This window comes from Musca vetustissima, unplaced genomic scaffold (genome assembly GCF_032173495.1).
Source record: "Musca vetustissima isolate MV318-11 ecotype Yass unplaced genomic scaffold, APGP_CSIRO_Mvet_v1 utg14881, whole genome shotgun sequence".
Lineage (NCBI taxonomy): Eukaryota > Metazoa > Arthropoda > Insecta > Diptera > Muscidae > Musca > Musca vetustissima.
The window spans coordinates 12453-84541 of NW_026878115.1; the positions used below are offsets into that span (position 1 = coordinate 12453).

At 34.5% G+C, this 72089-nt stretch overlaps 1 protein-coding gene across 1 annotated transcript; it reads right to left on the reverse strand.

Moving 5' to 3' along the window:
* Positions 1 to 37008: 37008 nt before the first annotated feature.
* Positions 37009 to 39204, reverse strand: LOC133322919 (segmentation protein paired). Its single transcript, XM_061531870.1, has 2 exons — positions 39138 to 39204; positions 37009 to 38720 (listed from the first exon to the last, which is right to left on the reverse strand). Exons 1-2 carry the CDS (start codon positions 39202 to 39204, stop codon positions 37009 to 37011), a joined length of 1779 nt encoding a protein of 592 aa, XP_061387854.1.
* Between the last annotated feature and the right edge of the window lie 32885 nt (positions 39205 to 72089).

Here is a 72089-nt window from a genome sequence, read left to right on the forward strand (position 1 = left end):
CAGAAAGAGTGGACCTATATTTCCAATCTTCGAACTTGATTTAATTTTTAAGAAATATTAAGATGTGCAAAGTTTGGAAGAAATCGGTTACTCCCTTTTAGAGCTATCGTGCGCACCAGCTAGACAGACACACGGACATCTGCAAATCAACTTAAAATTGTCTGAAGCGGATTTGGTCAAAAGGAACATGTGGTCTAAAATCAATATTTGGATGAGGCACATTTTTGCCGTATCCAAGTGTATATACCCTCATTGTCATGAGGCTTATTCTAAAACTACTTAAAATACACTTAAAAATTTCCAACGTTTTGAAAACCTCGATTTTTTGGCAATTTGGCGACCCATATCTCTGCAAACTAATGTAAACGTTGAGGTCCCAGTGGCACATGCTAACATCATCCAATTGTGCTCAAACTTTGGTATTTTAAAAGTCTAAGAAAGTGTAACATTTCGGGGTGGTGCCGCCAAAAAAAATTCGACCCTGATTTCCCCCCTTGAGATACAACAAATATAATGTAACACTAAGCCAAAAATACAAAGAAAAGCTTGTTAATAATCTAGCGCAGCTAATGGTTATAATTACCAGTTTACAATCCATTGTTTTTTACTACCTGTACCCATTTTATGTGTTTTGAAATTCTTAGCCCCATTATCCATCGGAAGGACTTGTAATTTGGCATTCCTGGAACTTGGAGTGTGAAATACGTTTTTAATAAAAATTTTAAATATGGGTAGAGACATAACCTCCTTATAGCGGTTCATTTTGGGTATTTCGATAGTCTTAGATGAAGGTCCAGATCGTATTTTTGTATTTTTTCTCAATATACCCATATTACGGACCAAATTTGTATATGTTGGATGCTCAGCAGTAAATATTTAAAAGTTGATATTTTAGAAAGTCCAAAGGCAGAGAATTGGCATTTGTAAAAGATCGTTGGCTTCGAAATATTTTCTCTCATTTTGTAGCATTAATGTGGCCACATACTTCAGAGAAATTATTTAAAATTCTAATAAAATAAATATATTTATTTGGATTTCATTATTACAGGCCAAAATTCGATTGCATATAATATTAAAAATATATTTTCCCTAGTCAATACACCATAATTATAAAGTTGTATATTTACACCAAATATACCACCATTGTATTTTGTTTTAAGTCAAGTCTTACATAATTCTTGATATGAAATACGCATTACTAATTATCATATTTTCCGTTTGTTGTTTTTTATTTTTCAACACAATTAATTATTCTCAAGTTTCATTACACGACAATGTATCGCCGTATCTTACATTCGAATATCACCATTATGAACTTGAAACAGGTTAGTAGACGACTGGTTGGCAGCTATTACATGTATGAACATTATTGTGGAGCGCCATCGTATAACCAATTTGAAACAGTCACGCTTTTCTATGAATGGTCAGGCACAAAACAGAAAAAAATGGAATGAAATTATTGTCGTCCTACCACAAGGTTACTTGGCCACCATTTTATTGTGAACAATGGGGTTAATTTTGTAGTAGAAATGAAAGAAAAGGGTATAGCCGGCAAATAATAATCCAGCCCTCCAAAAAATATCCATTTGTGGAATATTTCAAATAATACAATTTATTGTGGCTGATAGTGCATCTAAGAAACTTTACCATTAAGCCGACAAACTTCAAATTCCATTTTAATAATGAAAGTATGGACCTCACGCTGAGTTGGAAACAGTTAACAGTTCTCTTTTCTCGACCTGCAGCAATTGCATTCGAAATACATATTTCGGGGAATGCATGTGGAGAATATTGACACTAAAGTATAAGAAATGGAAAAGAGTAATGATAAAAAAATAAATTTAATTATGAAACACAATTAATCAATTTAGAATAATTAAAATACTCAATAATACTTTTACGGCTAGATGTCAACAAACAAAGTTGGACTACATGAAACGAAAACATGGATTAGAATCGGGGAAAATTAATTTAATCAAATGTATGAAGAAAAATACAAACAAATAATGATTTTAATACTTTGGTATTTATTTTATCATATCCTGGCGTTTTTTTTTTAATTTAAGCTTTTTTATTTCCACAGAGACTTCATGAAAAGTAATCGGTTTAATTGGGCGAAACATTGGACAGGGGCTATCCAGAAAGTTTTCAATTTTGGTTTTATCATTCGTGTTGCATAATGAGAATGAAGTAAACGTTTCTTCTAGAAACTCTTTATATGCTTCGGCAATTTCTTTATCGGATCTGCACTATGTTCAATTTTTTATAGGACAGTTTCTTATTTGACGTCGTTTCAAATACTTCGTGCATTGGTATAAGTTATGCTCGTTGTTTTCAAATGGGCTTAGTTCCGAAAGATATTTTCCTGTTGCTTCGTTTTTCATTTCATTTAGTCTGTTTCTTAGATATTGGGAGGCTTTGTTAACATTGGTTTTATCTTCAGGATGCCATACTTTTCTTAAACGCCTTTCAAGTTTTTTATTTCCAGGGAAACCAAGATTGATATGTGTCTCAATCCAATCTTGAAAATATTTAAGATTTGTTTTTTAGGATATTAAACATGCATTGATTTTATAATTTAGCAGAACAGGGGTGTGGTCAGAGCTTAAATCATCGCAAGATCTTATGTCAAGGAAATGTCATGGTATTCCTAAACAAATAAAAAATCCAATAAATCTGGAATTTTTGTAGTATCAGATGGCCAATGTGTTGGTCTCCCGGTGGAAAGAGCTAGATTATTGTTTTTATTTATGCACTCATATAATCGTCTGCCTTTAGGATTACATAGGCGAGATCCCCCAGACATGTTTGGCGTTGAAATCGCCACTTACTAAAAATCTTTTGCCAATGTTTTTAAAAAATTCTTCATAAGAATCACAGTTTATATTGTATCTCGGTGGGAAGAAACCGAATAAATGTTTGTAGAAGTGTTGTTTGCGCATTTAATTTTGACAACTGCAGCCTGAAGATAGTTTCGAGATATGTTGGGAAGAACTTCATATTTAATGTCACGTTTTATGAGAACTGCTGCTCCGCCATGAGCCCTGTCATCTGGGTGGTTGGAAATTATTGCGTTATATACCTTAATTCGAAGGAAAGATTTGGAGGTTAAATGAGTCTCGCATACCAGAAAAATGTATATATTGTATAGATTTAAAAAAAATTGTATTTCATTTAAGTGATTTAGAATACCATTGGCATTCCGTTCTGCAATTATAAGATCTAATTGCATATTTTGGACATTAACATAGACCTCATATTGATTAGAGTATTTGTCAACTCTATTTGTTTTTGTAGCATTGTCTCTATCTTTTGTAAAAGTATGTTTTCATTATCACGTACGGCTTGAGAGTAGGACATACTGTTTTGGAAATTCGTTGAATTATTTTGTTCATTAATGCTCTTATTATTGGTGTATAAAGGAATATCATTTGTGCTTACAGCTCTTGGTGTTCTTTCTTTTTAAGAGATTTTGGTAATATTTGCAGCCTTTATAATTAGCAGGATGATTTTACAGATAGTGACAACATTGTGGAGGAGTTGTTGCGAGTTTTTGACAATTTTTAGTAGCGTGATCGTAAATACACGTGCGACATCTGAAAGTCTTTCGACAATAGGATTTGGTATGTCCAAAATCCTGGCACCTATAACATTGAACAATATCAAACCAAACCACAATTAGTGGTGGTTTGGTTTGAACGTCAGTTATGTTGGCATTATCTACATCATCATCTTCATCATTAGCGAGGCAGTCGAAACGGTTGGACGTCCCTGGTACATTATCATTATCATGATGCGGTCGTTTCTGTTTGAAAATATTTGGCGATCCGATATTCCTTCGTTTGTTGGGTACTTTCTGCCTGTCAGAGTCATCATCATGGTTGTTGTTGTTAACAAGATCAACATCACAGTTGATGGCATCGGTAATCGTAAAGAGTTGTTGATGTTGTTGTTAGCAATAACAAGTGCAATATGCAGTGCAACAATAGAATTCTGGATGTATTCTCCAATTAGTTCTATTAGCTCGTTCTATATTCTAGAACTCAGGTATGTAGCATTTTTGGGTGTACTCTCCAAACATTTTCTAATTTTACGTCTACTACAGTATTCAGAAGTCTCCACTTCCCCTCAAGGCGATGTCTTCCCATTCACACAATAAAATTGCCTCAATGGCCACTTAACCTTTATACTTCAGTACATCCCTGGAACCTACAAAAAATGTGATTCTGCCACAGTGCTATACGAGGAGATTATGGCGGTTACAAATATTGTAAGGCCTATGCATCATCGTTTCCAGAGATGGTCCGCTAGAAAAAGAGACGTGACTTTGTTTGTAATTCGATTTAAATTAGTGGATCAACAAACCAATGAATTTGCATGGGACGTATGTATTATACGTCGAAAATGTATATCATTTACGTCAAGGCTTACGGATCATCTTTAAACAGGATAACATACTATATTTAATGCTTTTTAGGTTTTATTTTAAATTATATTAACAGTGCTAGCGACATCTAGTGGTTAGTAGCTTACTCTGCTTAATATTGGTCATTCCAAGTACAAGTGGTTTGTGTCAATAATATCGCGGTCGCGATTGTGAATGAACAGAAGAGTAAAATTATAACTTGACAAAAATTGAAAAGGGGTCAAAGAGGACGACTGAATAATAGTAAAAACAACCCAGACCCATACAGACTAAAGATTTATAACTCTGATAAAAAAATTACAAATATTCCAGTATATTGTAAATAATAATTCGCTGGCTTAACGTGAAAAGGCACTAAGCCCATTTTTTTCGAGAAATTGAGATTGTGATACAGCAATAATAGGGGACAGGTGGACTCCGTTGAACAATTTTTTATTTTATAATTTTTGTTTTTTTTTTTTAATTTTATAAGATAGATACATATGTAGCCTTTACACTGAATATACATATGACGTACTTTAAGTTCGATTTACACATGATAATGCTGTCGACGAAGTTATTATGTTCAAAACCGAACATTAGTTATTTTTCAAATAATTGTCGGAATAAAAAAAACAATTTACAATGGCACTGCGAAAATATGTCCACTCATCTACATTTATAGTCAAAGTTATAAAACCCATTGGTTGCGAGTCGGAAAAATGTTAAACCGAGATTTTATGAGCTCTGTTCAAAGGCGCCCATGTTCAAAGGTGTCCCCTCTCCCCTAAATCCATTTAATAAAACAATCTACAGTTATCTCATTTGTTGTTGTTTTGTAGTGATGAGCCGGGGGGTTAAAGTCCAATTTATAACATATTGCTGGCTGTTTTTTATCCCTAATGTAAAATTGTAAAATATCAATTTATTGCCTTTACAGCGAGCTAGACTCGCTCAATAATAAGATAGTCAGAACGAATAATTCGATATTTGCTGTGTCAAATGAATGTACCACAAGTCTGAGGGCCTTCGTGGATTAACGTTAACAGATCATTACCAAAACAATAGAGGTCTTCTTTGTCCAGAACCCAACCTACAAATTTTCGTGACAATTGCTCCCTAACTGTGGCCTGTATCGTGTTTACAAAGTATAAAAGATAGACAGCCGAACGAACACACATGTCTAGATCGACTTAGCTGCTCGAGATATGATGATAATACCCAGACAACATAGCTCTGTAGGGTATTAAAATGTTGACACTTTCGGGTCCCATATTCAGATTTTACTTTAGTTTTAATAAAAAATAAGTAGTCGGTACCAGAAGGAGTGTACCGACGGGTCCCATCTTTGGACATTATCAAGGTTTGGAAAAAGTAAAATCGCTTAATAGTGAATTTTGAAAAATTAAATTAAGGGAACCCCATTTTCGATTTAATTATTCAAGATTTTTAATGGGCTGGTAAATCAATACCAATGCTTGTTAAGGTTTGTAACTTTGCACATATATATTTGAAGATTTAAAAGAGAAGAAAAATAATTTACAAAAAAATTGTGTAATTGTTTTGTTGTTGTTTTTTGTAATTAAAGAGAAGTCCTTATTTTTCATGGAGGGCATGATAACTCCTCACTAGAACATCGGAATCTGAAAATTCCAACGGTGTTAGGAAGAGTACATGTCTGACTTTCGTACGAACTAGGATTATTGGCTTCGCTCTAAAATTAACAAAATGGCGGACCTTCGAAAAAATATTTTTGGAAAATCGCCAAGTTAAAAAATAAGGAAGATCTTCACCGATTGGCTTTATCCTAGTTCATACGATAGCAGTACACTCACAGAGAAACGTGTACAAATTTGGAATCGATTGGGTTATTAGTTTTTGAGTTATCGTGCCCGCCTTTCGCAAAAGAGAAAAACGAGTTTAAAGTTTCAGAAGCCCTTTAGCCGTCACTTGATGCTGACACAATAAATCGACTATATCTTCAAGAGTTCTTGAAATTTTCACTTGAAATTTTGTAGGGACATTCTTGAATTAGTGTAGATTCGAATTAAATCAAAAAAATGTTTGTCCCAGAGAATTGGTGGGGTCCCCTTAAATTAAATTAGTGGATTTTGACCCTTTGTGGTGGAGGTACTGGAAGGAATGCGTCGATTAGTCGCAGCTTTCAACATGATACAGGCTTGCTGAAAATATTAGGTTGTGCAAAATTCGGTTCATACCAGATGGTCCGATAATGAAAAAATATATTTACAATATCCACGTTTAGAGGACTGACGGTTCTTAAAAAAATATATTTAAGAATCAGGCTTACTCCCTTTTAGAGCTATCGTGTGCACCAGCTAGACAGAGAGACAGACGGACGGACGGACATCTGCAAATCAATTTAAAATTGTCTGAAGCTCATTTGGTCAAAAGGAACATGTGGTCTAAAATCAATATTTGGATGAGGCACATTTTTGCCGTATCAAAGTGTATATACTCTCATTGCCATAAGACTTATTCTAAAACTACATAAAACACACTTAAAAATTGCCAACGTTTTGAACACCTCGATTTTTTTCAATTTGGCGACATCAGCGACCCATATGTCTGCATCGAAAAAGAGGTTTAATGTAAACGTTGAGGTCCCAGTGGCACATGCTAACATCATCCAATTGTGCTCAAAGTTTGGTATTTTAAAAGTCTAAGAAAATGTAACATTTCGGGGTGGTGCCGCCAAAAACAATTCGACCCTGATTTTCCCCCTTGAGATACAACAAATATAATGTAACACTAAGCCAAAAATATAAAGAAAAGCTTGTTAATAATCTAGCGCAGCTAATGGTTATAATTACCAGTTTACAATCCATTGTTTTTTACTGCCTGTACCCATTTTATGTGTTTTGAAATTCTTAGCCCCATTATCCATCGGAAGGACTTGTAATTTGGCATTCCTGGAACTTGGAGTGTGAAATACGTTTTTAATAAAAATTTTAAATATGGGTAGAGACATAACCTCCTTATAGCGGTTCATTTTGGGTATTTCGATAGTCTTAGATGAAGGTCCAGATCGTATTTTTGTATTTTTTCTCAATATACCCATATTACGGACCAAATTTGTATATTTTGGATGCTCAGCAGTAAATATTTAAAAGTTGATATTTTAGAAAGTCCAAAGACAGAGAATTGGCATTTGTAAAAGATCGTAGGCTTCGAAATATTTTCTCTCATTTTGTAGCATTAATGTGGCCACATACTTCTGAGAAATTATTTAAAATTCTAATAAAATAAATAAATTTATTTGGATTTCATTATTACAGGCCAAAATTCGATTGCATATAATATTAAAAATATATTTTCCCTAGTCAATACACCATAATTATAAAGTTCTATATTTACACCAAATATACCACCATTGTATTTTGTTTTAAGTCAAGTCTTACATAATTCTTGATATGAAATACGCATTACTAATTATCATATTTTCCGTTTGTTGTTTTTTTATTTTTCAACACAATTAATTATTCTCAAGTTTCATTACACGACAATGTATCGCCGTATCTTACATTCGAATATCACCATTATGAACTTGAAACAGGTTAGTAGACGACTGGTTGGCAGCTATTACATGTATGAACATTATTGTGGAGCGCCATCGTATAACCAATTTGAAACAGTCACGCTTTTCTATGAATGGTCAGGCACAAAACAGAAAAAAATGGAATGAAATTATTGTCGTCCTACCACAAGGTTACTTGGCCACCATTTTATTGTGAACAATGGGGTTAATTTTGTAGTAGAAATGAAAGAAAAGGGTATAGCCGCAAATAATAATCCAGCCCTCCAAAAAAATATCCATTTGTGGAATATTTCAAATAATACAATTTATTGCGGCTGATAGTGCATCTAAGAAACTTTACCATTAAGCCGGCAAACTTCAAATTCCATTTTTATAATGAAAGTATGGACCTCACGCTGAGTTGGAAACAGTTAACAGTTCACTTTTTTCGAACTGCAGCAATTCCATTCGAAATACATATTTCAGGGAATGCATGTGGAGAATATTGACACTTAACTATAAAAACTGGAAAAGAGTAATGATAAAAAATATAAATTTAATTATGAAACACAATTAATCAATTTAGAATAATTAAAAATTGAGTGACCTATACTCAATAATACTTTTACGGCTAGATGTCAACAAACAAAGTTGGACTACATGAAACGAAAACATGGATTAGAATCGGGGAAAATTAATTTAATCAAATGTATGAAGAAAAATACAAACAAATAATATACAATTTTGAACGAGATTATCAATATTATTGAAACTTGTGGATGAATTAAATCGACTAAAATTCCAAACAACCAGAAGTCAGCATTATATTATCATTTCCGAGGTGATATTGTAGACGAATCATGGGTTTAAGGTTACCATCCCGATAAAAGCCTCCGCATGAATTAAGTAAAGATAATAGGTTGTGCAAAGTTTAGTTCAAATTGGACATTCAATTCGCCTAATATTGGATTTATAAATATTGAAATGGGGGAGGTACCAGAAGGAGTGGACCAATGGGTTCCATCTTCAAACTCCATCTAGGCTTGGTAAAGATAATAGGTTGGGCAAAGTTTGGTTCAAATCGAATAGTCCGTTCGCATGATATTATGAAATTAATTTTTCCCACAATTTTTACCAGAAGGAGTGGGCCTATATTCTTCATCATCGAACTTGAACTAAGTTTGGAAGAAATAAAGAGATGTGCAAAGTTTGGATGAAATCGATTCTTCGCTTCGAGAGTTATCGTGCGCACCAACCGGCCAGACAGAAGTGTATATACCCTCATTAGCCATAACGCTGAGGGTATAAAAATGGAAAAAGGGGAACATTTCAAATAAAATGGTTCTATTGTTTTTTTTGAATCGCAAACTCAGATTTAACAAAAAGTGTTTTTTGTAAAGTCTGCATCTTATTTTCAAACAGGAGGGAGCGGTAAGCGCACCCACAAAATTCCAAAATTACTTCTGTCGAACCTTTTGAAAATTAGAAAGATGCTATTCAATGTGTACTCAAGACTTTATATCGAGAATGTAATATGTTTCACAACGTATAACTCATGTTATGGACAAACAAGCTTCCGATATATTGAAAGAACAAACGTATAAAATTAAAGAATTCATTGAGTCAATTTTATTGTGTGGACATCGCCTTGAGGGGAAGAATTAAAGACACACAAATACTGTCGTTAGATGTAGATAATCCGAATGAAGGAAATTTGAGCGCCCTGTTGCGATATAGAGCGGATGGGGATGAAAAAATTTTTGGAGAGTACAGCCAAAAATGCAACATACATTAGTCCCAGAATACAGAAGGAGCTAAAAGAAATATAAAATAGTAGAAAAATAATTGGAAAATACATCCAGAAGTCTATTGTTGAAGGAGTGAAAAGAGCTGTATTATTTTCGGTTTAAACGGATATTTCCGGAAAGGGGCAGCTATCAATATGTTTTAGATTTTTCGACAAGGTATCTAAAAAAGTCAAAGAATATTTCTGGATCCAACATTTTTGAGAGGTCAAGGATATGGCGGAGCGTCTAACATGTCAGGCAATTATAATGGAGTCCAGGACATTATTAAATCAAAATTCCCTTCTGCAGTATACATTCATTGTTCCTCTCACATTTTTAATTTAAGTGTAAATGCATCTTCGAGAAATTCAAAACAATTTTGGAAATTTGCTCATTATTTAGAAAATCCAAAAAATGCCTGTTACTTTATGTAGAATACTTGACATAACTATACAAGGTAGTCTCATGCAGCCATATGTTTCTAATTTGTTGATAAATTTGCTTTAGACAACATTTAGCTTTCAAAATTTAAATGAAACTATATTCCTTCGAAATGTACGGAAATCTTGTGTCCAGTGGCAAACATTTTTGAATCATTTATATCTACCAGTATTTTTAAGTTCCCTGCCTATAAAACCTATAAATATAACTGCAACATTCTTAGTTAAATCTTAAGCACAATGTGGAGCTTTAGAACAAATATTCATTAAATTTGTTGAAAATTTGCCAATTGCCATGCGTAACATTTTATGGAATTTATTTTCAGTGATTGACGATCTAAGTTATTGCAATGAAAAGGAAAGCCCGGAGATGAACCTACGTACCCACCATTATGCGACGCGTTTCGCCGATGGTTAAGCGGCTCATCAGGCATATTGGGCTATGTGGCTTTACAAAGGTCGTACGTTGATAACTTGTATTTATTCCGCCCTGATGCGAAACTTGCATATGCGAATTAAATTCAAATTTGTCAAAGTTCGACATTTGTCTTCATTCTAGGAACAGTCCTTTTCAAAGCAGATTTTTTTTTTGTTGTAGCGATGGATCATTAATCCTGGCTTTCCTTTTCATTGCAAAAACTTAGATCATCAAGCTCGACTCGAAAGAGTATAAATAATCACTTAAAATACTTTCAAATGATCACTGCCCTTACAAAGCAAAATTCAAATAACAAAAAGGAATTTATTATATTTAAAATTGATATATGAATTTCATATGAAGAAGGGTTGACATTATCAATTTATCAAATGAGACTACCTTGCCATATGTAGAATGTTTCGAGAAGCAAATAAATCTTTCAAACGACTACAATCATGTTGTGAAACACGATTGATTGAGCGATATGATTGCGTATAAATTTTTAACGAATCTATTGAAGAAATAATAGAATCGTTCTATGGATGTTAGATCAAATCATTTTAATACATGCAGCTGTAGTTTTAATTGTATATCAACACTTATACACATATTAGGTATTTTAAAAATTAATATTAACATATGAAATTAAACTTCTGTTTTTAGGTTGTTGTCATGTTCATCACAGAATTGTAAAATTCGATTTTTATTTGGTGTAGCAGTTTGAGTACATCCTACACTTGTCCCACTTTCTTCAGACTATTAATCTGGACTTTGTCATATGATCACATAACAGTGACGATAAAATAGTGACGATATATACATGCAAACAACACAGGTTAAATTGTACCAGAACTACATATTTGAACAAACTAATTGTAAATTTAACAAGCAGATTTCTGGTATTAATTAAACTAGTTAAAACATTGTGAAGAATTATAAAATTTTCATATAAAGATTTTAAAGAATTCATACAATTTTATAAAAAAATTATAAGTATCCCATTGACACGAAGTTTTGCACAACCAGACCTCGTTATACCCTCAGCATTATGGCTAATGAGGGTATATACACCTTGATACGGTGAAAATGTGCTTCATAGACTTACTGGTTTCAGATTCCATGTTTCTTTGGACTAAATCCGTTTCAGAAAATTAGTGGTCGATTTACACGTCTGGCTTGCGTACGGTAACTCTCGAAGGGAATACTCGATTTCATCCAAACTTTGCACATCTTAATATTTCTTCGAAAATGGGGAATATCGGTTCACACCTTCTGGTACCTCCCCCCACAAAATTGTCAATATTGTACTAAAAATTAATTTTATAATAACATGCAAACGCACTATCCGATTTTAACGAAACTTTGTACAACCTATTATCTTTACCAAACCCTGTGTAGGGGTGGTACTCCTTCTGGTATCTCCCCCACAAAGGCTAATGGAATGTCCGATTTGAACCAAACTTTTCACAACCTATAACCTTTACGAAGCCTAGAACAAATTTTGAATATGGGACCCATTGCTCCACTAATTTCTGGTACCTCACCCCCAAACTGTCAAAATTTTCAATATTTATAAATCAAATATCAGGCGATTTGAACCCAATTTTGCACAACCTATTCTAGTAAACAAACCTCAGTATTTTTGAATCCTATATAAGGCGATTGGAATGTTCAATTTAAACCCAATTGTGCACAACCTATTATTTTAACCAAACCTAGATCAAGTTTGAAGATGGGACTCATCCAGTATCAGGCGAATGGAATGTCCGATTTGAACCAAATTTTGCACAGCCTTTTATTATTTCCAAGCCTAGATCAAGTTTGAAGATGGGACCCATTGGTCGACTCCTTCTGGTACCTACCCCTCAAATGATCGAAATTTTCAATACATATAAATCCATTATCAGGCGATTCGAATGTCCAATTTGAACCAAACTTTGTACAGCATGTTATCTTTACCAAGTCTAGATCAACTCCGAAGATGGAACCCATTGGTCCACTCCTTCTGGTATTTTCCACACAAATGGTCAACATCCTCTGCAAACCATAGGGGTGTATATCTTGTTTTTAATTCAATTCCGCTCAGATATAGATATTGATTCCACAAATAATTTATATTGAGTTATAATACAAAATATTATAGCCTCATCCAATACACATGCAATGGCCTCTTATATACATATGCAGCCTTCGTAGTTAATCTGCATCGGATAGATTCCATTGAACACATTGACTGGACCATTATGTAAACGATAATGGAGTTTATTTGGATCCAGAATCTATTTTCCAATTTTTTTTAATCAAATTTTTATAATGGGGAAGTTCGGCTATGAATTGTTTACTGATTTTTAAGGTTAACTTTTTAAATGGAGTCTTCAACCAACTTCCACAAAAGAACAATTATACATTTTACTGAAGTAAATTGGATAAACAAATTTAACATATAAAACAATAGGATCTGGTAGCAGATGTTTCAATTTGGAATACATTAAATTACTGTATATATCCTTTGGATACTTTTTTTTAATCTTCATTCAGTTCACTGACTAACCTTGACTTAATAGTTGTCACCTTTGCATTTTCTTCGACATTTGCATTATATGACAATTGTATATCCTTTATCCCCTTTATTCAATCGCAACAATTCATCAATTAATTGCAAGCGAATCCATTTGGAAGCCGTGTCGTAGCCAAACAGTGGGACAACTACTGTAAAATTTCGATGTTCAATGAATAGAACCTGCCAGGCATCTCAAATCGATTACAATCAAATATGTTGTGACAAACAAAAAAAAATGTCATGTCAGCAATAACAAGAAAACAGATAACAAGACATCTGATCATTTCGAAGCAGCAATTACATTGATGAAAAGAAGGAGCAAGGATATTTGACAACAACAATTCCAGACGAATTTACGCTATAATGTCGTGATATTTTTTTCAATGGGTGGTGTCTTAAGACATGCATATACCTTGATACAAACATACATATGTTTGTTTGTTGATATTTTCAAATTTACAATATCTCATTTTCATATCCTTTTTTTCCTTCGTGACCTTCAATCCTCGTGAACAATCATCTGTTAATGATCGCGATGACCTTGCTTGCCATCAATGTGACCCGTCTGAAGAAAAGACAATCAGTCAGCAAGTCGCATAGAAATTATTATTACGAGCGTTTGACATGTCAATTTGTGTACGCGCATACATACATACATGCTTTAGTCCTTACGATAATAGTTGAATGTGCCAAGTGTCCCAAAACGAAGTAAAGCAACAAGAACAACAATTTGTTTTTGTCTTTTCGGACGGATGGATAGATGGATGGTTGGTTGGTCTTACTTCTGCAATCATAGCTTCTGTTAGTGTTGTTCTTGTTTTTTGTCAAGAGTTGCGTACACAAACCAAAATGTTTTGAAAATAAAACAAAGTCTTACTCCTCCTCCCTAGCAGTTACGAACTTGTGTGTCCTGCTGTTTACACGTTCATTTGGCCATTAAGAGCACAGCTTGACAATATTCTCAATAGAGTCATCATCACTTAGCCTTGAATGTGATTTGAGATTTTGAAAGGCAATGACAACAAAAACATAAAGAGACGAAAGAATTGACCATTATGGGAGTGATGAGCATGCATTAAAGGAAAGAGAGTGAAAGAATGGGAGTTCGAAAATAAGGATGAACTCTCTTTTCAAAATATTTTTTTAAGAGAGCTATAGAGCTAAAAGAGAATGTGGCAGAATGAGTTTAACATGAGATGTCATCCAGTAAGGCTTGGCTAGAGAAACTATATGAATTAATCTCTATATTCTAATTGTTCATGACTGTTTGGATTTTTGTTGTATACAGTCTGTGGAGGACTGTAAGTAATTAAGTAAATAAATATGTCAAGTGTACATTTGGTTTAAGATTATTTCCTATTTAAAGAATCCCACGATTTATTGGAAGGGTCTTGCTATAATCCGCAAGGGGTATACTTATACACAAGAAGTGATTATTTTTATATATTTTTCGGTGAAATTCAGCCAATAAAGAAGAATAATCTCTATATATTTTTCTCATATGTCTAAAATAAATATGATGACATTATTTTTCCAAACCAAAAACAAATATTTTCCCCAAGATCTTGTTTTGTTGTCGCTGTGATTAGCAAACCGCTACACAGACTTGTGTGATTTTGATATAATTTGAATTATCGTGGTGTTTAGATCATGTAGAAATTTTTATATTAATTTGTAGGTTGATATATGTCATTAATACAAGTAAAATATTTTTTTTATTTTTTTCATTGTTTGCGAAAATTTGCAACTTATTTCCAGATTAAATAAACCTTTTACAAATTAAATTAACCCTTTTCCAAATTAGACGAAGCCTTTTTTTAATTAATTTGGAAAGGGGTCCATTTAATTTGTAAAAGGTTTCATTTAATCTGGAAGTGCTATATACATATGGGAAATTACAAAATTCTTTTAAAATTCCATTAAAAAAATTTGAAAAAATTTTTTGCGACCACATTTATGATTTTTGGTACATAGGTTAAGAAAAATATGCTGATTCGAAATCTGTTCGCGTTCACAAATTCGGATGCTGCGCACAAAAGTTATAGCGGTTTTAATTCTTGTATTTCAAATATAAATTAAATGAATTCCTATTTGTTGTAATTCGCGAATTTCTTTACAAATGGAAATTGAAATACGGTATAATAGTCGCGAAAAACAAATAGAAGCATGAAGATATCTGAAAATAAAATAAATTAATTTTTGAATTGCAACAAAATGTTTTTTTTTCAATTTTTGATTTTTTGGTATAGTTAAGATAATACGGTTTAGTCTAGATCTTCTACAACACGTGACGATTTCTTCTACAAATTATTTAAATGATTGTTAAATATCGGTAGATTCCTCTGTTAAGAGTTTTGACTTTAAAAATGACCAAATATACTGCAGTTACAGTATATGAAAATGATCAAAATTAAAAAGCATACAGTTCGTTGAAATCAGTTGATGCGCATGCGGTTTTCGTATAAACCGAATCAATCTCTTCCAATAATTATGCATTTTTCAAGGTTTCATTTAGCGGCCAAAGTGTGCCGCTCGATGCACTTTACTATGCAAAAACCCTAAAAATGACTAAAAATGGCGCAACGTGCATACGATTTTTATGCGCATCCGATTTCAGTAATCGTCTATGAAAATACACAAAAGGACACCTATTTTAAAAGGATCGGTTGAGAACCGCGGATGTGCCTCCACAATCGATTTTGGATAAAATTCGCATATTATTCGCGTATCGATGTATTTTTTACCTATTTTCACACAGATTCGCGAATATGATAACACAAGAATGAATGTATGTGAAATCATTTCGAAGAAAAACACGATTATATACGCGAATTTATCAAAATAAGTTTTTGCAGTTTTTCCCACATTCAAGGTACCTATATCCGCCGTTTTATTGGGCCGAATTGAACATGGATGGGCTCATTAGATCCGGCACGTAAAAAAACTAAAATCACGCGGGGTTCCACGGAATTTGAATGGACTTTCTTAATTTTAGACTCAAAAACTATGTTTTTTATAAAAATTTACGCACCAAATTTTCGTCTTTGGAACCCAATTGCAAAGATGCTACGGTGAGCACATTCATGAGATATACACTAAACGAAACAAAATCACTAGTTCTACAATCCTATAATTAGTTTATTCCATTATCTGGATGCGCATGCTAATTATAAGAAAAATTAAAAAAACACCAAAAATCCGGCTTTAAAATGTCAGCATCCGTTTTGGGTGAATGCAGTGATTATATCAAAAAATCATACATTAGAACCATATTGTACATGGGGTATTCTGCAACTCAGTCACTGATCACATGTGCGTGCGTTGTGTAGTTTAGCCACAAATCAGGAAGGAACACAAAAAAACTGGTTGGCTTCAACACATTTTCATCCATGTCTTTACATTACCACCATCACAGCTTCCACGCAACTTATTATTCATTACCAATATTTTAAGATTTTGACAAGAACACTTCATTTTATAGAAATGAATATAAATTATATACAATATGTTCATATTTCGCGAGTTATAACCTTGCAAACCTCAGCTTCAAGGAATTTAAAAGATTTTTGTAATTTCCCATATATAGCATGGATCTTTTCTATTTGTTTGTAGATAGTACTATTTGGGGAAAAATATGTGCTTGTATATGCAAGATAATTAAAAATAATTCAAATCTTCTCTCTACCAGAATTGATATTGGAGTTCTCTTTGGAAGACAATAACCTCGACACAATCCTACACCAACGGTCAAAATTTCCAACATACTACTAGAATATTCTTTATTGAACATGGGGTCCTTTTCAGGGTAGTCCCGAAATTTTGAATGTTTTAACTGCATTATCTGGGTTCTTGTAGGCTAAAATATATTTATGCACACAATTCTCTACATAGGTCCATATCAGGACATATCTCCCATATAAAGGATCCGTCCAATTTGTGTATTTTAAAGGTTTTAGTACCCTTTTCCATCAAAGTGGTCATAATATAAAAAAATATATAGGCGAAAATTTTCGATGTAGGTCCACCTTTTGACATAGCCCCCATATAAAGTGGAAAACGACCCATTTTTTTTAATTCCTAGCCCAGGAATCCAACATCAGTGTTTGTAATTTGGGTATTTATTTTCATAAATAAATGTCATAGGGCTCGACCATTTTTAAGACATTTTGAGAACTCACCACATGGTGAAGTGTATAAAAAGCTCGGTCCGGCCGAACTTTATAAGTTTAAAACTTTATAAATTTTAATGCGTAGGGAAGTTTCAATGCAAAAATACCAGAAATTTTAAAATGGAGATGTGTGTATAAAGAGAAGCTTTCTATTATTGTAAGATTTCATTGATTCAAATTTTGCACATTGTAATTTTTAATTCACACTTGACCCTTTCCTCCTGGTGCCACCAACATAAATATACAATAACGTGGGAAAGGAGTATCCACTTTTATCTAATTTTCACAATTTGCTTGTAACTCTAGAGTCCATGAAGAAAAGGAATATTTTTGTAAGATATATCCTGCCTCTACTGTGTCTTTATCATCTTTATTTTCTTGAGCAGTAATCTATATAGCACATGGCACATAGCATCACACCATTTAGGGTCACGATAAAGACAAGAAATCGATATTCCTATGTTTTCATCATGCTTTTTCTCTTTACCCGATCATTGCACCTTATATCTACGAACACGCCTGAAATATTTACCATAAATATATCTCATTATGCTAAGTACGTTAATAACGTTTATTTGCGAGAGACAGATCCGCGTCTGTCGATTTTTGGATCGGTTTACTAATCACTTGGTATAAATGGTCTATTAGCAAAGTTAAGTTAAACTAAAGATGAAGTCCATCTGGTACTCATTCTGTCCCGCCCACAATGGTTCAAAATTCTGAAAATTTGTAATTATGATATAAAGCTAAATGATAGTCTGAATTTATTCAAGCATGCAACATTTTAAATTTCAAATGGAACTCGCAATATAAATTTGATCGTCCCAATTAAAAAGAGATGAAAGTTAATTTCTGTCACCTTGGGCTTATGACGACATTAACCTGTTTCAGATATATTACACTACTTTTAAATTCATTCCTGCATTCATTAGTTACTTTCCTAAATAAAAAATATTTTTTTGTTATTAGTTGCGTTTGCAGATTAGTATCTCAACCTGCATCTGTCATAATTAATAAATTTAATTATACACACATACGACACAAAATATCCGTTATTTCATTTCATATTATCACCATTTAAATCTTCAATAACTAATCGGACAATCGAAATCGGTATTTTGAAAATTACTCCGACCTTCAACATTCGATGGCGATGTGTTTATTTGTTAATGACTTCCAATACAGACAGGCTTTCTAAAGTCGCTCTAAATCAATGTTTGGCTAATTAACAACAAAAAAGCGCAGACGTAGAACAAACGATTCAAATAGGAAATCAAAATAAAATTTCATAATTTCGTGTGACCACCTTCTGTGCTAGCCTCAAAAATCAAACACATACACACAGTAGCTTTAGGATTTCCCCATAATCAAAACTCAAGAACTGCTTATCCCCTTCACATTACACGTTTTTTCAAAGCTTTTTTTCCTTCTTTGTTGGTGCGTCAGCGCAAAAAGTCCCACTCAGCGACTGCCGCTAATTTTCGGTAGCGTTAAAAAATTACAGTACAAAATTTAAATTTAAATAGAAAATTATACTGGAAGCTGAACGAAATCAAATCCATAGACAACAACAAAAACAACAAAGTTTAAATTTATGAAACAAAAAGTTAATGAAACTGTCTTAAAAGACAACCAACAACAAACACAGAGAGAAAAAATGCAACAGTTTGATTAATTATATGAAGTCCCGATACAACAACTTTAGTGTTACGCCCCAAATCACTTCAAAGCCGCACAGCTCACCAACAACAAAAAAGACAACGACTTCTCACCATGATTGCGGTATCACAAGAGTTTTTTGTTACTTAAATGTTCGTACATAATTTATTATCACATCCACCGGAGAAGGAAGTTCGGGGCGAGGAGCACGTTTCTACAAATGCTGATTGACAGCTATATTTAGCATTTCGTTTAATAATAACCCCATAGCTCAGCGATTGAATGCTAATAATAATTTATGATGTCAAGTAGAAGAAGAAGAATTATGACAGTTGACAAAATAAGCGACTATTTTGATGTCGAAAACTAGATTTTCCCATGACATAAATTGTTATTCAACATTTTGTTTTCTTAACTAATTTCTTAGCTTGTTCTCTACAAAAATCGACACTTTTGAATTCTCGTTGTAAACTTGTTTATTCTACAAGACCTATATCAAAATCGGAACCGATATACACTGTGACAGAAAATCGAAAGCCCTTAGCGAGTATATAAAGAACCCTGAAGGACAAATTCGCCAGTTATTTCGTTATGACATTTGCTGGTAACTCTAGAGTCCACGAAGAAAAGGTATTAAATCTTTGTTTTTTAGCTATTATTTTTAATATGACACATCTTCAGTCAAATCGAATGAGGAATATTTTTGTAAAACATATCATGTTTCTTCTCAAGTCATTCTATGTCTTTTTCGCCCTTATTTTCTTGTACCATAAACTAAATGCCACAGGTTACATAACATCATAAGATTTTAGATAGGGTCCTCAAAGTCAATAACTCAATATTCGTATGTTTTCATCATCCTTTTTCACTTTTACCCGATCCTTACACTATCCTTATACCTTATAGATTCTTGTACCTCATATCTAATAAATTTGGAATACGTTTTCCATTATGAAGAGTTAGTTTTTTAAACGGGATTTTCTCATAATAATCCCGTTTTTTTGTACCGGTTTACTAATCACATAGAATGTATTGTCTGCTTAAGAATTAGTTGGATCAAAAAATATTAAATAAATCCCAAATGCTCAAAATATCGAATAATAGGTTGTAACCCCAATCTTGAGCCAATTTTTCGGGATTTCTTTTAAGCAACTCTGCTGTTGCCCTTTACGATTATCTTTGGATTTTCTTTCCCCTTCTCATCTGTGGTTGTCCTATCACTGTGAAAACATGTGGAAACCCCGCGTATCTATATTTTTTGGTAAGGAAATTTTCTACCCAATGAGAATTAGTTTGCTTGAGATATTATTATCTGCCACTTGTCGGAGCAACCACTTTCGTCTCCTTTTTTTCGATCGTTCCCACGCCACTCATTCCCGTCCCTGCCGACCGAGGTGCCACCTTCTCATAACGAGAGGAGCACGTACACCCCATAGTCCGGACTATGGAGGGATATGATGGTAGGAAAACTACCGGCTACAAACAATTTCAGCCGGTCATAGATGTATTTACTACGAACAAGGACAAAACAACTACATACGAAGGATTGCATTTTTTATGGCATCTACAGAGTCGTAAAATGGTATACAATTATAAAGCTTATTATAAACCTCACAGTCTATTATCTAGAATAACACCAAGATCGACAAAGGAGTCTACATTTTCTAATGTGTACGATCCTATTGAGTAATTACAAGACACATGTCGTGTTCTAAAGAAAGATAGTTTTTTGCATTTCTTGAGATTGAGAGACATGCCGTTGAAACTACACCAATTTGCAAGGAAGTGCAGATCATTTTGCAAATAAATGTATTGGTTTGGAGAATTAAGATTTAAGAAAAGTTTAACATCATCAGCAAACATTAGCACTCTTGACGTAATAGCTGAGTACAGAACAAATAAGTAAAGAACAAATAAAACAGGACCTAAGTGACTGCCTTGTGGAACACCAGAAGTAACAGTTATGTTCTTAGAGAAAATTTCATTAAATAATACTTTTTGTGTACGGTGTTGTAGGTAAGAAGATATCCATTTTAAGAATAATGATCGAAAACCCGTGATGTCCAATTTATACAATAATAAGTGATGTGCTACAGTGTCAAACGCTTTACTGAAGTCAGTGTAAATGACATCTGTTTGAAGTTTATTCACAAAACCATTATGGACGTAACATGTTAGCTCTAATAGATTAGTTAATGTTGACCTCCCAGTTAAGAAACCATGTTGACATGGAGATATTAGAGGGGCAACAATATGGGATAACCTACATGTTACAAGTAATTCAAATAACTTGGGGATACCACTTAATTTAGCAATTCAGTCGTTCACACATCACGCTGGATAGCACATTATATGCGATGGGAAGGAGACTTATTCCTCTATAGTTGGCACATATCGTCTAGTCTTCTTTTTATGCGCGGTACAATTATTGGGCATGCATTCCTCTAGTCAAATTGTCAGCTGGTGCATGATCCTGTCAGCATCTGACCACCGGTCTTGAATAGTTCGGCTTCAGCCGGTTAATTGCTACTCTCACCTCATTTTGGCTAGGTGTTATACACTCTATACCGTCATCTCTTATTCAAAATGCTCCTTCCAGATCCTCAGCACTAGAGTTGGGCAATCTAGTTCACTTAGCGGATCGATCTTTCTCGTTCCTTTTTTTAAAAAAGGAACTAGTTCCTTAATGTTGTTCCTGGACTTCATTCTGACTCCTGTACATCTCGATTTGCCCACGCTTTTCCTGTTTTTTTTTCTGAAAATACGTTTCCCCTGTCTTCTTTTCCAGTAGCATTACGAGACTCCTGATCGTACCACTGGTTTCTTAATGGAGGTTTTTGGTACCCAAGTGTTGCTTTTGCTGAAGTTTGTAGAGTGTGGGGAATTTTATGTCATTGTGCTTCTTTATTATTATCGGGACAAGGAGTGGGTAAGTTGAGCGGAGTAGGCTTCTGCTATCTGTTGTGTTTGCAGCTTTTCGGGTTTCCGTGTTACATTACGTACATTTGCTGCTTCATTAAGACGGGTATGAACCTTGGCTGTCACAAGGTAATGGTCCGAATCGATATTCGCTCCTCGTATCGTCCGAACGTATAAAACACTTTATCAGGAGAAATCCAGGTGGGCTTGTGTATATCAATATGTTTGAATCTGGTGCTGCTAACTACCATGGTTTTTACTGCCGCGAAGTCAATTAACCTTATATCGTTTTCGGATGTTTCTTCATGGAGGCTGAATTTTCCGAAAATGGAACCAAAAACATATTCCTTCTGATTTTTGCATAAAACTCTCCTAGCAGAATTTTAATGTCATGGTCAGGCAGCGCTCATATGCTGTTTCCTGTTAGGCAATAATATCGGCTTTGTGCTGCTTGAGTACATCCGCTATAGCGAAAACTACGCCAGTTCTGTGCAACGTGCGCAGATCGCGTGCCACTTCGCAGATCGCGGTCCTTTATACATTTCGGGGGTCGGCAACTAACCCGACGCCTCAACCCATTTTTTATAGTTCTAATGAGTGAATTCACGGCTCATTCAGCTCACTATTTCAACGGATGATTAAAGAAGCTACCGCAGGTGACATCGCGGGGAGGTCAGTGTCCACAATTGAGATGAAAGAGGGACCAAGATAAGCCTGGGCTTCGCCATGGCTTATCAGAGCCTTTGCTTGGTATCTATCATACCCTACGTCATACGAATGAGCTAAGTTGTGATCGAAATTTGCATGATATAATTTTAAAAACACCAAATTGTATGGACATACTATTGATTCAAATAAAAATGTCGTACATTTTGCTGATTTTTTAGTTTTTTTATTAACTTTCTTATAGCACCTTAAAAAAGTCAACTTTGATTTATCGACTCAAACCATTATATTATATTTCCGTTAAGTACACTATTTAAATATTTCATCGTACATTGGCGCCCAAAAGTGTGCTAATCAATTTACAGATCAATATCAATGTTTAAAATGAAATATAGATGGCGTTGATATAATTGGTATTTTATGGTATATATAATTTACTAGCAATACATTCACGCTATTCAGGACCTATAATTTAAGATTAATTTTGATATATATTTAGCATATTACGAAAACTCTGCTAAATGTTCAGTTATTTGTTGACGTTCAAATGTGCAGGATGAAATTGATATACAGATGACGTTCGTCATCTGAAAAAGTTGGGAATCGGTTTACTGAATTTCGGTGGATTGTACAACCGGAAATGCGGAGATAATTGATAATTTTATATTAGCCTTTAATGGGTTTCGTATTTGATCCCAATTGTGAAAAGGCGAATTTTTGGAGAGCCTTAGCTTCAAGTGCCTATATGTATAAATTTATTTACGAAATGATTCCTCAATTGAATTTGACCCAATAACTTTCGGATAAAAGAAACTATGATGAAACGCTCTCTAATATTGACTACAACAAACAGTCAATGAATTTAATAACTAATTTTTATTTATTTATTATTATTTTTTTATCCAAAATATATCCATATCCAATGTTAATCAGGCGTAACCCCCGCATCAGCGACATAAACCTCAAAATATTTATTTGCAACTCAAAGCATAAAACCAATCCGTGAAATATTAAGAAATCCACGAAAAATTCCAAAATTCATGATAGCCAAAATAAAATGGCATTACCTGATGAGCGCGACATTGTTCGCGGTTAATCTAAAGATTAGCCGAGGTTAAATCGATTCCACATCATACAGGTCAATACGTTTCTGCTACAAAAACACACACACAAATCCTTTCATACACAAATCCTAACTCACACACACATACATTTCAAGATTCTAAAGGATTAAAGAACATGTTGACTGGACTACAGAATTTCCGCATTAATCCTTTAGCAGTCAAGCAAACGGACGGACAGACAGACAATCAGGAAGAGACCCTCAAATACAATGTCCTAAATTTTACTCTTTCTCAGCTAAGACGTTTATGAGCCAATCATAAAACGATTTTAGCCTCGTCCGTTCGACAACGGACGGACAGACGAGCGAACGAACGAACGACAACTTAACCCATATTTGCTGTCATTGTTTGACTCTTTCTTAGCGAACGAGTGCGAACAAACAACAAACCCCTTTACGAAAGTGTTGCTGCCAGGCGAACCGGAGAGAGAGAGCGAGTTAAGTGCCACAGTATTGTTATTGTTGTCGTTGAGAAAGGCTTAAGAGGACTAAGAGGATATAGCAACTCGGGCAGGTAGCCGATTGTTTGTTTTTGGTTTACAAATGTTGATCAATAGAGAAAGGTTATGGAATTTTCGCTGTAAGCTCGAGATCTGCTGCATAATCCACATTTAATGTGCAACGGCCAAGACGAGCCAAGACAACAATCCTCGTATTTGTGCAGTGTTAAGTCCTTAAGTCAAGGATAATGATAGATTTTTAACACAAATTTTCTTTAAATATGTGATAATGTGTTGAAATGTTGCGTTCTTCTTCTTCGTCGTCTTCTACATTTTCTCGAACGCATTTCTCCACCTCCACCTCGTTCTTGGGTAATTGGCCTCAATAAATATTTGTTGCGGAGGGTTTCTACAAATATTTGGTATGGCTTTCGTTGGCGTGAGTTTTTACGAAATCACCTGCGGCGTTTGATATGTGAGAAATTTCGCAGGATAATTTGTTTAACTGTTCCATTGAATCGAATTGAATAACCAGGTTGGGCATTTGGGATAAGGAAATTGGGTAACTTGTGTACAAGGTTACGGGAATGTAAATTAGAACAAGTTGGAAAAAGGGCTATACGTTATGGTGTGGATATGTAATTCAGTTGTAAAAGGATTTAAAGAAAAATTGAACAAGAAATCTAAAACATTTCTTCAAAACATGTAATTCTCAGAGTTTGGAGGTAGGTCAGCTGATTTCAAATTTGAAAATTTACTGCGAAAAGGTAGAAAAACGCGAAATGGAAAATGGGGAATTCTTTATTTTGTCCGAATCAGAAGCGGATTTGGTGTGTCATATAAAGAAATGCAAACGATTCAAAATAATATATATGTTCGCAACAGTAGCTCTCGATAACTTGAATTGATTTTCAACACAGGTTTATTTCAGTGAAATACAATTATTCCTTTATTGTCAACTTATGACGCAACCTCATGTTTTAATTCCTTAAAATAATTCATAATTAATTCAGTACAAGTGGTAATTAAAATATATTATTGCCTACATTTTGATTTTAAATCATCAAATTGTTAATTTTTGATAATTATGCACAACTACTTCTGCTTTTTACGAAAGAGATTTTTAAAAAGGGCTTTCCGGATGTAAAAGAGGATAGAAGTGCATAGTGCATAACTCTCGTAGAAGGAGAGTAGAAAAGATAATAAAATAATATATCATAGCTGCATCTTTTCAGGGATGTATTTGCTATAAATTAAGGGTGGCGGCTACAATATATATATATACAGTCCGGTATCTTATACGAACTCGTAGGGACCCAGCAAATTAGTAGGCTTAGTATAAAACGTATATACATATTCAGTCCGAAATTGGTAGGTTTTGTCTCCTTTTGATAATCCTTTAGATGCTTCTCCTTTTCATTAATGAATCTCACCCGGAAATGTGTTCGCTATAAGAAAAGTTCGTTATAAGCGTACTCGACTGTATATATAAATTACATGTATGATCGTGATCGCTAACTCAAGAACTACTGCACCGATTTTGACCAAGCTTTATGTACATGATCTATATATGTTTCTGTATAATTTAAAGTCGGTCCGGTACCGACTCAAATCTAAGATCTTTTCGTGAAAAAAAAATTAAATTAATATAATTATTTGTTATAGCCTTTTTGCACGATAATCCTATGTTATGTTTCGCTGAATGCGTCAGTTGCTTAATCGGGGTGTGCCGACGTTAAATATTCCGACACCGAATCATACATAACTTGTTTTAGTTAAAACTGAGTGGGAGTCTAACGAAAAAATAACTTATTAAATTGAAGTTGCATTTATTTAAGTTTTATCTTCTACTAGTGGGCCCGGCAAACGTTGTCTTGCCTAGCAATATTGTTGATTTATAATTCCCGGAATTTTAGATTTGTTTTTAAACCATCCACCATAAGGTAGAGTGTACATATATTTGTAATATTTTTTCTATTTTGCATTCTAAAGTTCTGTAGATATAAATTTATTAATATTCGAATTCGTGGAAAAAATTATTTTTAATAAATTTAAATGCGCATATAAGTTTGACTTTCGGATTTAATTGCATTTTCCCAATATATTTATAAGACTCCTCATAACGGTAGCCCAATATTAAGATAGCTTTTTATACCCTCCACTATAACAGGGAGCTTTGAAATTTTCACATACATTACTACTCCTAGGATATTTGGTATTGAAAATGTTCCATATTGGTTCTTTTTAAGGGTAGCCCCATAAAACGGTATTTTGTAATATGAGGAATTTTGACGATTTTTTAAACAGAATTGGTATATTTTGGATTGTCATTGAGCAGACAATTTCCGTACCAAAAATATTAATGTTTCATGGTACCGCCCATATAATGGTAGCTCTCAATATTCGGTATTTTGAAGATCTTTGGCACGGCCTTAAACAGAATTGCTTCTAATTCAATATAAGGGATACTTACTATCTATACTTAAAAATATCAATATAGGCCCATGTGTCCGGGTCTCCCCCTAATAACGCCATCCCTTAATATTCGGTTTTTGGCTTAATTTTATATTTTGGATCATCATTGAGTACAAAATGTTCCTAACACAATTTGCCTAAGCTTTCCAAAAGCCTGCACATTATACGATCCTATAGGGATTTGGACATGTTTTTCAACCTAATCAGCTGTAGTTCGTTGTTTGGTTGTTTTATTTGGTAGCAAATAAAAGTTATCAATATTGGTCCACCTTTGTGGGGTAGCCCCTATATAACGGTACATACAATATTCGGTATTTTAGGGATTTTCGTCACGCTTTCAAGCAAATTGGTTGTAATTTTATATTTTAGGTAATCATTGAGTACAAAATATCATTAAAAAAAAATTATCTATATTGATTCATGTTTCCGGGTAACACCCATAAAATGGTATCCCCCATACCATTACTCAAGTGGTGTCAAATCTTTTTATTAGCTGTAATATGTCATTCCGGTAAGACACATTTTTGCAAAAAAATCTCTATTTAGGTCCAAGTTTTGATATAGCTCCTACATACTGGTCTCGCCCCCATTTTCGGGGGGCGAGACCAGCCAACTCTCCAAGAGTTGGCTATAATTAGGCATAACGGATTCCAGTGAATAAATAACGTCATCCAAGAAATTAAGTTCTATACCTTAACGTTTAAAAAAAATGCCATAAATATTTCCCGTTCAATTTTTCGGAATGTTTAAGTTCTTACCCCCTTTTTTAAAATTTGATTTCACATAAGGTATTTTGCCTTGGCTGTTTTTAAATATTATTGTTTTTTGTTAATTGTTCTCTTTCCTGTTGATATTAATGATAGATTTTTGCAAAGAAAATATATTGTATATTAGTTTTTTTCTGTGATATAAATTTTTTGTGTCGGATATATATGAGATACTCTTTTTATAAGTTCAAAGATATTGACAAATGATTATGCATATGACCACCATAATATGGCACCACTTGATTTGGTACTTTAAGGAGCAACATGTTCCTATGGAACTATTATTATTATTTTAAAGGGAAGTTCCTGAATGGACACGAACTCCATTCAGAATGTCTTCTGATTTTCCATCCTAGCATTTGCCCAACATTTACGTGCATTCTATGGAAAACGTGTACATACAATGATCGCGTGTAAATTTAACGATATACTTTAATACAGTATCAATCCAATTGAAAAAAATAATAATACAATTTTGGAACATTTTTCAATAATTGACAAATGTAGACTTAAAGGAATGATACGCGGCCAATTTTTGCCCAAAATGTCTCAAAATTACATCTATGATGTGGTGCAACCAAAATAGCTCAATAATAAATTCCTGGAAATGCAAATATGCTTCATAAAATTTTTTGCAAATTTTTCGCGATTTTCAATTTTTTTGAATGTTTTAAACCTTCCCTGAAGCTCCACGATCATTTCAAGATTAAGATAAGAAAAATCCGTTCAGCCGTTTTCCAGTTTTAGTGAGACTAACGAACAGCAATTCATTTTTATATATATAGATATATCACGAATTCCACAAAAAGGTCAACCACATGGGGGAAAATAAATTCGTTAAGAGAGATATGAAATTATATTGGAAATATTCTTTGCAATCCGGACAATATATTTTTAGTGGAATTTTGAAAAATAACGGTAGTTACCAAATATTAAATGAAATATTGCTGGAGAATGTATTGAACGTAAATGTGAGAAAATACTCGCGAAAAAATCCGTGGTTTATTGGAATCGTTGCCAAATCACTTATAGTATGTCGTTACCCGCAATGGTAACTATAAAAAGACCAAACGTGTTCTATGTAACAATTTTTTCTAAAATAATAATAAAAAGCAAAATACTTTTTTGTGATAAACATTTTTGGGTTGTTATATATTTCGGCCGATATTTTCGAGACCAATAGGTCTTACGCTGTGATTCTTGCAGAAATACGATCTAAATATATCCACAAACATACTCCATCACACATAATTCATTTTACATCTTTAGTTTGCTGGCTTTAGGCGTATATATTGGAATTTTTTCAAATTTTTATTGAGGCAAAATACTTATTACACTCACTGTATATCTATATAAAATATTAAAATGTTCGTGGAGTCGCAGGGAAGGTTTAAAAGATGAGAAAAAATCGGAAATCGTGAAAAAATTGCAAAAAGTATCTTTGCAAAAATCTATCATTTTTCTCAACTGGAAAAAGAACAACTAACAAAAAACCAGTAATATGTAAAAACAGCCAAGGTATAATATCTAATGTAAATGTTATACCAAAATCTCTTCAAATTTATTATAACAAAGAGTCTCATGATGTTACCCATTCGTGTTGAACATGTGACGATAAAAATAAAAATACCTCAATATGTCAAATGCCGATAAAACTCAGGTTGAAAACGGGGGTAAGAACTTTAACACACCGAAAATTGAACGGGAAATATTTATGGTGTCTTTTTAAAACGTTAAGCTGTAGTGCATAATTTCTGGGATGATATTATTTATCCACGGGAATCCCTTATGGCTAATTATAGCCAACACTATGAGAAAATTTTGTCTATATTAAAACTTGAACCTAAATACCGCAAAAATGTGTTTACTACAATGGAATGTAGATGTATTAGTTTTTTTGTAGAAAGATTTAACACCACATGAGTAATTATGGGCATACAATTATATGGGTACTACCCGGAAACTTGCCCAATGATTGGAACCTCAGCATCATGTGTCCCGTGCACAAAAAAGGAGACAAGACGATATGTGCCAACTATAGAGGAATAAGTCTCCTTCCCATCGCATATAAAGTGCTATGTGAACGATTGAATCCAGTGGTCCAAATCCACCATTGACCAGATTTTCACTCTGCGTCAAGTCCTGAAAAAAAACATGAAAACATATCGACACATTCCACCTATTCGTCGACTATAGAGCCGCATTCGACAGCCTTATCCGTTCAGAGGTGTCTAAAGCCATATCTGCGTTTGGCATTCCTTCAAGTTGGAAAGAACCTCTCGGAGTCCTTTAATAAAGTTGGAAAGGACCTCTTGGAGTCCTTTAATACCAAACGAGGATTCAGACCCGTTCATTGATAATTTTAAGTATTTCTGCTCAATTCTGTTGAAGATCGTGCTCAAGATCTCCAAATTCCGAATATTGAGGGCTTCCATTATATGGGCGGTACCCCGAAACATTGGCCAATATTAATAATTATCAAATTCAAATATTAATAAAATTATTTACATCGAAACTTTAAAAGGCAAAAAACAAAAAAATGCAAAGATCTTTACAATCCGCGTTATGGTGTAGGTTATAAAAAAATCTAAAAATGGCGAAAATTATACATCAACAATATTGATAGGCATGACAATGTTTGCCGGGCCCGCTAGTAAATAATAAATATTAAATTCAAATAAAGTAATATCTTATCCAATAAAAGTCTGTATGTTTCTATACAGACTTTAATTTTTTTTTTTGATAATGCTGTTATGTGTGGATCTTGAGATGGCAAACTCAAATAAAACAAAGTTTGTCTTCTATCTCCATCGAAAAATTTTATATCCGTTACATTCTTCCTCAATAAGTTGATTTAGAACCGGACTTACAGGCAAAAATGATTGGTCCATAACTGCATAATGATATACTAAAGGTCTTGGGACCACACAAAGCTATGAAAGGCTGACAACATAGTTGCGTAGGGTATAAGAATTAGCATATTTAAAACATTATGTTTTGAATTTAATTTTTAGTACATATGTGTAACGGGGCGTTACGAGTGTAACGTGTACGTGACGGTGTTCAAAGTTAAAAAAGTATATATTAGAAATGTTTTACTCAAAAAAATTAAATGTCAATATAATCTTGAATAAACCCTTATAGCTGTAAAAAAAACCGCAATTTTATCTCCAGCCAAATCGCAGAAATTTCATATTGAAACTGATATCCAATTTTTTAAAGCGAAATTCCATAAAACGTTATGCATATTTTCTAACAAATTATTCTAAAACTTTTATGTATTTTATGATGGACAAATCTTTATATAATTGCATATAAGTATGCTATATACAGACATAAATATATATTTATCTAGACTTCTGCACATTTTGCGAATTTTTATTTTTTCGACTGTCAAAAAGGAGTAAACGTCGAAAACTTCATATACCTGTATCAAATGTAATAATTGTAGTAAACGTCATATAATTTAATATTATCACCATATACTGTTATTTTCAAGAATATATACCATTTTTACATATATCTTAGAACTGATAAAAAAATTCTTGACTTTTTTGGGAAGAAAATTTTGAAATTTGATATGGATTTGAGTAAAGCATACGTAGTTTTCAAAATAATTAAACAATATTTAGAATTAACCAATCTTGCCACTTGTTTTGTTTTTAATTATCTCAGGATGATGTTGAGCCAAGCCGATGAATTTTTCGTGAATTCCTAGGCAGTCAAATAGTGGTTATGTTGCAATAGTACATTAATGATTTTTTTCCTTAAAAATTTTTCCATCCAATACATATATTGTAATATTCGAACATTTTACTGGTGGCTATTTGGAAATCTATTGCGAATACACTAACGGTAGCTAAAGATTTTGCACACTCAACAAAAAACAACAAATTCACAATTCGCAGAATTCCTTAATCGAATATTCTTCGAAGATCAGCTAGTTGGATTTATTTATCCGGTTATACATTTTTTGCAAAAGAAAATACTGACACAAAAAAATTGCAAACTCTAAGTCATCGAATAATCTCGAACACAGACAGATCAAACGGCGCCACTCTTAGTTCAGTCCTAATGAAATACATTATCGCAAGTTGACTTCAAAGTCAATATTTATTTAAGGTGTGAACTAGAAACCGGGCATTAAGGGGATTTACTTAAATAAATAAATAACCTAATGAGGTGCCAATGTGTCATCCAAAAAACTAAAACGGGGATGATCTCCTACACGACATGAATGAGCCAGCAAAACGGGTCAGCACTTTGCTCTGCTCTCCTTTTTGTGTTTGAGTTAACACCAGAAGTAGATTAGAAAAACAATAACAAAACCGATAGGACCTGATGCGATCGAACTTGTTCGTCTCAAAAGACTGCAAAGTGATTTAAAGGATTATCCTGTCTAAGTTAATGTTATTTTTTAGAGAAAAGGTAACCGAGATGACGTTTAATTGTTTCTTGAAATGCCATTTTCAATTCTTAGATTTCAATCATCAACTGACATCAAGAAAAAAAAGCGGGGCAGAGAAAAGGAGGTGTGAAATCCTGGTAAACCAGTAAAATTTTTATTGTCAGTTCGTCCCTCCTAAAGAAAATCGTAAAGAAATAGACGTGTTAATGAGTCCTTGCCATTTTCCTGCAAATCATATTCAATTTCAGTGTAAATCATCTACCAATCATTACTTCTGTTCTCGATTTCGATTCACACCTCATTAGGTGGTTAATTGGCACAGTGCGACCAATTAAAACCCTTCCAATTAATTTATTCTCAGTTCAATTGAAAAACTCCCCCACCGATCCATATTACAGAACATTAAGAGATCTAAAAATTGCCGACAACTTCTGTAAAATTCACAACTTCTCTTTTCTTTTGAATTCTCTCTTTTGTTGTTTAAGAGAGAGAGAGAGGGAGATCGGTGTGCAATACTCTTTGGCTGTTGTCATGTACGAATCTTTTCTTTTATGCACACAACCCGCACAGTATGCAGGAAAATATCCTCGTTGTCCTTTTTTTCGATTTTGTGTCAGAGATGCGCGTGTGTCTCCGCATGCATCCTGTGGTGTTTGTTGAGATTCCCTGTCGGGAATCCAACAGATTGCTACTTAAAGGTATTTATTGGGTATAAATATTGCCGTCTTAATAAAGATGTCTGGACCCTTTGTTTTTGCCAATACTGCCGGTATTGGAATTTCGTTTTCTGTATTCCGTTTGCCAAATGCCATTTCGATGGATTGATGGATGGATCCTGCTGTTTTCGGAAGCGTGTCAAGGACTAATAGACCATTAGATGTATCCATGGGAGTTCGAAATATATTTGTGCATATATTTTGAATGAAAACAGAGAATCTTTGAGAATATGCCGCTGCCGTTTTATTGAAAGTAATAAATTTGAAGGTCATTTCGCTGAAATTTTTGGAATTATAAGTTCATTTCTGGGAAATTCTCTGTAAAATTTCAGAGGATTCGAAATGTATCAAACTGTTTCGCGAACAAAAAGTGTATTTTTTATTGATCCAAATGTTGTTCTTTGCCACCGAGTTTATTTTGTCGAACAATTACTACTGAATATTCTGAAAATGAAATTGCGAAAGTCGAACAAGATCGACCTTATGATACTCTACATATATATAAAACGTGCTCAATGACTTCTATTGAAATACTGTTAATAAATAATAATTGACAGTGTGGCGTAGAGTGTAAATATTATATCAGAATTTCAATTGAGTATTGACATAACCCACGAAGGAAAAACTATTTAAAAATGGCTATCTTCTAAAAAGATACCACTAACATGACATCAATATCTGACCACTTTTGGTATAATCTCATTAGCTACGTTCCGATGTAGAACTTTTTCCAGATTTACTGCATAGAAAAGTTAAACAGGGCTGACATTGTATACCGAGCAATGTTTTTTGTGGGATAATGGAATATTAAAGCCTAAAATATACACCACAGAATGAACATGTCGTAAGTTTTTACACAAAAATCCATGAACCATGTAACTACTTATCTACCAAAGCTGAAGGTCGGAACTTCATCTAAAGTTTCGTGACAATCGGTACATAATTGCGTACTTTGATTACAAATTATAAGTGGAGGCGGACGATCGATTTAAATATTGGAGTTATAACAAAAATAGTTAGAAATATACCCTCAGCATGTGATAATTGGTTCGCACGATATTCCATATCCGATTCAACTTTCGAGGCAGATCAAACAACAAACCATTCCTAAATCGGTTCAAAATTCTCTAATTGGTACAAATATACCAGGGGCCTAAAATGGATATTTCGATGAGGAATGTATCGTCGTAATATATAATATGGCTGAGCATGTATGTGGGCAGGAGGTCCCCTACAAAATGATGTCGCAATTGTTTTTAAAAAATGTATATATATTAACATTTAAAGTAGAAACCTGGAATTTTCTATTCAAAGGCGTCATTATAAACATGGGACGGTGTTAATAACAATACAAATATCAATACCGAAATGTATACACCCTACACAACTATGTTGTGAGAGTATTATAAGTTTCTTGTGGTCAGTATTTTGCGGCGTGACAAACTATTGGACGCCGTAAAATACGGCTCGCTAAACCCATCTAGTAATATAACGATCGTCATATCTCAACTAGCTGAGTCGATTAAATTTGTATGTCCATCCCATTGCCCTTTATAATTTCTAAACATAGTAATGTAGATTCGGTTCGGATCAAATGAGCCAAATAATTTTACAAGGAGAAGTGGATCATGGCCTACGAATTAACATGGCTGTTTCAATGATGATCCGTTAATATTTAGCGAATCAAGACCTTTGTGTGAAAAATCACAAAATTGTAATTGTATGGCGTATACTCACCACAAAAGGCTCGTACCACATTACTATGGGCCGGGATACCATTTTTGGGCCATAATTAGCAGTGGGTTATGAAATAAGTAAATATCACATATAAATATTTTGGGGACACTGATTACGATTCTGCAAGAAAAAAGTAAAAATTAATCAATTAATTATTAAGTATCCCGGTAGCTCCAAGCTACCAAATTACAGCTCATTTGGTTGAAGGTGAGACTAATATCTTTCAATTTTATCATCAAGAGGCTATATTATTAAAAGTCAATATTTATTTTTTAGTTTATGAACTGTCAGAGAACATATTAAGGCGTCGATTGGTACTATAACCAATAAAATGTCTTCTGGTACCGATCGGCACTATGTTACATCTGTTTAATTGACCTACATTTCATACATATTATATTCACAAAAAATTTAAATTTTACTTTTACAAAATATGGAATTTTGACTTTGACCTAATGTCATTTGCAAATTATTGCCCACATATAGCTGGATAAGAACTATTTAACGGCTGAAACACTTAACGTAGGAAAATAAAATTTAATACAAATCGTTCATCCATCACCAGAATTTCCGCTATAGGAAATGGGGTTTTTAAAATACACGTCAAGGGCTGTTAAAGAGCTTATACCCAAAATGTGGATAAATACCCGAAATCAGGACCGTTATATAGGGGCTAACATAAAATGTAAACCTGAGTAGACAAATTTTTGGAGGGATATTTGGTACCCACAGAGAACTCTCTGTGCCAAATTACAGCCAATTTGATTGTTAAATGCGGTTTATAGTCACAAATTGCCCAAATCCGGGAGGTACGGTTATATTGGGGCTATATCAAAACATGGATCCAGCGACACAATTTTTCATACCAGTATTAGCTTTGGTGTTAAAAACATATGAGCCAAATTTTGGCGCTTATGCCAAGTGGTTCGCAAGTTAAACTCATTAACTTACCCAAATATTGGGTAAATACCCAAAAGGGGTAAGTTTATATGGGAGCTGCCAGAAATCGTGGACTTCTTGCACATATATTTGGTACCCATTGAGAACTCTCTGTGCCAAATTACAGCCAATTTGATTGTAAAACGTGTCTAATAGATAAAAAAAATTACAATAAATTGGGATTTACGGGGGCTTTATCAAAACTTGTACCCAGAGACCATTTTCTATACCAGTATTAGTTTTGACATTGTAAACATGTGAACCAAATTTTGGCTGCCTTTGTTAAGTGGTTCGCCAGTTAATGAGCAAATACCCGGAAATGGAGTGTAAGATATTGTATTACCGATATAATATAAAAAAACGATATAATATAATAAATATGGGTATTTACCAACTCCTTAGGTATTTAATAAGTAAATAACATATCTATTTGACATTATGGTTTTTAATGGTAGTACACGAAAAACAGCAACCCAAGCTGCGACAATTTGACATTTCGGAGTCATCGTGTTGTTAAATTACCCATATCTCTCTCCCTAGACGAATTTTCCAACCTAAGTATTTAAAATTTGTTATTAGGATTTCGAGTAAGATAACAAAATACTGGCATACAATTTACAAAATAGTTCCAAAATTTGACATATCTCCTTAAAAGGGCTTCCACCATTTCTAATAATATTAAATGTCCGCCTCATGATGGAGGGAAATTGTCTTGGGGTTAGGTAATAATATTAGAGGGAAGAGGGACCTGAAAAACACAAACGGTTATTAAACGAAATACACCTGTATTAATTAATTAACTTAAATTTTTTTGTGAAAAATATTCCGAAATTCTCACATATTTTTTAAGAGCTTTACATTTACAACAGTCTTCTGAAAAATAAACTCTCCCGATCTCATATCAGCATTCGGGGCTGATATCCACTATACTATACAATAATACTACTAATGTCGATTAAATTCCCTTTTTTGTTAAACCTATTGATCCCTATCTCCGATTTATAGCACCCTATTTTAAAATTGCATTCATTTGTAGGGGAGAGGGGGCACGTTTGATCAGCGCTCATAAAATCGAGGTTTAAGATTTTTCGACCCGAAACCTATTTTTATTCTATGGCAAGGTTGTCTTCTAGCAGTGGCAACAACTTTGGACATTTAATATTTTTTTATAAATAAATATATTTTAGAATTGATATGTTTTAAGATATTATTGGACACTTGATATGGCAAACAATGCCGATCTACACTGCCCTGCTACGGAAATCAAATTTAAAGCTTTTCATTTTAACATTCTAAGTAAAGGTTACACTAGTAAATATTAAATAAATTTATAAAAGGCCAATATTTATAAAAACAAAGTGTATGAGACTTTAATTTAATCTGGTTAACTTTTTTGAGACTCGAAGAAATTATGTGTGTGTGTTTTTTTTATAAGAAAGTATTATATTTAATTTTGATTTTTTGTATATATGCCCCATTTTTTTTAAACTCCCATAAATATTGAATTGTTTGTTAAAAATAAATCCCACAATCCCCAAAAAAAAGTTGAATAAAATTTAATTTTTCAATTGAATTATTTATTTTATGAATAAAAATAAAACTTAAAACTACCTCTTAAATACTAAAAATATAATATTAATAATACTACAATAATATTTACAATTAAAACACCTATATCGGTAAAAGCCTCATAAGTCGGAATTGGAAAAACTATTTTTAAACAAAATAAAATATAAATCGAAATGAAAATATGTACAGAAATTCTCCTCAATATCTTTGGTATTTGCGATGAAAAGTGTAAGCCCAGCTTGCACTTAATGCTGTACTCGGGGCTCAGACTTTTCAATACCAGGTGGGATAGAAATGTTGAGGAACACCGGCATAGTTCATTTTTGATGGTGAACTGAAACCGGGGAAGTTTTGTTGCATGAAATGACCAGATGTAGTGGCTCCAGCACCGGTTGAGCTGCCATGGGGAGCAAAGGACAATTGTTGGCTGGCACTGGCATACTGATGGGGATATTGCGAATGATGGGCATTGTGATGCGAGTAGGAAGAGTATTGAGAAGCGGCAGCAGCAGCGGCGGCAGCATGAGGATACATATGATGAGCGGAATTGGAGCTGGTAATGCTGGCCTGTACATTCGATTCGTGGCCTGATGAATTTAGGGAATCTTCAGGTGACAGTGGAGCCGAGGGTCTTACAGCTGTAGCTGTGGAGGTGTTGTGGGCCTGATTCCAGTTGTTGTAGTGATGTTGTTGATGATGGGAAATGGCATTGGAAGTTTCAGATTTAAGGGCAGCTTGCAAATCTTCATGGCTGTTGCCATTGACGGAATGTGGACCAGCACCCATTACAGCCGATAAACTGTTGGGAGTGGGTGGCAATTGGATGTTGGTGGAACCGTAGGCTGAGTTGATCGATTCGCTGGGACTATCATTGCGTGGAGCAATTGGAGCTGTGGTTTCAGTCTCAGTGGCATAGTTAGCATGTTGTGATGAAACATAGGCGGAAGCATTCATGTTCATGTTGGTGGTGGTAGCGGCGTTGGTAGCTGTGGCATATTGGGCGCCATTATTGGCTACACTGTTGTATAGTTGATGATGGGGAGGAGTCATGGCAGCCGAAGCGTTGGTATTCACTACTGGTGCGGCGGCAGCGGCAACAGCAGCTGTTGAGGGATGGCCGGCATAGAAATCATACATTTGCTGTTGATAGGCAGCAGCAGCAACAGAAGCTTCAGAGGGCATCATGGCAGCATAGGGAACATGATGAGACATGGTGGGGTAGGAAGAGCCCATACCAGCCATTAGGGGAACTTGACCGGTGGCAACGGTGTTACCGCCTGAGGTGTTTTGCTTACGCAAACGGGCACGACGGTTGCTGAACCAAACTTGAATGCGGGCTTCAGATAGGTTGGTGCGTTGGGCCAACTCTTCACGAGTATAGATATCAGGGTATTGGGTACGTTCGAAGGCCTTTTCGAGTTCTTCCAATTGCATGGCGGAGAAGGTGGTGCGGCTGCGACGTTGTTTGCGTTTTAGGGCAATGCCGGGTTCACTTTCGCAATCGGAGACATCTTCATGGGAATTGGTGGCAGCATCTGAGCCAGAACTCTTTTGTGGTTGTTGTTGGTCATCGGAACTGTCTGAGGGGCCATCACGGCCACGAACCAAGCGGGAAATTGCGGAAACAGAGGGGGCGGTGGTGCGGTCACAGATACCATCACGGATTAGCTTGTCACGGATTTCCCACGAGAAGATACCGGGGTTGGCACGTTTGTATTCTTCAATGCGATTTTCAATTTCTGGAGTGGTAATGCGTGGTTTGGAGCCTCCAATAACACCGGGACGAATGGATCCAGTTTCCTGATAGCGATTCAAAATCTTTGAAACGCAACCATGGGAAACGCGAAGTTGGCGCGAAATGACACAGGGGCGGATGCCCTCAGCAGCCATTTCGACGATCTTCAAGCGAATGCTGTTGGGCAAGGGACGGCCGTTGATGAAAACGCCGCCCAATTGATTTACACGGCCTTGGCCGGCATTCATATCTGGAAATAGAAGAAAAGATGGGAAAATTAAATTTTTGGAAAAATGGAAAATGTTTTTCATATGCGCGTGTCATTTCCTTAGAAATTTCGCAATCATGCTGTGTCTCTCGCTCATCACCGAACGGACGGACGGACAGTTGGCAGGTAAACAATGTTCGCACATGAGAATGTGTTTAGCATGTTCGCGTGCTTCCGCCGGGGTGTGAGTTGCTTGCATTGAATTGTATTTTTGCAAGCGTCTTGAGTCACTTGATTTATGACACATTCTTACACTCGAAGAAATTTTAGTTTTGACTTAAGAAGACTTTTAACTCTGACTTGATGATTTTTAAGAGAGTCGGAACTCTCTTTAGTATCGAAGTGAGAGAGAGAGAATTGGGAGTCTGGTTTGAGTCTTGGGTGAGATGTTCAACTTACCTTGCATAGATGGATATCCATTAAAGAAAGGTCGGTGCATGGCGGCGGCAAAAGCGGTAACGGTCATTTTTTTAATTTAATTTGTTGTAATTAAAATCCAATAAATTTGTTATAAATGTGGTTGGTTGGTTCACTTATTTTTGTTGTAATCCAATAAATTGTTATTCACACAATTTTTTTGTTCATAAAATTTGTTTAAATTTTTTTCTATAAAAATTGTTTTATTTAAATATTTGTGTTTTTCTTTTGTATATTTCTTCTTCAGTTTTCTTTAAGTAAAATCTTGTTTCTTAGATTTACTTTGTGAAATATTATTTTTTGTTTTGTATTGATTGTGATGTTGCTTGTTTCGTGTTGTAAATCTAACTGATGTATTCGCTGATCTCAGTAGAGGATCGTTGCTTTTCTGTGAAGACAGCGCAGCGACAGAGGCAACAACAACTAACCCCTACACACTGCAGTGAGAGAACCTAACAGCACAGCACACAACAACGTTGTTGTTACATGGCATGACAGCCAGCAACAACAACAACAATGATGTGGGCCATTGTGTTTTGCAGGTACAATTACAACAACAACAATTACTACACACAACCACTTCCGAAGAAAACTAGTTGTGTAGTTGTTGTTGGTTTTCTTCTTTACACCATTCACCAATCGTACAACCAGTGCCTTTGCGACTTCATCATTCTCTCTCGCTCGCTCTCTCTCAGTGTGTGTGTCTCTCGCTCATACCCATTGCCTTTGGTATTCGTGTATGCAAATGATTTCTCGAGGGCGTGAATTGTTAGTTTTGTAATAAGTCAGCAATTATTGTTGTTGTTAATCTTAAGTTTGTAGGAATTCGTTGTATGTTTTTTGTTGTTGGTTTTTTTATTTTGTCGTCATCATCTCTCATCATCATCCTATTTTATTATCGTTTTCTTCTTTTTAGTTTTTGGCGATTTTTTTCTATTTGGTTTATTATAGCTACGAAGAAAAAAAGAACGTCTATTGTTATGCCAATTAGCAGTTGTTAATGTCCTTCGTGTTTTGACCGTAACTACTATGTGGGAAAAATGAATGAATGAATTAACGAACGAACATACTCGTAGATTATTCCTAGATTGGATTTTAACGCAACATAATAATTAATCATATTTCTAATTTATGCAATTTTTTTTAAATTGTATTTAGAGCAAGTGGTCTTTGTCGGCGTGTACCAATAGTAGGTATACTTGTATTTTGTATCTCAAATAACTAATCATTCCTCCCACTGAATTTGAAAAAAAAAACTACAATGCGATTGGCAATAATGTTAGCAATCTTTGTTAAATAACTTATTAAACAAAGATCATTTATATTGAAGAGATGTACATGTTTGTCAATGAGGTTCTTTCAATCTGAGCAATAATGGCATTTTCTTGAGAAACAAATTCATGATGGGATCAATTTTCAAATACTTTTAACTATATTACAATAAAATATTTTCATTTGGTCTTTATACCCTTCACCACACTGTGGTACAGGGTATTATGTCTTTGTGCATATGTTTGTAACAGGCAAAAATAATCGAGATAGACCCATGGTTCCTTTTGAGAATATGCATAGAATCACTTTCTGAGTCGATTTATGCATGTCCGTCCGTCCGTCCGTCCGTCTGTCCGTCTGTCCGTCTGTCCGTCTGTCTGTCCATGTTAAATTGTAAACAAAGTACAGGTCGCATTTATGATCCGAATTGGATGAAATTTGGCACAAGTCACTTATTTGGCCCAAGGACGAACCCTATTGAAATTGGGAAAAATCGGTTCAGATTTAGATATAGCTCCCATATATATATTTAACCGATTTAATGTAAACGGTCCCTATATATCTTTCGATTTGCACGAAACTTGGTACAGCCTAATCATTTAGGTCTAGAATGATGTCTGCCAAGTTTCGTGAAAATCGGTCCAGATTTAGATATAGCTCCCATATATAGTTTCGTCCGATTTCATGTAAATGGTGCACCAAAGTCCCTATATATCATTCGATTTGCACGAAATTTGGCATAACGTAATGAATTAAGCCTAGAGTGATGTCTGCCAAGTTTCGAGAAAATCGGTTCAGATTTAGATATAGCTCCCATATATAGTTTCGTCCGATTTCATGTAAATTGTGCCCCAAAGTCCCTATATATCTTTCGATTTGCACGAAATTTGGCATAACGTAATGAATTAAGCCTAGAGTGATGTCTGCCAAGTTTCGAGAAAATCGGTTCAGATTTAGATATAGCTCCCATATATAGTTTCGTCCGATTTCATGTAAATGGTGCCCCAAAGTCCCTATATATCTTTCGATTTGCACGAAATTTGGCATAACGTACTGAATTGAGCCTAGAATGATGTCTGCCAAGTTTCGTGAAAATCGGTCGTGATTTAGATATAGCTTCCATATATAGTTTCTCCCGATTTTAGGTAAATGGTGCACCAAAGTCCCTATATATCCTTCGATTTGCACGAAATTTGGCATAACGTACTGAAGTGAGCCTAGAGTGATGTCTGCCAAGTTTCAAGAAAATCGGTCCAGATTTCTATATAGCTCCCATATATACTTTCGTCCGATTTCATGTAAATGGTGCGCCAAAGTCCCTATATATCTTTCGATTTGCACGAAATTTGGCATAACGTACTGAATTGAGCCTAGAATGATGTCTGCCAAGTTTTGATAAAATCGGTTCAGATTTAGATATACCTCCCATATATAGTTTCGTCCGATTTCATTTAAATGGTGCCCCAAAGTCCCTATATATCTTTCGATTTGCACGAAATTTGGCATAACGTACTGAATTGAGCCTAGAGTGATGTCTGCAAAGTTTTGATAAAATCGGTTCAGATTTAGATATACCTCCCATATATAGTTTCGTCCGATTTCATTTAAATGGTGCCCCAAAGTCCCTATATATCTTTCGATTTGCACGAAATCGTTCTGAATTAAGCGTAGAGTGATGTCTTCCAAGTTCCGAGAAAATCGGTCCAGATTTAGATATAGCTTCCATATATAGTTTCGTCCGATTTCATGTAAATGATGCACCAAAGTCCCTATATATCTTTCGATTTGCACGACATTTGGCATAACGTACTGAATTGAGCCTAGAATGATGTCTGCCAAGTTTCGTGAAAATCTGTCCTGATTTAGATATAGCTCCCATATATAGTTTCGCCCGATTTTAGGTAAATGGTGCACCAAAGTCCCTATATATCCTTCGATTTGCACGAAATTTGGCATAACGTACTGAATTGAGCCTAGAGTGATGTCTGTCTTGTTTCACATTCACATTTAGATAAATATCACATATTTTATTTCATCCAATTTCATCTTAATAGTCCTGTTTAATATACCCATAGTGGTGAAGGGTATCATATAGTCGGCCCCGTCCGACTTTACTACTTTCCTTACTGGTTTTTATAATAGTAAAGAACCATGGTACAATTATAAAAGGTAACAGCAAAGCCCAGCTGATTTGATTCCAACGTAATACTAGTGTCAATATGAATTTGACAAATTATGTTTTTAAAAATCACCCAACAGGAAAATTGGGAACGCATACAATTTGAAATTGTTCTTTATAAAATGTGCTCCTGTATTCAATTTACTCAATCTGCCTGCTGGGAAAGTTTGAGGAAGCAAAATTTATTCAAGGAATAACTCGCTGTTTCCAGCATTTTCATATGTGTTACACATATATATGGCAATGATCAATGATCAATTATAGGAAAGATGTGGAAGAGATAGAAATATAAATTTGATAGATTTTCATTCATGTTTTTCAATTTTTATTTTGAGGATTCAAACATATTTAATTTTCAAAATAAAAATAATTTGATGATAATTTGTTTATTTGTTTACACTTTTCTGTCAAATGATTTGACACTAGTAGAACTTACAAAAACAAATTTCCATGTGGTTGTTGTATGGTTTTTTGTACAACAACACTTGCTGTTACCTTCTATTATTATACCATGGTAAAGAACGTACAAATGAAACTTTCGAAATTGACAATGTAAACCCTCTTAGTTAACGAAATCCGGAACAATGTAAATGTACTTTTATTCCCAAAAAATAACTAGGTGGGACCGCTGATTAAAAAAAATTTCGACATAATAATTCATTAATTCAATTTCAGTTATAGGTGAGAATAAGCCGAATTTATGATACAATTTGAAACTGGTTAAGTAATTTTATTTGATTTTGTTTGAAATGGATACTTCGATTTTTTGCATTTATGGAGAATTTTGGTATTTAAATATACATATATTATAATATTGATGTAATAGAGTCATATACAACATTTCTGGTCCCTAAATTAAAATATTAAAAAAAAAGATCATGTGAATTTTTTAGTATATCCGACCACATACATCAATATACAGTGTCGGACAATTTTTTTTAATATTTATTATTTCCAGCGATATTGCTTCCTAGACTATTATTCCGGCTTCAAATTAACCTTCATTGGTTTGACTTTTTTTGATTTTGATGTTTCATTTAATGATCTCCAACAAATACTGCGCTTGGTTAGCTTGTACAGACTTCAATTGTGAACTTATTTCATAAATAGATCAATAATATGTAGGACATCTCCAAATCATATTAGGGGAAAGTCACGTAATTTCAAGATTTATGAAATTCTCTAGTCAAATTCCAAGCCCCCTACATTAAAAAATAGAGAAATGACCAGAGATCCACAGAGATCCACAGAGAAGTTGTAGAGGGCGGGTTATTTAGTTGACGACAAGAAAAAATCTTTTATTTCTTAAAAATCCGATTTGAATTCGCCAAAGTCCAACTCAATTGGAGTGTCCCAGAATGAAGGACTGTGTCGTTTTCTAATGAACCTAAACCCAACGATGGATTTCGTATTGTAAAGGCAAAACATGGAAAAGGTAATGTGGAATTGAACCAATTCATAAAATTTTTAGAATTATGGATCGTTTCATGGCATCTCTTCCTCAGCCTTATGCTGAGGAAGAGATGCCTCGCTGGAATCTCCTCTTAGATGGACATTCCAGCGAGGTAACTACCCAAAAAACATACGGTAAAAGTGGCTAAAGAGTGACTTATTTTTAAAAATCGGTTTAAGTTATTCTGTTATTCTCAGCCTGGGCTGAGGAAAAGATGCCTCTTAGATGGACATTCCAGCGAGGTCACTACGCAAAACATACGCTAAAAGTGGTTAAATAGTGAATTATTTTTCAAATTCGATTAAAGTTCCCCATAAGCTTCGCGGTATTTACACCCTCTAATGTAATAATGATAATCCTAAACAATACTAAAATGTTTAGACCAGCAGTGCCCTAAATAGGTCCCATGGGCTGTCGGTGTGTGTCAAATTGCTCACACATACAATTATAAAAGAGAAAATTTTGAAAATCAAAAATAATTTCAAAATTGTCATTCATTCCTTTTTGTTTTCATACACTAACTGAAAAAATGGGGATATTTTTGGCCAACATTAGTTCTGAACAAGTCGAAAGATGTGACCAGTATTATAGCGGGAGGCCGAAAAAGAAACAAATATATCTATATATGGGAAACTGTATCATCAACAACCATATTTGCATTGAATATGACATATTTTTCTTCCTTAAAATTTGAAAATAATATTTTTACAAAATTTCTCTCAGTATATGACAAAGAAACAGAACTTTTGAATTTTTTTTATTTGAAACAAATACAATCACAAAACTTGAATGTATTAGTGTGGACAGCCCTGGTTTAGACCCCAAACCACATTTTGTTATTTCTCTCATACTTCATCAGTATAATTTATATTAGATTGAAAGTCAAACGCTCCTATTTCTTGCACTGCACAGTGGTTCCACTTGTATGGGAGGAAGCGACAAAAATATTTCTAATCAAGCTATCTATCTGAAAATTGTTAGTATAGGTTCGTTGTGGGTAAACAATATTTTGACAGAAACATGGACGATATAGGCCCACGTTTTAGTATAGTTCCCATAAACGGTCCCATCCGATTTAATGTATTTTGAAGATTTTAGCAACATTTTCCAGTCAGTGGACAAGACAGCACCAAACAAAAAGTGTTCAATATCGTGTACCAAATGTTCAATATCGTGAATATCAATAAAATTGTTCGTGAAATTAAATATTTGACGCCAAAGAATATTTTGATTTTTAACCAATGCCTCAGTGGATGCATATGTATGGAAGGGTGCGACAAAATATTGGCGATAAAAATAAATAAAAATGTATAAAAGTCAGACAAAAATTAAGGATAATTTGCATATCAAATAGAGAAAACATTTTAAACTCTCAATAATTAAAACTGTGTTGATATGATATACAAATAAAATATATTTAATACTTAAAAAATCAGTGAAAAAATATTATATGTACAAACATCTATAATATATGTATTAGTGTCTACATTTCTTCCAACAAAGTAGTTTTTTTGCTACATGATATTCTTCTCTGACCTGTGATATATGGGCCAGGGCATAGTAAAATAACTGTGCATATAATGACACTTGTTTTTTGAAATTTGGTGACTTTTTTATAATAAACGTAATTATATGTGGTATAAAAAGTCACCAAATTCTAAATAAAAATGTCATTATATGCACAGTTGTTCTTGTACTAGAAATTGAAAAGCTGTTAAAATGACCGCCTTCGGCAATCGAGTGTTAATGACATCAGAACCGTGTACTAAAACTTTATGTACAGAGGGCGGAAGATAGTACCAGTGATAAGCCTCCATCAGTGTCTTTGAAGTGTCGAATTTTGCACATCTAACTAGTAGGCCTTTATAAATACGCGTTATTTCAGCAACCAAATCCGGATTATTGAAAAATCAAACTTTTTTCAGAATGTGAGAAAAAATGCATTGATAAGATGAAGTTATTAGTGTTTTAGAAAAAAACTAATTTTAACTAAAGTCTCGTTAGAAAACAATAAAAAAATTAGAGTAGTTAAATTTGATGGCATTGGCGACTATTTGTATCCTTACTGATCCAAAATATTGTTTTCGATTTTTTTATTTCATTGTCGTATGGGTGCAACCAGTGTGCACTGGCAACGTTTCCGGATAATGTTTTCCCGAAGTTAACATTTGCGGCATAACATGTTGTAAATTTACACACAAAAGTCTTGATTCATTTGAAGCACTAAATATTGTACGATAATTATCAAAACAGTGTTTCCAAATAGATGGTCAGAGCGACTAGAATAAAGAGTAAAATAAGGAGCTCGGTCCATTTCATCCGATCAATATCTTCTGATCACCACCGAAAACTATAAGCGTCGTCTTTGACCATAATGTAACATTATTTAAAATTTCATAGCTCGACATTTACCCCCTCTAGTGTGGTAATGGTAATAATAAACTCCTGTAAATACATACGTAAATATTTACACACATCCGGTCGGTCTAGGACCAATATTTCGCAACTTACAAACTCTTGGGTCCACACCAAGCTATAAAATTCTGAGAGCATTATTGTGTAGGATATTAAAAATCAGAGATATCTGTGCCACTAAAAAATACAATAATTTAACTAACTTAGATATTTCATCCATACACACACACTTCGTGCAACTGTATTTACAAATTAATACGACGGCGAACTGTCTGCCAAACTTAAAAACAATAATCATTTATTTTAAAAGCAGATGAAGGAATTAAGCCGTTGTTGTTGTAATTGTTGTTTTTGTAAACATTTCAGTACAAAGTAACTCCCTCGCATATAAATCGTCCGTAACAGCAGCAACATCATCAGCTAAATGTTGTACGTTTTTCCCTTAATACGAAATATATCGTACATCAACGAATACTACTTATATTGGACTCCGTTTAAGCAAAGATTATTATGAGGCTTACAATATATTTGAGGTATACACAGTGGTTTAGAACAGCATCGATTACGTACGGAATATTTTAAACCCCGCAAACAGTTAGTTGGGACTATTCAAATTCAACCAGTAATAATGCCATAGACAGACGGCAGCCTTAATTTGCATTAAAAAATTCTTAATTTGAATTAATATTTACCCCTAATGCATGAAACAGTTTTTGTTTCAAAACAACTGTGTGTAGGAAAAACATATTGGCATTTGCCTGAAATATTTTTCAAGATTACATATTTATGAAATTGATACAGGACATGAAGGAAGAATAGCAGCTATGATGTTAAATTCTATTTAAAAAGTTCAAATTTATATTTATTTCCTATTTTTTATTTTCAGAAACGTAAACAATATTGACAACAATCAATTTATTTTCGGCAGCATTGCCATATTGAAATTGTTAAATTCAATATAAAAGTTTGATTTTGTGCATTAAAAATATGATACACTATAAACGTTATGCAAATTAAGGCTTTTTGAGATCAACATATAAACCATATAATGAACGTCAATAAATTCCAATAAAAGTATATCATAAATGAGAACTATGCATAAATTATATTTAAAAAATTAGGGGTAGCATTTTTGGATCATCATTTCTATAAAAGGATGCGGTCTTTTATAAAATTAGTCGAAAATATGGTACACTATAAACGTTACACTATTTGAGATCAACATATAAACCTAGACCAATTCTCACCATGAGTTTGGGCACAAAACCGGATCGGGACATTTGTTTTGAGGATATACCATAATAAATTACTTCCAGGATATAATAAAATACCAAATTACAGATCCTCAGGTTGGACAATTGGTCTAGGACATTGAACATATCGAAAATTACGATTGGTGGCTGAAAAACGTGCCTGAAATCCTCAAAATACCAAAAAAAAAAACCTGAAACTTTGATCCAATATCCAATTAGAGCCCAAAATACCAAAATGCAGTCCATTTGATTGGAAAAGGTGCACATAATACGGAAAATATTTAGACTACATTAAAAAGAGGTCCAATATATCCCAATTTCAATACCAAACATCCTAGAATTAGAAAAAAATGTATTGGAGGAACGATTAATCCAAATCCAAAAATTATAGAATATCCTACACTGCAACCTCATGCAAAGCGTCGTAGGAGGACTTTTTCAAACCACTGTTCTCCTTCAGTCCCACATGTGAGAGACAGTGGAAAACAAACAGGCGAACCAAGTAAGCGAATGTGTGGACATTATATCACCGGCGGCGGTACGATCAGAGAATGTAACAAATTGATCATTAAACAGAAGGCAAGCTAGTGTTAAGTGTTTGTCTGGTTGGGAGGCAGGGAAACCCCAAAGCGAAATTTATTTTATCAGCATTGGAAGCAAGTCCAGACTTCTTGCAGAGAGGATTCCCAAGTTAAATTTTAAATGTTTTTTTTTCTTCTCCACACAAATACCATCTGGAAAAATGTTTTTGAAAGAAATCAACAAAGTACATGCATTGCATCTTCCACTTCTCTTGTCGCTGGAGATGTTCAAAGTCCGCCTCCTTCAAGTCTCGCAGTGAAAGAAAGCATTGTGTCTCAGCGTGTTGCAACAAAAACAACAGAAGATTAATTTGTTTTTTCCCAACTTGTCTTTTTTACATCCACAATGCCCTAAACATTCACTGGGCATTGTGGACACAGATCTGTTATTTTCACATCATCAGTAAACAACCTGTTGTTGGTCTGATTATTAATAACAACTTGGATCCGAAGTAATCTTTAGTTCGTTTTGTTGGCTTCTTTCTTTCATTCTCTTTGACTTGTGTTTCTACCGAAATTGCCCTTTTGATTTGTTTTTGTGAGTTTTTTAATCGTTTCTGCTACCTTTCGAATTAAACAACAAATGGTCGGTCGGTTGGATGGATGGATGGACACTTCACACCAGCCTCAGCCATCAAGCATCGACAAACATCATCATCACTCCACCATCAGCACCACCAACAACAACAGCACTAACAAAAATAGTTATTTATGATTGTTCTTGTCAAAATCAACAATAGATCATCGTCGTTTAATAACATTATCTGGTAATGCCTTAATGATGTTCAACATCATCATCGTCATTATCACACGACGACGAAGACGACGACGATATTGGTTGGCTGGTTGTTCGATCGACCGACCGATTGTTTGTTGCTCTGATAATGATGTTGTTCCCAGTGAACTGAACTTTTGTTTGGCATTTCATTTGTTTTATTTTTTTTCAGTTCAATAGCTTGGAATCACAATGAAACAACAATGAATCCATTTTATATGCCGGCGCTTCACTTTTGTTACACGCTATCTGCATCAATTTTCAATTCTACGCGGATCTTGGTCCATCAAAATGTCATTATTCACCTGTGCAATGTTGTGGTGCGGTGTAATACAAACAAAAAATCAATCATCCCGCAAAGTCGAATAAATGCAAAATTTAATATTTAGAGCAAGGAAATATCAGGTGGATTCCATTCTGTGATTCCATTGGATATGGGTGTGACACATTTTGATAGGGATATTAGAAATATGTTTAATATAAAAAGAAATTGATCAATAGAGTTAAATTGATTTAAAGCATTACAAAGTTTAATCTGATGGTAATCTGATGAGAGACTTAGATGTATGCCTTCCAACCATGGAATAGAAAATTCGGCAGGTGTTGTGTCGATATTTCAGGTTTTAATGATTACGGAAATACTCAATACAGAACTTTGGTTTAAATAAAATTTATAGCAAAACATTTTTAGAGATTCTACGTAGGTTCTCTAAATCTGGAATAATTAACATGACAGTATTGCGGCTTGTAGAAAATCTAGAAATCCAAAAAAAAATTAAATAATAAAAAACCCTAAACAATAGTTGGTAAGACTTCCCTTATTTTGGATAACTTCAAAAATTCTATCTATCATACTGTCTATCAATTTTTTCCGCAATGCATCGATAATTACATCTCTAAGGTTAAAACAATTGGCGGTTTTCACTTGAAATTTTAGAATATAAAAAATAATTATTGTTATACAAAATCAATTGCAAAATCTCAGCGAAATTTGTTACGCGTGAGTTTGCTTCTTTGGATAGCAATTTTGAGAATTTCAGACCAGGTGATGCCACACATTAAAACTAGGAAAATATCGGAAATATCAAATATTACTCGATCTGCTGTCCAAAAAAATTTATTGAGCCACAAAACCGAGAATCGAATTTCCAACAAGCCAAAAACCAGCGAGAAAAAAATTCAATATACGAAAAGTGGTTGGTCCGACAAGTGGCTGATAATCCAAACCTAAGTCCACATAAGCTTGATACAATCGCAGAAAAATATCTAGAAAAGAAATGTCACCCAAAAATAATTCGAAGAAATTTGAGTATGCATGGTTTTCATGGTAGAATTGCACTGAAAAAAAGCATTCATACACCCCCAATTGTTTTGTTTTAGAACTGTTTATATCTTTAAATCAGTGATTCATGATCTAAATGTGTCCACAAACATATTCCACCATTCATAATTCATACTTTAGTATGTATACTCATTAAAAATGCAGCGTTTACAAAAATTAAAAAATATAGCCCCTCCAATTATCATTGGAAAATCGTATTCCCAAACCAAACCCGGCGAAGGTTGTGTTGATTGGATTTACCCTGTTCGGCATATAATTGTGGCCTATAGATCGCCTCGAACATAACACAAAAAATTAAGTTTTCGGCCCACTTCATCCAAAAATTATAATCTGATCATCACAGTAAATTATAGGCGTTGTCCTTGACCATAACTGGAAACTCATGGAAAATTTCAAAACGATCAGAATTATATTTTCGCCCTCTAGTGTGGTAATGGGTTGCTAACTAATATCTGAGTACGTAAGCACCTGTAAATATTTATGTGTAACTCCCACATCCGAGTACATACGACAATATAATTAGGATCAATTTAAAGGTCAACCACTCCTCTTGGATATTATGTCATCTTCTCGGGCCTCTCTCCTTCTCAATATATACGCCATAGAATACACATTTTGTCATTTTTCACACAAAAGTCAGGGTCCATTTGAACCTCTAAATATTGACCGATCTTTATCAAAACAGGCATGCTTATTCTTTGGCCCGATCCCCCTCTCCATGTAAAAATTCAGACGGACGGACACACATGTCTAGACCGACTCAGCTAGACGAGATATAATGATCGGTATACTTAAAGGTGGGTCTAGGACCAATATTTCGCGGCGTTACAAACTCTTGGGGTTGCACAAAGCTATAATACCCTGACAACATAGTTGTGTAGGTATAAACCACGATAGTAGCATGGTGCGTAAGATACAGTGACGTAAATGACATACATTTTCGACGTATCATACATACGTCTGAAACATCGGAAAACCATGAAAAACCAGGCTTTTGTCAAGAATTTTGCTATTAATGAATATGGAATTTCAAAATGTTATTCTCAAAAAAAAAGAATGTCAGGACTATTAAGGAATAGACAGAAATATGTACAAATATTAAATATTTTTGAAAAAATATATATGTATATACATATATATAACGTTCATTACATAAATTACATTTTATACAGGCCAAAAGCCTAAAATTTGTCATGCGAACCACCCCTGACCAAAATCAATAACACAAAAATATGCTCTGTTCCCTCGCTTAAAAATTGTAAAATTTAATATAAATTCGAATAATAGAATAATCATGCTTGTTCTAGAACAGAGAAATTAAAAAAATAGTATTTACAAAATGGCTACCTTAACTCTAACGGCCCTTTATTTATTTTCAAACCCTAAATTTCAAGTAAAAATATTATTTACAAAATTCAATATTAATTCTTGTGCTAATCTTAAATCTATTGTTATAGTTTTTCCAGTTCCTTAAAAAGTCTTCTTCAAATCCCCACAATTATATCTCTAAATGTCCTTACAACTATTCCTTATAATCTTAAAGCTTTAGTCCACATAATTTTACACTATTTTATTTCACAACAATTCAGGTGCAATGGTGGTACTCCCTAAACTGTCTATTCCATTTTTATTAATATATAATATAAAAGAAATTATAAAATCGCTTTGAAAAAAAAAAACAATGACATATAATTTTCTACTTGTTCGAATATGAGCGGTGATAGGAATCTTTCCACGAAAATATCTTCTGTACTAACGCTAGCTACACGATAGCTACGAATGACAATGAACACCATGGAATAGCCCTCCTCTTTTCAATGAACCCACAATGCAGCGCCACAACACATCACACAATCATACGAAGTAGAAGAACAAGAAGAGAACTATACGAAACAAAAAACACACAATGTCTGCCAAGAAAATGATCACTTCCTATTTAATTAATCTTCTGGCTTTTCTATTGTATCTTCTCGGTATCCCTCGCCCTCGGCGTGGCGCAACGTCAGATGGACATTGGATGACTTCAAAGCATATCCTTTTTTCACGCTGATATTAGATTTGAATAATGCCAATGTGAGAATAATAACCAACAAAAAGCCACTCAAGAATTCCTGCCCGAAACACCTCGGAGAGTAGAAAGAGAGAAAATTTTTTGATTAATTATATAATTTCATGCAACAACTGTCTTATGGCCACAGCACAAACAAAAGAGGCCAGCAATTGGAGAAACAATGTGCATGATTAAATTGGTATCACACCAAAGAACCAAAAGTGAAACAAAGAGAACCAACTACGACAATTGGACGATCAGTTCAAAGGAAATAGACATTAATCACTCGTTCGCTCACTCACTCACACATGACAAACTATTAGGGCTTAGCACCTCTTGATGAATGTCCCAAACCACTGTAGCCACATAACATACTACCAACCAAACATCCATTAATTAATAACCTTGGTCCTTCATCCTCCGAAGAGGTTTAAAGTTTGGCGTTAATTTGCCAAAAAGTGGCAAAAACATGTCTCCCGTAAAGCCACCAAACAGAACAACACCATACTACCGTTTGACCATGGAAACACTGTAACTCCACATGAGTGATATGGATGGCCTTGGCCATTCCAATATTGCAGTACCCACAGATTTTCTATGGGCATTCTACTGCTTGGTCAATGTAACGCCAAATACAGTGCAGGGTCACAAAACGAATTTAAGTTTTTTTCCGAAATAAAGTTCCAAAAATCAATGTCCTTGGTCTGATCTCCCGCTTTGCTTAAGAAACCAACAGGATTTCTTTTTTGCAAAAGCCATTAAAATGCTGGCAGGAAATAAAACTAAAATCTCGCTCTAACTGTTTTTGGCAATTTGCACAAACAGGTGACCTTCAGGATGGATATACCATGGGTAAGGCAACAACAACCAAACACAAACATACACATTTGTCAGCACTTTGTTGTCACATTGTCCTTTCATCATATTTCCTTTGTTATGTCTCAATTATCGCATTGTTTGTGTGTGTGTGCGCGTCCTTGACTTTTATTGTAGATTTGCATTGATTCGCTTAAAACTCTGCGCTCATGGAATTACATCTTGAAATGTTTTCCTGTCTCGCTCTATTTATTTCTGATTTGTTGTGTTATCCTTTCGTTTTATTTAAACCTTTTTGAGGTTCGCTAGATCCGCTTACGAAGGGTTATCTTTTGTATGGCATTTTGGTGGAAGAGTATTGTGTGTCTCACGGTATTTATTCAGTTTCGTGACCGTGTTTTCATATTTTTTACAACCGCTATATTTCATTTAAGAAGCAATCCTTTTAGGCTTGTACGATATTCTGTGATTTGTTATGGTATGGAAATGGGTCGTAATGAGTTATAGCTCAAAGAAATTGGAAGATTCTTAACTCATGGGTCCATTATCATAGTTACCCTGAACCTGGTTTAAATTTACCTGAAATCTAGACATATGGATCAACTATTTTTATAGATTCCATTTAATCTACAGATTCAAAGATTTTAAGGGATTTTACACTTTCCAATAGAACTGAAAGTAATTTACCAGTTCGAGTTGTAACCTCTAAGGCAAGGAAGATCAGTGATTTTGCATTAACCCCACATTTTTTCAATCCGATTGAGACACTTCGAAGACAGCTTCTTCTGGAGACGAAAATCAAATTTTTATATCTTTCACAACTTTGTTGTCAAAGTATTATAAATAAGTGCAGCCCCAAGAGTTTATAACGCCGCAAAATATTGGTCCTAGACCCACCTTTAAGTATATCGATCGTCATAACTCTACTAGTTTCCTCGTCCGTCTGTCCATTATAATTTGTAAACACGATATGGCCCACAGTTATGGACCAATCTTCACGCATCTAGGACCGGTTCTGGCCAATGAAGGCCCCTAATGTATTTGTTAGAGATCAGTTAATATATAGGCGATTATATGGACCAAATACTTATTTTTTGCCGTTTTTCTGATCGCTCCAGAGGTCATGGTCCATGGTGACCATAGAATAAGCATGGCAGTTTTGATGAAGATCGGTCAATATTTAGCGGGTCAAGTGGAGCCCGACTTTTGTGTGAAAAATTACAAAATTTGTATTCTATAATGTATATATTTACTCCTGGAGATATTTAATTCAAGTAGTTGATAGTATATCCAAGAAATGTTACATGAAGTTCCGGTGACGACGCCTTTAATTGTCGGTGATGTTGAGATGATATTTAGAGGGTGCAAGAACCGAAAACTTTTGTCAGATTTTCTAGTCGTTATTATATGCAGAACATCACATATTTTACACGGCGAAGGGGATCTGACCAAATACATAGATGAATATTCCAAGGGTCGAATCAACCAAAACCAAAACTGAACAAATTTTTATTTTTTGGAGCTGTTGACCTATAAATGGTAGAGAGGCTGCAAATATCGCGAAATATTGCCAGGCTCAGAATATAGAAACGCAGAAAGTTAGATTTTCGTGGTAGTTTTGTAGGTTAACATATGGTCGGCCCCATCCGACTATACTGCTCACAGGTTTAATTTGTAATTCAATTTTAAACTTCTCGAAAGACCCCATACGGTATATATATTTGATTAGAATAAAATTCGATGTCATTTTTTTGTATTTCCATCTGACCGAAACTCTACAGGATATCCTCGAATGTTCGAAATTGAAATGCTACAGCTCCTAGGATGTTTAGGATTGGAAATGGGATACGAGTATATCGGTCCACGTTTTGTTTACTGCCCCCATGTAAGGATCGGTGTTGCCCATAACCCATGACGTATTAAATGTAGTATGCAATTATCCTGACTTTTGTACCGGATGTACCAGAGATGATGGCCAATATATCCGATAGTTACAATAAATTGTTAGTATGAATCTAGACTAAGTTTAGACAAACACACCAATCGGGAGGTACCGGTGGGTCACATCTTCAAAATTGATCTAGGTTTGGTAAAAGTATTACGATGTACAAAATACGGATTAAATCGATTGATATTAGATTCACAATTTTATATTTTTGGCACTCTTCAAACATTATAAAGGCTTAGTAAAGATATTAGGTTGTGCAAACTTTGGTTCCAATCAGATAGAGATCCCGACAAAATTTAGGTATTTTCATTTTCCACCACATTGTGGTTGGTATTTAAATGTTCGGACCGGCTGAACTTTATATCATTACTTATTTCTTGATGATGATGCTATATGGCGAATGAACAATCAATTCCGCCTTTTTGTCCTCCAAAAGACGCCAGTTTATGATATGTGACAGCTTGTATTATCACGGTAGACAGTGATCTGTTGTTAGTTTTTCAAATTTCCCCTAAGACTTCAGGCTAAAAAATTTGATTTTTTACTAAGAATTTACCTCTTACGTTGCTCAAGCGGGACAGTCGCTACAGGATCATTTTTGTCGAAGAAACATGCGATCATTTGCTTTCTTCAGACACAAGTTTCATTGGATTTGAATCGTCTTCAAAAACATATCGCCACTTTTGGCAATCTAATAAACGTCTATGAACAATTTTGAACAATTGTCAAATAGTGCGCCATCTTACGAGGAATGTATTCTGCGTCATCTATGTTATGTTGCAAATGAGTTTTTAAAAGGCATTCGTCTTTGAGCGGGAGTTGGTCACCAATCAATTAAGTTTTCCTGCTTCAATTTACTAAAATCAACCTATATCGTTAATGGGATTTATTATATCAAAAGGTTAGACACATACAACGATTTTAGGCAAGATTGCATATTATTTAATATCAACTTATTAGAGGATATCGTAGTCATATTTTTCCTTTATTCCCTTACATTTTACAAAGCCAGCTTTGCAAGCAACTTTAAGAAGCCAGTCGAAATCCTCTTATATATCTCCTCTATAAAGCATAATCTATCACCCCATTTTAACTAATTAAAACGGGTTAGAACTACAAAGCAACGATAAAATATTCGACATACCCTATTTTTAGATAGACATAATTTTCCCCGATCTTGAATTGTTTTGAAATTCTGAAAAAAACAAAACCTAAACATTTCCATTAAAAATTCCATTCGAAATGCCCAAACCATGCAGAATTCTTCAAATGGCAAATAAAGAAAACGAAATAATTTTTTCTTAAAGATTTACTCACTAAACGGCTTCATTATTTGTACTGATCGCTGGCACAAGGACATTGTCCCGCTGATTTGCACACCCACAGCGACTATAATGGCCAAAGCGGCACGATATCGCCTTGTAAAACTACAAAACATTTGTATGGCCTTACCACGGCTAACAAAAACATCATCCTTTTCGTCCTTCATAGAGTTGTTCGCACACACACTCACACTACTATTTTGGTATTTGAAAATATTTTGGTTTCTGGTGTCTACTACCAAATGGTTGCAATGAAAGGAAATCCTCTGCAATCGCCTCTCGATTTGCCAAAACACACAAAACGGGCAACTGTTTGTGATCTTCACGCTGTACGCTGACATATCTGTCAACGAATTTGTCATAGTCGCTGCAGTGGAGCGATATGTTTGTTTTTGTCTGTCTATCTGTCACACTGTGATCAGGACATTAAACAGGACCACATTTTGCCTACTTTGGATGTTCGGGAATTAATCAAGGTCGTTATGGATAAATATTTCGGGATCTCGCTTTTTATCTATCGGCTTATTTGCCGATGACAATGACCATATTGTCCAACAGGCATACAGACAATCTAACTGACTGACAATATAATTGGATACATTTTGTGTAGAAGTCATCAGAGGCAGACAATTGCTGGCGAAACAAATTGATTTGGAACTTTTGGTGTTAATTTGTTTGAAAATAGCCACAGAATTACTTAATAGGCCATGGAGCGGAACGCCATACCATGAAACAAGTTGTGAAATCTCTACAACATCTTTTTTGGGAGTTTAGTTATGTGGTAAAGGAGATTGTATAGGGAAAACAAACAGAAGGTATGACATTTTCTTTGAAATGTGAAAAAATGTGAAAATTCTACAAAAAAAAAAGTTGGCGGGTATCAATTTGGGTGTAGATGTTTTGCAAATGGCGGTCTTCATTATCGACATAAGCTATGACAGAAATAAATATTTTTCCGAATGTGTATGTATCAAGATGGCCGAAAAGCAGTCAAACAGAAAGTGTATGAAAAAAAAATTGTGGAAAAAAATAAAATAAAAATGTTCGGATTTAATATAAAATACTGCGATGTGCAAACAATGAAAAGAATCGGATACTTCATTCGATTTATATAAAATTTTAACATTTTGACTCGTAACCAAAAGAAGTGATTCAATGGGGACCAACTTCGAATTTCATATAGATTTGGTTAAAAACCGATATGTAATGTTTATTGTTTAGCTCAAATCGGACTATTTCTTAATATTGAATTTACGAATTTTCAAAGTTTTAACACTTTGTAGGGGAGGTATCAGAAGTAGGATCCCATCTAGATAACTTTTTAATGTTTGGTAAACGATGTGCAAAGTTTCGATCAAATCGGTCACTCCATTCCTTTAATATTGGTTTTTAGAATCGAACTACATAAGGAGTGAACCAATATTCCCCATTCCCGAAGTTAATTTAAGTTTGAAAGAAAAATGACGATGTGCAATGTTTGTGCGAAATTAGTTACTTCGTCGAGTATTATCGTGCGCCAATCACTTGTAAATCGACTCTGAATATCCTGAAATGGATTTGGCCCAAAGAAGCATGGTTAGGCCCCAACCAATATTTCGATGAGGCACATTTTTGGGTATAAAAATAGGATTGGGTTAAATGATCATAAAGATTTAGCAGCTGCTTATACTCAGAGTCCCTGTGGTCCTGAAAAGAGAGCTATAAGGAGGGGGATAGCGGATTAGCTCAACCATGACAGATTTTTTATGTCCAATTTAGATTGGATATATATGCCTCAATCTGCAGATGTGAAGACTCATTAGCTATTCCATTCCCACTTATTTCACCATTACCTGGAAACCTTAAGGAAATAGACACGGGAAGTTGATGATGTATCCAAGAGGAGTGGTTGAACTCTAAATCGATACGAATTATATTGTTGTATGTACTCGAAGTCAGACTTATACGCAAATATTTACAGGGGTTTGAGTATTCCGATATTGTTTAGTATTACCATTACCACACTAGAGGGTGGAAATGTAGTGCTGAAGGCAAGGTAATTTTGCTTGAGGTTCCGGTTAGGATCAAGGACGTTGCCTGCAAGTTTCGATGATGATCAGATGATATTTCGGGGATTAAATTGGCGACTGACTTTATTTTCAAGTAGCTAGAGAGGCCCAATTGTAAGCTGAATGTTACAAATCTTTCGTGGGGAAGGCGATCCCAATAAAAAAATCGAATAATCAATTTTTATTGTGTAAAATTACAAAATTGTAATACTGCAGGAAACCATGATACCGAACAAATGTCACGGAGGAGCTATTTACTACTAATCGATTAAGGGACTGCAAATATCGCGAAATATTTCCCAGGCTCAGAATATTGATCCGAAAAATCTTAAAGCTCAGTGGTAGTTGTATAGGGTATCATATGGTCGTCCCCGTCCGACTATTTAAATCCGCTCACATGTTTTGAGTTAATGTTGTTTGTTGTACCATACACAAATACGTCGGTCTTTCTGTTCGCACTAGAGGCCACAATTATGACCCGAACATCATAAATTATATTAGGTTGGGGAAAAAGAATTCCATTATTATGTAGATGAACTATGATGAACTATATGACTAATTAAAATCCTTCGGAATGTCCGATTTGGGCCAAATATGCCGCGTTTTGCCATTTCAAAGGTAACTTCGTAATGCCTCTCTCATAGAAGTCCTGCAAAAAAAAATTAAAATCGCTTGGTTCCAAGTCCGGACTGTATGGCGGATGCATTAAAACTTCCCAACCAAGCTCCCGAAGTCACTGTATATGTGTGTGGCCTAGCGTTGTCCTGGAGGAACACGACGCCTCTCCTGTTTCCAATTCTGGCCGATTCTAGTCAATTGCTATCTTCAAACGGTCCAGGTGTTGACAGTAGAGATTACAATTTAGCGTTTGACCATATGGAAGCAACTCATAATAAATAATTGCCTTCCAGTACCACCAAATGCATAGCAGAACCTTCCTGGGCGTTAGTCCTGGTTTGGACACCGCTTGAGGTGCTTCACCGCTCTTTGGTTAATTTGTGTGGCACTCATGCACCGAGCTACTTTTTGAATCCAGTTTTGTGTTAACAGTTTAAAACAGTTTTATGGTCGATTTTTAGCTCCTGGGCGATGTTACGACTGCTAACATACAGGTCAACTACGATAATTTCTCTAATTTTATCGACATTTTCGACGACCGACCTAAAGATTTCTTTTTTCCCAATCTAATATTACCGCTAACTTCCTTTTATTTTTTTTAAAGCGAACTCAATTTTCGAAAAAAAATCGATTTCTTATGGTAGGAATTCAATTTTGCCAAATTATTGTCATTTAACTTCATGGAAGACTCTTTTTTTCTCTTTTATAGTTTTCTCTTTTTAACTTTTTAACAAGCCGACGAATCATTATTGATATTTAAATAGAATTTTTGAGCAAAATAGTATATGTATGTTGTATGTTCATTTAAACATACATATGTATGCATATTTCTTCTACTAATTTTATTTCATCCCCCACCACAGCAAATTGTCTCACATCTGACGAGCTCTTTCGTTAAGCCTCATTTGCCTGTCATTCGGGCATTAACACCAAAAACCGACCAGAAAAAAACACAGCCCCCCAAAACAATTCGCTTTGATGCCACGCATGCTGTCGTCTGTTTTATAAACGATCAGATGCTACATTTTCCGAATTATTAATATTAGTCTGATGTTTTATTGGTGGCCCTACACTGCATATTAAAAGTATGTTTCCATAAAATTAGAACAGTTCTAAAACTGCAATTCATTAGAACTTTTTAGCTGGTTAATCAACTTTATGAGAATTTATTTGACATGACATGTATACAATGGAATTGACAATTTGAAGCCCCAAGGTTAACTGACTCCAGTACAATGTAAACGTACTATAAGATTGTATTTTTTACATGAGAAAGGAACATTTAGCTGATTTATATATTTAAATCAAAATCGATAAAAAGAAATTTAATGAACGAATAGAAAACTGTATAATCAGCGCCCACTCCTGAACAGCATTGAATCAAATACTTACCCCTCAGAATTAGCGATACTTTAAGCTTCTTTGGCAAAATCCTCTATCTCACACACATTTCATTTTTTTTAAGTTTATTTTTAGTTCGCCTCTTAGCTATTTTCTCAGAAAATTTTAAAAAGTAATTGGTGAATACTTTTGTTCGCCACTGTATGTTTTTATTTTGCAGCATGGTATTGCATCATTATGAAATGCATTATTTTTGTGTGATCATTTTTACACAGACAGACTAAAGTGTTGTTTTATTTTCATTAAAAATACGTATTTGGAAATGGGAAAATAATGGAACGTTGGTTTTCCAGGAACCCTCTTAAACGGTTTAATTGCAATTCGTTAAGGACTTGTGTTCCTAAAAGTAACAAAACATTAAAGAGTTTGAAGAAATAGTGGGTCTTTTGAATGTTTAAAGGATTTTGCAGTGTTTTTTTTATTTTTTATTTGAAGAAATAGTTTAGTTTGGAATTAAAATATAATTTCTGAAATTCGGAATATTATGACAATTTAATGAATAGGGGAGACTTTAATAATTTTAAATTGTACGAGTCTCCAAAAACAAAACTTTCACGAAAATGGAGCACAAAAATATAAATCCATGATTCCATAAGAGTTATGAATCTCTTCTACAGTTCTAGATCATTGTGAATTGATTCCCCAAACAACCCAAGGCGAGCGGGGTACAAAAATCTAGGGCAAAAACAATAAACAATGAAGCAGACTTAATAAATTATCTTCTATGGAAAGTGTCAATTTGTGTTTCTGGACAGACATATCTTTGACTGGATGTGGAATAAAACCAAAAAAGAAGTAAAAAAAATCAGTCGGCGTTTATTCAGTGTATAAAATATACCTACTTTTGTATGCTATATTTGTATGAGTCGGTTCTCGGAACTACTGTATATTTGATAAATTTATTATTATCTTTTTCAAAATTGTGATAATTTGTGTAAAAGAGATGATGGACCTACATAGCCAATATTTGCACTAAAGTTTAGACCACACTGGATTGGTCGATCGCTTTATAAATATTAGGTTGGGGAAAAGAAATCCATTATGAAAATGTCGATAAAATCGGAGAAATGATTGAAGTTGACCGCCGTGTTAGCAGTCGTAACATCGCCCAGGAGCTAAAAATCGACCATAAATTTTTTTTAAACCATTTACACAAAGCAGGATTCAAAAAGAAGCTCGATGTTGGGTGCCACACCAATTAACCGAAAAATAGGATGAATCGAATTTTCATCTCTTAAACGGATGGTGACTGGCGATTAGAAATGGATCACATACGATAACCCTGTGCGAAAACGCTAGTGGTCAAAGAGCGGTGAAGGACTAACGGCCAGGAAGGTTTTGCTATGCATTTGGTGGGACTGGAAGGGGATTATTTATTATGAGTTGCTTCCAAACGCTAAATTCCGATATCTACTGTCAACAGCTGGACCGTTTGAAGATAGAAATTGACCAGAAACGGCCAGAATTGGCCAACTGGAGAGGTGTCGTGTTTCATCAGGACAACGCAAGGCCACACACATCTACAGTGACTCGCCACAAACTTCGGGAGCTTGGTTTGGAAGTTTTAATGCCTACAGCCCGGACTTAGCAGTAAGCGATTATCATCTTTTTCTTGCATTGCAAAATTTCTTTAATGATAAAAATTGGAATCTTGGGAGGATTGTGAAAATGGACTACTAGAGCTTTTTGCAGACAGAGAGCAGGACTTCTATGAGAGAGGCATTATGAAGTTACCTTTAAAATCATAAAACAAAACAAAAAACAAACAAATCATAAAACTAAACGGTGTATATTTGGCTCGGGCATTCCGTATCGCGTTAAATAAAGTCCTATAGTTTATATAAAAATAACGGATTCCTTTTTCCCCAACATAATATCTATGGCAAGTTACCAGTAGAACATTTCCCCATTTTCGAATTTAGTGCATGTTTAATAAAAATTTTACGAAACCATTCGGATACTCCATTCGCTTGATAGTAGGCTTTCGAAATTTGACAAGAGGCACCAGAAGTTATAGTCACATCTTTTGACTTATTCTAGGTTTGGTAAAAACATTACGAAGTATAAATTGTTTGAAACGGATTTTATCCAAATAAATCGGTCTCAAATCGATATTTCAGTCATTTGTAAAAACACCGTTTCGAGAAGTTTAAGAATCACTTCTGCCGGTGCTTGATCCTGACACAACAAATCGGCTATATTTATTGATCGTCTTATGAGTGCGACCATATGATCTGAAACATTCTAGAATAATGGTCTATAAAAATTTTCGAACAAATAAAAAGCCTTCGATGAGAGCCTTTGTTGAGTTTAATAAAAATATATGTGGGAGCTATATCTAAATATGGAGCGATTTTTAGCAATGGAAGTAGAGTTAATATTTGCGACCTGTACTTTCTTCTATTGAAAGTTTACGTCAAAAATCATCCTAAACGTCAAAAATCTTAAAAATATGAAAACTCAGCCAATCATATTTCGAGTGTGTACAAATTGTTCCCACTAGATGTTTTTGACCACGATCGTTTTCGCACAGGGTTATCGTGTGTGATCCATTTCTCATCTACAGTTTAAGAAATGGATCTATCCAAGGCTTCGCAGCTGGAAATTCAATCCATCCTATTTTTTCTGTTAATTGGTATTGCACCCAAAAATCCATCTTCATGTTGAATCCAGCTTTGTGTAAATGGTTTAAAAAAAGTTTTATAGTCGATTTTTAGATCCTGGGCGATGTTGCGACTGCTAACATGCCGGTTAACTTCGACCATTTTTCCGATTTTATCGACATTTTCGATGACCGCTCCCAACCTAATATGTCAAAATCTCCAATAAAGCTGCATCTTAGGAGTATTTCTTCAAAGACAAATTTATTATATGTACATCGAATTTCACTGTTAGTTACTAAAGAAAGTTTTTTTTTAAGTTGACATTTATTTCCGATGACTTCAGACAAATCAATTGAGGAATAGACGCTGTTTTGTCAAAGAAACTGGAGACCATTTACTTTGAAGTCTCTTTTCCACGAACAAATTTCGTTGAAATTGACTCGTCTTCGTAGACCCACATCGTCGATTGCTGTTTGGTTTCGGACTCAGAGATCCATTCGATTTCATAAAAGTCTTTAGAAGGAATTCGTTTGGAAGCGCTGGAGGCCTTTTTTAGAAATGCTTGAGGACTTATTTTAAACGACTTACAAATTTTTAACATTTATTTACACCAAATCACATACTTCTTTATTTTCGGGATCAATAAGATTTAATAAATTAATCTAATCTTAATCTGACGATTTAATATTGATCATTTGAATTGATGCATTAATGCAAAAGATTTGAATTTAAAAAATACTAACACCTAAAAATTCTCCTCTTTCCAAATTCCCTATTGCAGGATTAAAAAGTCAATGCTTGAGAATCTCCATGATTATCTCCCAGATGTTGGTAATTCCTGCAAATATTTTCACTAGCTCGGGAGGAATCATTGCGAGTGGTAATCGTACCGATTAAAATGTGACTTTTTGACTTAACCCCTTGACAATCGCCAAAACACCAAAGAGTTTAAGACGAGAGCAAAAATCCTTGCACGATTATCCCCTTCTTTTTTTGTTGGGAGTCCTGTTTTGTGAGCTTAGAACATGACTTACAAGCAAAGCAGCCGGTCTAATCCTTTGACATATCACAAAAATCCCCCTTAAATCTAAGATGTTGTCCCGAAAACCCCTTTTGAACAGATTTCGCCTTAAGCAGGACAAGCCCTCGACAATCCTCTTAAGACATTTGACTTTTCCAAATATTTTGCATATATTTGTATACTTACGGAGCGAAAGGCTTGAGTTGGAGCGATTAAATCCATTACCAGGGGATAATCGCATTAAGTAGCTCTAAAGTCAGTCAAGTCATGTCAGTATCGGTCAACATTTGTAAACGGGTTAAGGCGGTGACTATCCCCTACTTAGCTACGAAAGTATGGCAGCTAATAGGGGCCGACAATTGTGAGGGCCATTGTGTGCATGCGTGTGTGTGTGTGCGAGTTCTGCCTACCCCTATCATATGGGAGAGAGGAGGAGTCCCACTACTGTGGCCAGGTAGCCAATCAGGTATAACTAAATTGAAACCACAGCGCAGCTAATATGATTAACCCTTCTTCGGTTTCCACATTAATATCGTGTTCGGTGTGTGAAAAACGAGAAGAGCTGACATGTGTGCCATCTTTATTTATTTATTGAACGAGTGAGTGAGGACGGATCAGAGGTGAGTATATTCACTCCGCCGGTTGTTTGGCAAACGGCAAGAACAACAACATTTAGCCTTTGGCACCTTTTTCACAAGGAGGCGTGATTTTTTTCTAGAAGGGGTGTTTGTGGAAAAACCTTTTAACTCTTTTTTCGGTTCGACATTGCACCACTTCGAACACGAACAAAAGCCAACTGAAATTGAAATCTTCCCACAAAAATGATAATCCGATGGTTGGTTGGCCACAGAAATCTATTTGAAATAATTATTTCTTTCTGTGGATTTTCTTCGAGCAATTTACATGCATATGCAAATGTTGTCATGATTTGAGATGTCCAAGCGGAAAAAGGGTTACAGTCCAGCATCTCTCTAATCTTTGTGGTTAACCCATGTTAGTGTGCGGTATGTGGAAGATAGTTTTTTCCTATAAAAATATGAGTAGCGGTAACGAAATAATTTCGAAATATAGCTGATCAATGGGGATTTCAGATCGGAATTTCAATGTTTAATCCTTTGGTTAAAATAAATTTGGGACGGAAGAACATGTCCAAAATATAGAACGTATTGTGCTGGTATAGGAGTGTGATTCGACGGTGTTCGAGTAATGAATTATTGACTTGCAGCCTGTGGGATCCCGCACAATTTGACAATCACTTAAAAGCGCTTGTATCGATTTGTGCAAAGAAATTTTGAAAAAAATACAATTGCGGTGCCTCAAATTACGTTTATAAGATCATGAATCTATGAGACTGTGAGGGTCTTCGAAGACCAGAATTTCGAGGCAATGTTCGTCGGTTTCTTCGTCAAAATTCTGCATATGGCAACTGTTCCGCTTAGGCAACGTAGGTGTCTACATTCTGCGGATCTATTCTAAGTGATACACCATAATATGTTTTCCTATTGTCATCGTAGAAATTCGAACAACGACCAACAGAAGACAAATCATTGTCATTACCGTCCAAAATAGGGATACGTAACTTTCGACTAATCAAGATTCAAGATCGAATTTCGATTTTCCTCATAAATACTTGTTTTATCAAAAAGTCCAAATTCTCCAAAAATTACCCATTTTTTTTTATCGAATTTTTAGTCGATTATGCATTAGACGGTAAAAATTCAAAAGGTCTAAAAATCGAAAAGTATGAATGTCGACTTTGCGTATTCCAAAACTTGAAATTGATGGGCCATCCGCTGTTTAACCCAGACTTAGCAACCCCATTTTATACCATCAATTTTATACTATTATTGATAATTTTAGGTAGTGAAATTTGACAAATTACAGTCAATTCGATTGAAAAACTTGTTCAAAAGTCCTAAGATACCGACTTGGGTCAATATTTATCATTTTTAGTGCAGAGATGTGAATAATGGGGTCTACCGGAAACTTTGGTCAATACTAATAATATCTGGGAAAGAACCCAAATACTAAATTACAGCCGATCCGGTTGAAAACGTGACGAAAATCGCCTAAATACCGAATATAGGGGGGTGCCTTATATGGGGGCTACCCTGAAACTTGGGCCAATAATAATAATTTTTGGTACGGATATGTGCTATACAATGAGAAATCAAAATAATAAATTATATCCAACTTTGTTGAAAAACGTATCAAAACTGCCCTAAATACCGAATTTACGTGGACCGATATATCCCCAATGTATGTGCAAAATTTCAGAGTTCTATCTTAAATATGCGTCTTGTGATATTCAATTTACGGTTCAATAAAATAAGGACACAAAAAGATCCACAAGGACTCAAGATAGTACGGGAATATATTTTACAAAAATATACCGCATCCTAAAAACGCATCACGCCACAACTCAAAAACTTACCTATGGCGAATTTGTCCCTCCAGGTTCTTAACATATTTTTTATTTTTTTTTTTTATTTTATTTATTTTATTGCCACGAAAAGGCCATCTGGCCAATAAATATCGCAACATACCAAAACTACAAAAGTGTACTTCACATTATAAAACGTATCTTATAGCTATACAGTATATATCTTAATATAAATTATGAATTCTAAGTAACAAACTTTAAAGCATATTTAAATTCATTTTAAAACTAAACAGTTCATATACTAACATAATATATGGATTTTAATTAACAAACTACAAAGCAAAAAATGCTCCCCAGCCATGTAAAAATAAAGCAGTAAAGACTATTGTTGGTAATATCTAAGCAAAAGAACTGAATAAAGTCGCATCTACCAAACAAATTAAAAAATACATTAGTCCAGCATGTAATTAACAGCAAAATCTTAAAACTTGCGTTGAAATACACTGCGCGAAAAAGAAAAATGTCGTAGTTCAACAGGAAGTTGATTCCACAAACGTGACGAACGAATAATAAAAGATCTTTCATATAAACAAGTGGAATAGCGCGGGAAAATTAACTGAGTGTTCCTGGTAGATCTAGAGAAAACAAGTCGATCACGCAGGACACCGGAAAGATCTAAAGTGACAGATTTATATAGAAATGAAATAACTCTTTTCTTTACGAAAACAGAAAACGGTACTCCTAGAAATTCAGCCGCATAAGCTGAAACATGATCTGATCGACGTAAATTATAAACGTACCTTACAACCATATTGAACAATTTTTCTATTTTGTTAAAATTCTCATGTGTGGTGCCAGATACAACTTCTATACCATAAAAAATAAGCGATATTAACAGAGAATAAGCAAGATTTCTCTTTACAAATCGTGGCAAATAGAATTCAGTTGAGTATAATTTTCGAAGAATATTCATTACTCTAGGATGTAGATCATCAATATGAGCAGAAAAATCAAGTTTGCTATCAACAATAACTTTGTAACATTTATTACTAGGTTATTATTACATAACCAACGCGATACTGCGGACAAGGTATTGTTAATGTTAAACTACAATAGGGAACTAGATTTGCCATTAATAAATAAGTGGATATCATCGGCATATAAAAACGGTCGACATCCGCTATTATGTAAACAGTTACCAATGTCATTCACGTATAAAACAAAAAGAAGGGGACCTAAAATTGAACCTTGGGGTACACCACTGTATATATTAAGTTTATTAGAAGTATTGCCATTTAATGAAACATACTGGGAACGCCCAGACAAATAGGAGAGAATTAAATTACAAGCTGTATTATCAAAAGCATAATTAGATCGTAGTTTTTGAATTAGTCTCGAATAATCTACACAATCAAATGCCTTGGATAAGTCCAGGGCCACGAGAACACCACTTTCACCTCCATCAATTGTCTCTCTGATAAGATCAGTTAAGTCTACTAAGAGAGATGTAGTACTGAGCCCACGCCTGAAACCATATTGGGATTCATTTATATATTTCCGCTCATCAATAAATTCTTGAATTTGCTCCAATATTAGGTGCTCGGCAACTTAGTGTTAAAAAAGTAGGTCAAATGCCTAGATATGTATGGGTAAATCAGTTTTAAAAATTTAATAGGTATACCATCTATACCCACAAATTGGGACTTAACCCGCCGAAAAGCTTTAAAAACATCAATTTCAAAAACACAATTAAATTATAAAGTATATTCTTGTCTATCAATATCGGGTAAATCTACATACGCATTGCTAATACTGTTGTTCTCAGTAACATATGAATTTAAAACATTTAAATCAGTTGTAAAGTTAGTGTCAATACCAACGATACCGCCGAAGCTGTCTCCAAATCTGTGTCGCGTTTAACCCATTAAAATATTTGACGTAATATTTCTTACGTTCATTTCTAAGAACACTCTTAGCTTTGTTCCGAAGAGTGCGATACACAGCCTTATTCTGCTGCGTAGGATATTTTAAATAGTTCCTGTAGGCAATATCTCGCAATGAATTTGAAAGTATTATAGGTCTACTGTTTAACCATGGTTCCATGCAAGACACTATACGTTTTTTAACAATAGGGACGAAAGAAAAAAGATTCGCAATAAGGAAATCAAGAAATGAAAGCTGTGTATCAACATCAGATGTTCTATAAATAGTACCAAAATCAACTTCAACTATATAATTATGTAAACTGTCCCAATCAATATTTTTGTAGTCACGGTACTCAAAAAAGTGTTGTGTGGAAGTAATATTAACATCGATGGCACCGAAGATTAAGGAATGATGTGAAATAGAAGGAACTTGTACTTGATCGTTGAAAACGAAAGAGCATGATTGGCTATAAGCAAAATAGTCAATTAAGGAAACAGAGTCCGTAGCGATATTCAAATGCGAAGGCAACGAGTTATGACCAATAGAAAGACCTAGACGGAGGCAAATACTCCTCATTTCAGAAGATTTGGAAATGTCGAATAGGTTGCAATTAAAGTCGCCGGCAATAACAATATACTCGTATTGAGAAAAAATCTGTTGGTGTGTCTCCTCAAAGTTAGATATGTTGCCGTGTGGCAAATACACCACACCAAATAAAATCTTTCTTTCAGGATTATCAGATCGAAAAACTATCTTGTGCTTAAAACCATTTATAACGTAAATACCCACCCCTCCTCCTCTAACACTTGGACGGTCATTGCGGACGAAAGAGTAACCAGGTATAGAAACAGCTTTCGACGATATATAGGGTTTCAACCAAGTTTCAGAAACAGCAAAGAAAGTCAGACCACTGTTACACAAAAGTCTTTTAAGTTCGTCTAAGGTGGCGCTGTAATTAGACGGACGAAGGCTCTGGCAATTTAGATGGCCGAAAGACATATAGTTTTTATATGGACTCAATCTGTTCTTAAGATAAGACGAATTACCAACAATAGGACCAAGATCACATTGAAATATGACAAAAATGTAATGGTGGGAACCAAATTGCTAGTAAAACTGAGATCATGATGAAATTTCTGTGAAGCAACAATCAAAAATGAAAAAAATAGTTTAAAACAAGAATGAAGAAAAAAAATTCATCACCATTAATCAGTACGAACTTTTTCAGTTTGCCTTGATTTCTAAGCTTCCTACAAACATACATTAACCTAGCAGAAGCAGGTGTGAGGTGGTCGTCTAAGTAGTCGTTAGTTTGAAGATTGCCGCCGATAACAGCATTCAACTTTATTGGAGGCCCCCGACGAAAGTTAGCCATAATAGTGTCCCTTAAGAACACAGAATTAAATTTGACTAAAACGGACGTACCACCAGCGAAATAACAGCAATGTTGCATATCTATTGGATTAATGTAAACATTACATATAGATGCAATTCTAGTGACAACGTCACTAATATTACGAAGTCCATTAGGCAATCCATTAATTACGACATTCGACCGATTTAGACGACGTTGAAGAATACCGTTCTCTATCTCCATCTTCTCAATTCTTCTCTGAAGAGCATTTATAGTGGAAATGGTGGATCTACATATTGCCATTTCTCCTTTAATGTCATCTAGCGACGTAGATATGGAGCCAATCTTGTCCTCACACTTCTTAACATCGTCAGTAACTTTGCGCAAACCATCCAAAAATTCCTGACGGAAAGAAGCAACAACACCATCCACAACGCTTTGAAAATCGACGACGTATGCTTGCATTTGCTGTTCAACTTTAGATTTCAACTCTGTAGCCATATCATTAACTACTTCAGTTACATGGCTTATAACATCGTTATCACCGGTCGAAACAGCATCACTACACGAAGGTGTATCCTTTTTAGAGCAGGCATTACACTTGTACACCAACCCTTTCTTAGATTTGACTTCGCTGTCACTCATACCAATACATACTGGATGGAAGTAATTTGGACAATCAAGTAATGGAAGTAATTAGGACAAGTATATATTTTTGGTTTCATTGCCGGCGCCATCGTAACGTCAAATCAAAATGTAAACAAATGTCGTATCAAAACAAACAGCAAACTTCTTCTTCTTCTGTTATGTGGCGCAGCCGTGCAGCCGTTGTTTGTTTTTAACAAAACTGCGAAAATATGTTCTAATCAGCAAAACTTCAATTGACAGCAGTGCGCAACGTAAAAAACTTTATTAATAACGCTTTTTTTTACTATAAAAACTGTATATTAATCGTGTTTAATAATTTTTCCCGAGAGCAACGCACAAATTTAGCAATTCATTTCAGTGTTGCCAATTAAGTTTTTCTGTTTCATTTTTTCCTTTTTATTTTTTTTTTCTGTTTTCATTTTTCATCCCCTTTAGAAATTATTCACCCCCAAAAAATATTGTCGCACAGTGTTATCGACACTCCTAGACCAATGATGATGATACATCAGCGATTATAGAGTTACTCCTTTGCTGCACGTGAAACTTTTCCCGTGTCACGTGTGTGTGCGTGTGTGTGTGTATAATAAAAACCGCAATAAATAGCATTCGTGTCCACAATGTGTGAACAATAGAGAAGATAATCACAAGCAAATGGCACGAAGCTAATATTCATATGCATGCGCGTAGATAAGCGCGACATTTAAAGGCATCTCAGCCAATAGAAAAAAAGGTTACCATCATAAAATATTGATCGACGAATTATGACCAGAGCTATAAAGCGGCCAGGTAAACACCAGAATATATCCACGCAAATGCAAATTCCATAGAGGATGCGAAACGATGTGAAAGGATATCGTCGACTGCTTGAATTTTCCGAGAAACATGAAGGAAACAAAATACAACGATTATTTTGGTAAATGAGCAAAACAAAAAAGAAAGACAGACAGAAAGAAAGAACGAAGAAAGTTATACCCTCGAAATGACCAATCACTAATATTATGACACGATCAGTGACCGTGAAATCACAACATTTTAAACAAATATGCAAGAAGATAGAATTAACACAAGAAAAAAATAAATGTTGTACAGACAGTCTATAAAAATATGTTTTCCCTGCTTTCCTTCCTTCTGCTTCGTCAGGATATAAAGAGGAAGTAAAATTTATGATGCCATAATGCTGTGACTTTTGTACAAAAATCAACAAAATGACTTTATGACGGTGTGAAAAAAATGTGCTCGACCAAAAAAGTCCTTTCTTGTGAAATTTCTTAATTTTTAACATCCTCCAAAAAGGCAGGTATCGAAAAGACACTCAACTTAGTACAGGCAAGCTAACATACAACGACAACAACAACATTCATCGCAAAGAATCGAATGGTAATGAGGACGATCATTATGACGATGATTTTTAGGAGAGCAATAAACTTGGCATTGGCTGAACTAAATTTCTGAAACATTTTAAATATTTTTAGAGCAAGTCAAGAATGGAAAATGAGAACGACGAACGAACGAACGAAGGCAGGATC

Excerpts from the sequence above, each read along its gene's own strand:
- LOC133322919 (XM_061531870.1), bottom strand. The coding sequence starts at position 39,204 with ATGACCGTTACCGCTTTTGCCGCCGCCATGCACCGACCTTTCTTTAAT. Across the intron at positions 38,721-39,137 it reads TGGATATCCATCTATGCAAG|ATATGAATGCCGGCCAAGGC; the intron begins GTAAGTTGAACA and ends TTCTATTTCCAG.